We start from the raw sequence: 72089 nt of genomic DNA, 5'->3' as shown, positions 1-72089 counted from the left end.
GCATTTCTGTGCATGTTGCATTGCATACAAAAAAAAAATTACATTTTTCACTGCTGTGTGAAAAATTTCATTGCATTCTCAGCCACTGGGCATTTATTCTCTGTTGCGTTTTGCTTTCTTCTCATTTTCTTCTCACTGCTTTTCATTTTCATTCCCAATACAGAACATTTCATCTGCTGTGCATTACACTCACTCTGCTGTGAGTATATTCTCTCACATTACATAGAAGGAAACTACCTTCCATTGCTATGCATTTCAATGCATGTGCTCCATAACAAAAATTCAAAACTGTTGTTTTATGTTCTGTCTTCCCACTGCTGTGAGAGTCTCCATGCTTTGCACACTACTTATTGCGCTGCTGCACTTTACATTTGAGCGCTGTCCCTTTTTCTTCTCTGCTGTTATGGCAGATTTAACTTCATATTTTTCCTTTAAAAAAATCTTCATCTAGGAGTGACTGTTAATACAGTTCAGCAATAAAAAAATTACAAGCTCCCCTTTAATGTGTATGCTTTATCTTCTTTCAGCAGACTCTTCTCAAAACAAATTTAGATCCACTGGGGAGTTCAAGGGGTTTTCAGGTTGCCTTTCCTTCCTTCTCCATACTTGTGTAACTTTCTTCTTTTGTATGGGTCTAGCTTGTGTAAGAGCCCATGTTAAGTTACAGTCACGTGCCATATGCCCAATGTTATGACACTTGAAGCATTCAACTTCATTCATGAATAAGAATTCATGATTTCTTCTTGTGAAATTATTTCTTGGAGATTGTCGGGGACCACAACATCTATCTCCATGAAATGCTCTACAGTCTCTTGCCATATGACCAAAGTTTGAACAAGAGTAACAATAACCATAAAATGAACTTTGGTACCTGGGAGATGGAGGTTTCCTTGATGTACTTCTGAAGCCTTGCTGCCTTGAGATCCTTTGATGATCACCATTGCCTCTTGCCTCTTTGACATCAGCTACATTTCTTCTTGGAGCTGGTTTTCTTCTTGGAGCAAGATTTCTTCTATTGCAGCCTTCATTTTTCTCCTTGCCTTTGCTGGAACTAGGAGCATCACAATCTCTTTCTGCCTTCTTCACATCTCCTTTGCTTAAAGCATCCTCATCCTTGTTTGAGGGTTCACCTACATACCCAAGTCCTGATTTATCAAATGGAGATCTGTGATAGCTGAGCATGTCATCCAGAGCTTGAGAGCTCTTCATGATCTTGTGCATCCCTTCAACCTTCTTCCTGAGGAGGACAATCTCTTCTTCTAACTTTTCACATTCATTATTTTTCTTTGCTAGTTGTCCCTCAGTTTCTTCCTTGCTACGAGTAGCTTCAGCTGCTACTATTTTGAAGGAGATAATATATGTCTTCATTTTGGAGATTTCTTCATCTTTTGCTTGACTGCTCTTCATTTTCTTTTCAGCTCCTTGTGCCTGCTTCCTGGCTTCTTGTAGTTCGGACTTAAGGGAGGAGACCTCTACCTTGTACTGTCCAATCTCTTCTACAAGCTTGTTCAGTCTCTTGTGCCTTTGTTAGAGTTGACTTGACAAGGCGGCTTCCTGCTTCTTTGCTTCATTCAGCTGATTTGTCATGGATATGACTTCTTCATGATGTTTCCTTTTGCTTTCATCAAGTTCCTTCTTAAGCTTGGCAACCTCTTCATCCCTTTCTCTTATCTGAAGCTTGATGAGGTCAAGCTTTTCATTCTCAGCTTCTATGATGGGTTCTTCTTGACTCATTGTCATGGTCAGTGCTCCCTTTGCATGAAGGTCATGCAGTCTGTCCCATATATCTTTTGCTGATGTATATTTTCCTAGATTCCTCTTCACAGAATCAGGCAGTCCATCCAAGATAATCTTTGTTGCTTGTGCATCATACTCCATGGATTCTTTATCCATCTTGTTGTCATCAATCACTGACTCCCAGACTTCAATCCCCTCAAACATTAGGAAAGCCCTCATCTTTATTTCCCATACATTAAAGTTTCCATCAAACTTTGGGGTTTCAAATAGAATGTATTCTAATGGATTGCCTTCTAGTTTAGTAGAGGAGGGAGACACATTTTTAGCAGGCTTGGAGGCTTTCTTCTTTGACCTTGCCATTCTTAACTATACTCCAAAATACTTGACTGTGTTTTTAAAATGACTTATTGTTTCTTCAACAGTGACACAGAAAGTTAATCTGAGAAATACCTGAATACTTTTGGCTGAAACTTCACACTGCTTGAGAAGCTTTACTGCTACTGCAACAAGAGTCTTTCCTTCAGCATCTTTGAGTCTTCAAAGAGCCTGCACTAGCTCCGATACCACTGTTGGGTATTTTTAAATGGGAAATACCAAAACCAATCATGCAAATACCACAGAGCCAATGCTCTGTTTCATTTCTTCCAGGACCTTTGCACAGCGAAGCTATTAAAAAAAAAATGACTCAAAACAGTCCATTTCACAGCCATAAAATACTTCTATTGCTTAAAAACAAAAACTGTTACACACTTCATCCTCTGCGCAGAGAGGGATTCACTGGAGAAACTCTGTCTCCTCATTTCTGGTCTTCCACTGCTGTGGGCATTACAACAACTTCTGTTTTACAATGGAGTAAAAAAAAATTACATCCCCTGCTCCTGATATCTCGCACTGCTATGCGTTTAACATTTACCACAAAATTACATACGCCTCTTTTCAGTTTTTACCGCACTGTTGTGCGTTCATTACAACAAAAATTCACCACCGCCACCGTGCGCAGGCACAACATTGCTCTTTGTTCTCTGAGCAATTACTCCCGTGCAACACACCACACTTTTGCCTATTCTCACTTTACCGCACTGCTGTGCGTTCAATATATGGCACAAAACAAAAACATGCACATCCTCGGTGCGCAGTCACCATACCCAGAAGACTTATTTCATTTCGACGACCACACACGCGGGCTTACATAACATATAAAAAACATACATAAGAAAAAACGTGGCCCATACTAATATTAAAGGCCCACACCTAAACTATGTACATGCATATATAAAAATATATATATATGACTATACGCCCATACCCATATTAATGGGTCTCCACCAAAACTACGTATATAAAAAAATATATGATAATGTGCCCATAACCATTTAAAGGGCGTTCACCAAAAAACTACGTCAAGCATTAAAATCATTAACTCTTCCATTCTCGGCGGTCAACCAATAGTCTTTTACTCCACGCAAAATTAATTCGCTGCAGGCCCGTATGCACCTTCAGAGATCGACGGCTGAGGACGCGGGAGGAGATCGGACGGCGGAGATTGATATCGGACCAGGTAAGATGCGCCAACGATAACACGCGAATTTTGACGTTGGCTTATGTCATGCGGGTGACACGCGTCTGCACCAGGTTTTATCGGAGGCAAATATACGGAAACAGCTTTTCGCTGGAAGGCGGTGCGATATGCTCTAGGAGGTTTGCTGGTTTGGCTCCGGCGGTTTTGGGTGCTGCCGTATTGTCCACGTCCACCTGCACAGCGTTGCGACCTGCAGTTGGAATTACCATTCCAACACTCCCCTTTAATTTCAACTGCTGGGCATTCAATCTTACCCAAACACTTCCTCACATAGAGGGATTCACCAATACTGCTGTTACAAAGACATTTTCCTCACATAGAGGGATTCACCAACTGCTTCTGATGCAGTTCACAAACAAACAAAGTTGTCTTTCTCTTAATAGAGGGATTAACCTGAAACTGTGCTTAAGAGCACCTTCCTCATGACAGAGGGATTCACCATAACAATGTGCTGAAGAGCACCTTCCTCTTGATAGAGGGATTCACCTGTGAGTATGCTGAAAAGCATCATCCTCTTGATAGAGGGATTTACCATGTGTATGCTAAAAAGCATCTTCCTCTTGACAGAGGGATTTACCATGACACTACGCTGAAAAGCACCTTCCCCTTTAACAAAGGGATTCACTAAGAACTTCACTTCCTCTCACGGAGGGATTACTGCCAAACACTTCTTTAGATGTAGTTTCAAAACAAAACATTCATTGCACTGTTGTGCATACTCATTACATTGTTCTTTTATGCTGATGCATGTTCTCTGCTGCACTGTTGTGCCATCTTCTTTGCTGCGTCTACCCCACACTGCTGTGTCTACACTTGTTGTTGTGTTGCTGCACTTCACTTACATTTCTTTGCAAACTTTGCATTGCTGTGCGTTAATAAAAAAAATTCTTACATGTGCGTTGCTGTGCCTTTCCTTTCTCACATTCACACTATTGTGTGAGAATTCTTTACTTGTGCACTTATGCGTGCTTCCCTTCTTCACAGTGGGAAAACTTTTCTTCACGCTGCTGCGTGCTCCCCTTCATTAATTACAATCGTACTTATGTTGTGTCTTACTTGCATTTCAGATGCAAACAACACACTTACTGCACTTACATTTACCGCTATAAAGAAAAAATTTCTTTTACATCTGTGGTGCTGTCCATAACTTCTTGCTGCTGCATTTTTCATATTCACTACTGTCCATACCCATAACCATAGATTGTCATCCCTGGGCTTTTTATTTGCTGTTGCGTTGCCTCTGCAATTTGCACTGTGGCTGCCTTTTGTTTCATCATACTGTTGTGTGCCCATACACCAACTCTTTACTCTCCATTACTTGCACATAGAGAGAAATCACCCTCACGCTGTTTTGCGCTGCATTCTCCACAAACCAAAAAAAAATTAACACGGGCTGCTGCCTTTTCTTTTTACACCCTTGCTTCACACAATCTTAGTCTTCATTTTTTTATTTACACGATGCACTGTTGTGCAATTCCTTTCGTTTTTCTGCTGCCATACACATTCTCATTCATCCCATGTGCATTAAAAATATACACTGCCCCTGTTTTTCTTTAGGCATTTCTGTGCATGTTGCATTGCATACAAAAAAAAAATTACATTTTTCACTGCTGTGTGAAAAATTTCATTGCATTCTCAGCCACTGGGCATTTATGCTCTGTTGCGTTTTGCTTTCTTCTCATTTTCTTCTCACTGCTTTTCATTTTCATTCCCAATACAGAACATTTCATCTGCTGTGCATTACACTCACTCTGCTGTGAGTATATTCTCTCACATTACATAGAAGGAAACTACCTTCCATTGCTATGCATTTCAATGCATGTGCTCCATAACAAAAATTCAAAACTGTTGTTTTATGTTCTGTCTTCCCACTGCTGTGAGAGTCTCCATGCTTTGCACACTACTTATTGCGCTGCTGCACTTTACATTTGAGCGCTGTCCCTTTTTCTTCTCTGCTGTTATGGCAGATTTAACTTCATATTTTTCCTTTAAAAAAATCTTCATCTAGGAGTGACTGTTAATACAGTTCAGCAATAAAAAAATTACAAGCTCCCCTTTAATGTGTATGCTTTATCTTCTTTCAGCAGACTCTTCTCAAAACAAATTTAGATCCACTGGGGAGTTCAAGGGGTTTTCAGGTTGCCTTTCCTTCCTTCTCCATACTTGTGTAACTTTCTTCTTTTGTATGGGTCTAGCTTGTGTAAGAGCCCATGTTAAGTTACAGTCACGTGCCATATGCCCAATGTTATGACACTTGAAGCATTCAACTTCATTCATGAATAAGAATTCATGATTTCTTCTTGTGAAATTATTTCTTGGAGATTGTCGGGGACCACAACATCTATCTCCATGAAATGCTCTACAGTCTCTTGCCATATGACCAAAGTTTGAACAAGAGTAACAATAACCATAAAATGAACTTTGGTACCTGGGAGATGGAGGTTTCCTTGATGTACTTCTGAAGCCTTGCTGCCTTGAGATCCTTTGATGATCACCATTGCCTCTTGCCTCTTTGACATCAGCTACATTTCTTCTTGGAGCTGGTTTTCTTCTTGGAGCAAGATTTCTTCTATTGCAGCCTTCATTTTTCTCCTTGCCTTTGCTGGAACTAGGAGCATCACAATCTCTTTCTGCCTTCTTCACATCTCCTTTGCTTAAAGCATCCTCATCCTTGTTTGAGGGTTCACCTACATACCCAAGTCCTGATTTATCAAATGGAGATCTGTGATAGCTGAGCATGTCATCCAGAGCTTGAGAGCTCTTCATGATCTTGTGCATCCCTTCAACCTTCTTCCTGAGGAGGACAATCTCTTCTTCTAACTTTTCACATTCATTATTTTTCTTTGCTAGTTGTCCCTCAGTTTCTTCCTTGCTACGAGTAGCTTCAGCTGCTACTATTTTGAAGGAGATAATATCTGTCTTCATTTTGGAGATTTCTTCATCTTTTGCTTGACTGCTCTTCATTTTCTTTTCAGCTCCTTGTGCCTGCTTCCTGGCTTCTTGTAGTTCGGACTTAAGGGAGGAGACCTCTACCTTGTACTGTCCAATCTCTTCTACAAGCTTGTTCAGTCTCTTGTGCCTTTGTTCAAGTTGACTTGACAAGGCGTCTTCCTGCTTCTTTGCTTCATTCAGCTGATTTGTCATGGATATGACTTCTTCATGATGTTTCATTTTGCTTTCATCAAGTTCCTTCTTAAGCTTGGCAACCTCTTCATCCCTTTCTCTTATCTGAAGCTTGATGAGGTCAAGCTTTTCATTCTCAGCTTCTATGATGGGTTCTTCTTGACTCATTGTCATGGTCAGTGCTCCCTTTGCATGAAGGTCATACAGCCTGTCCCATATATCTTTTGCTGATGTATATTTTCCTAGATTCCTCTTCACAGAATCAGGCAGTCCATCCAAGATAATCTTTGTTGCTTGTGCATCATACTCCATGGATTCTTTATCCATCTTGCTGTCATCAATCACTGACTCCCAGACTTCAATCCCCTCAAACATTAGGAAAGCCCTCATCTTTATTTCCCATACATTAAAGTTTCCATCAAACTTTGGGGTTTCAAATAGAATGTATTCTAATGGATTGCCTTCTAGTTTAGTAGAGGAGGGAGACACATTTTTAGCAGGCTTGGAGGCTTTCTTCTTTGACCTTGCCATTCTTAACTATACTCCAAAATACTTGACTGTGTTTTTAAAATGACTTACTGTTTCTTCAACAGCGACACAGAAAGTTAATCTGAGAAATACCTGAATACTTTTGGCTGAAACTTCACACTGCTTGAGAAGCTTTACTGCTACTGCAACAAGAGTCTTTCCTTCAGCATCTTTGAGTCTTCAAAGAGCCTGGACTAGCTCCGATACCACTGTTGGGTATTTTTAAATGGGAAATACCAAAACCAATCATGCAAATACCACAGAGCCAATGCTCTGTTTCATTTCTTCCAGGACCTTTGCACAGCGAAGCTATTAAAAACAAAATGACTCAAAACAGTCCATTTCACAGCCATAAAATACTTCTATTGCTTAAAAACAAAAACTGTTACACACTTCATCCTCTGCGCAGAGAGGGATTCACTGGAGAAACTCTGTCTCCTCATTTCTGGTCTTCCACTGTTGTGGGCATTACAACAACTTCTGTTTTACAATGGAGTAAAAAAAAATTACATCCCCTGCTCCTGATATCTCGCACTGCTATGCGTTTAACATTTACCACAAAATTACATACGCCTCTTTTCAGTTTTTACCGCACTGTTGTGCGTTCATTACAACAAAAATTCACCACCGCCACCGTGCGCAGGCACAACATTGCTCTTTGTTCTCTGAGAAATTACTCCCGTGCAACACACCACACTTTTGCCTATTCTCACTTTACCGCACTGCTATGCGTTCAATATATGGCACAAAACAAAAACATGCACATCCTCGGTGCGCAGTCACCATACCCAGAAGACTTATTTCATTTCGACGACCACACACGCGGGCTTACATAACATATAAAAAACATACATAAAACAAAACGTGGCCCATACTAATATTAAAGGCCCACACCTAAACTATGTACATGCATATATAAAAATATATATATATGACTATACGCCCATACCCATATTAATGGGTCTCCACCAAAACTACGTATATAAAAAAATATATGATAATGTGCCCATAACCATTTAAAGGGCGTTCACCAAAAAACTACGTCAAGCATTAAAATCATTAACTCTTCCATTCTCGGCGGTCAACCAATAGTCTTTTACTCCACGCAAAATTAATTCGCTGCAGGCCCGTATGCACCTTCAGAGATCGACGGCTGAGGACGCGGGAGGAGATCGGACGGCGGAGATTGATATCGGACCAGGTAAGATGCGCCAACGATAACACGCGAATTTTGACGTTGGCTTATGTCATGCGGGTGACACGCGTCTGCACCAGGTTTTATCGGAGGCAAATATACGGAAACAGCTTTTCGCTAGAAGGCGGTGCGATATGCTCTGGGAGGTTTGCTGGTTTGGCTCTGGCGGTTTTGGGTGCTGCCGTATTGTCCACGTCCACCTGCACAGCGTTGCGACCTGCAGTTGGAATTACCATTCCAACACTCCCCTTTAATTTCAACTGCTAGGCATTCAATCTTACCCAAACACTTCCTCACATAGAGGGATTCACCAATACTGATGTTACAAAGACATTTTCCTCACATAGAGGGATTCACCAACTGCTTCTGATGCAGTTCACAAACAAACAAAGTTGTCTTTCTCTTAATAGAGGGATTAACCTGAAACTGTGCTTAAGAGCACCTTCCTCATGACAGAGGGATTCACCATAACAATGTGCTGAAGAGCACCTTCCTCTTGATAGAGGGATTCACCTGTGAGTATGCTGAAAAGCATCATCCTCTTGATAGAGGGATTTACCATGTGTATGCTAAAAATCATCTTCCTCTTGGCAGAGGGATTTACCATGACACTACGCTGAAAAGCACCTTCCCCTTTAACAAAGGGATTCACTAAGAACTTCACTTCCTCTCACGGAGGGATTACTGCCAAACACTGCTTTAGATGCAGTTTCAAAACAAAACATTCATTGCACTGTTGTGCATACTCATTACATTGTTCTTTTATGCTGATGCATGTTCTCTGCTGCACTGTTGTGCCATCTTCTTTGCTGCGTCTACCCCACACTGCTGTGTCTACACTTGTTGTTGTGTTGCTGCACTTCACTTACATTTCTTTGCAAACTTTGCATTGTTGTGCGTTAATAAAAAAAATTCTTACATGTGCGTTGCTGTGCCTTTCCTTTCTCACATTCACACTATTGTGTGAGAATTCTTTACTTGTGCACTTATGCGTGCTTCCCTTCTTCACAGTGGGAAAACTTTTCTTCACGCTGCTGCGTGCTCCCCTTCATTAATTACAATCGTACTTCTGTTGTGTCTTACTTGCATTTCAGATGCAAACAACACACTTACTGCACTTACATTTACCGCTATAAAGAAAAAATTTCTTTTACATCTGTGGTGTTGTCCATAACTTCTTGCTGCTGCATTTTTCATATTCACTACTGTCCATACCCATAACCATAGATTGTCATCCCTGGGCTTTTTATTTGCTGTTGCGTTGCCTCTGCAATTTGCACTGTGGCTGCCTTTTGTTTCATCATACTGTTGTGTGCCCATACACTAACTCTTTACTCTCCATTACTTGCACATAGAGAGAAATCACCCTCACGCTGTTTTGCGCTGCATTCTCCACACAACAAAAAAAAAATTAACACGGGCTGCTGCCTTTTCTTTTTACACCCTTGCTTCACACAATCTTAGTCTTCATTTTTTTATTTACACGATGCACTGTTGTGCAATTCCTTTCGTTTTTCTGCTGCCATACACATTCTCATTCATCCCATGTGCATTAAAAATATACACTGCCCCTGTTTTTCTTTAGGCATTTCTGTGCATGTTGCATTGCATACAAAAAAAAATTACATTTTTCACTGCTGTGTGAAAAATTTCATTGCATTCTCAGCCACTGGGCATTTATGCTCTGTTGCGTTTTGCTTTCTTCTCATTTTCTTCTCACTGCTTTTCATTTTCATTCCCAATACAGAACATTTCATCTGCTGTGCATTACACTCACTTTGCTGTGAGTATATTCTCTCACATTACATAGAAGGAAACTACCTTCCATTGCTATGCATTTCAATGCATGTGCTCCATAACAAAAATTCAAAACTGTTGTTTTATGTTCTGTCTTCCCACTGCTGTGAGAGTCTCCATGCTTTGCACACTACTTATTGCGCTGCTGCACTTTACATTTGAGCGCTGTCCCTTTTTCTTCTCTGCTGTTATGGCAGATTTAACTTCATATTTTTCCTTTAAAAAAATCTTCATCTAGGAGTGACTGTTAATACAGTTCAGCAATAAAAAAATTACAAGCTCCCCTTTAATGTGTATGCTTTATCTTCTTTCAGCAGACTCTTCTCAAAACAAATTTAGATCCATTGGGGAGTTCAAGGGGTTTTCAGGTTGCCTTTCCTTCCTTCTCAATACTTGTGTAACTTTCTTCTTTTGTATGGGTCTAGCTTGTGTAAGAGCCCATGTTAAGTTACAGTCACGTGCCATATACCCAATGTTATGACACTTGAAGCATTCAACTTCATTCATGAATAAGAATTCATGATTTCTTCTTGTGAAATTATTTCTTGGAGATTGTCGGGGACCACAACATCTATCTCCATGAAATGCTCTACAGTCTCTTGCCATATGACCAAAGTTTGAACAAGAGTAACAATAACCATAAAATGAACTTTGGTACCTGGGAGATGGAGGTTTCCTTGATGTACTTCTGAAGCCTTGCTGCCTTGAGATCCTTTGATGATCACCATTGCCTCTTGCCTCTTTGACATCAGCTACATTTCTTCTTGGAGCTGGTTTTCTTCTTGGAGCAAGATTTCTTCTATTGCAGCCTTCATTTTTCTCCTTACCTTTGCTGGAACTAGGAGCATCACAATCTCTTTCTGCCTTCTTCACATCTCCTTTGCTTAAAGCATCCTCATCCTTGTTTGAGGGTTCACCTACATATCCAAGTCCTGATTTATCAAATGGAGATCTGTGATAGCTGAGCATGTCATCCAGAGCTTGAGAGCTCTTCATGATCTTGTGCATCCCTTCAACCTTCTTCCTGAGGAGGACAATCTCTTCTTCTAACTTTTCACATTCATTATTTTTCTTTGCTAGTTGTCCCTCAGTTTCTTCCTTGCTACGAGTAGCTTCAGATGCTACTATTTTGAAGGAGATAATATCTGTCTTCATTTTGGAGATTTCTTCATCTTTTGCTTTACTGCTCTTCATTTTCTTTTCAGCTCCTTGTGCCTGCTTCCTGGCTTCTTGTAGTTCGGACTTAAGGGAGGAGACCTCTACCTTGTACTGTCCAATCTCTTCTACAAGCTTGTTCAGTCTCTTGTGCCTTTGTTCAAGTTGACTTGACAAGGTGTCTTCCTGCTTCTTTGCTTCATTCAGCTGATTTGTCATGGATATGACTTCTTCATGATGTTTCCTTTTGCTTTCATCAAGTTCCTTCTTAAGCTTGGCAACCTCTTCATCCCTTTCTCTTATTTGAAGCTTGATGAGGTCAAGCTTTTCATTCTCAGCTTCTATGATGGGTTCTTCTTGACTCATTGTCATGGTCAGTGCTCCCTTTGCATGAAGGTCATGCAGTCTGTCCCATATATCTTTTGCTGATGTATATTTTCCTAGATTCCTCTTCACAGAATCAGGCAGTCCATCCAAGATAATCTTTGTTGCTTGTGCATCATACTCCATGGATTCTTTATCCATCTTGCTGTCATCAATCACTGACTCCCAGACTTCAATCCCCTCAAACATTAGGAAAGCCCTCATCTTTATTTCCCATACATTAAAGTTTCCATCAAACTTTGGGGTTTCAAATAGAATGTATTCTAATGGATTGCCTTCTAGTTTAGTAGACGAGGGAGACACATTTTTAGCAGGCTTGGAGGCTTTCTTCTTTGACCTTGCCATTCTTAACTATACTCCAAAATACTTGACTGTGTTTTTAAAATGACTTACTGTTTCTTCAATAGCGACACAGAAAGTTAATCTGAGAAATACCTGAATACTTTTGGCTGAAACTTCACACTGCTGGAGAAGCTTTACTGCTACTGCAACAAGAGTCTTTCCTTCAGCATCTTTGAGTCTTCAAAGAGCCTGGACTAGCTCCGATACCACTGTTGGGTATTTTTAAATGGGAAATACCAAAACCAATCATGCAAATACCACAGAGCCAATGCTCTGTTTCATTTCTTCCAGGACCTTTGCACAGCGAAGCTATTAAAAACAAAATGACTCAAAACAGTCCATTTCACAGCCATAAAATACTTCTATTGCTTAAAAACAAAAACTGTTACACACTTCATCCTCTGCGCATAGAGGGATTCACTGGAGAAACTTTGTCTCCTCATTTCTGGTCTTCCACTGATGTGGGCATTACAACAACTTCTGTTTTACAATGGAGTAAAAAAAAATTACATCCCCTGCTCCTGATATCTCGCACTGCTATGCGTTTAACATTTACCACAAAATTACATACGCCTCTTTTCAGTTTTTACCGCACTGTTGTGCGTTCATTACAACAAAAATTCACCACCGCCACCGTGCGCAGACACAACATTGCTCTTTGTTCTCTGAGCAATTACTCCCGTGCAACACACCACACTTTTGCCTATTCTCACTTTACCGCACTGCTCTGCGTTCAATATATGGCACAAAACAAAAACATGCACATCCTCGGTGCGCAGTCACCATACCCAGAAGACTTATTTCATTTCGACGACCACACACGCGGGCTTACATAACATATAAAAAACATACATAAAAAAAAACGTGGCCCATACTAATATTAAAGGCCCACACCTAAACTATGTACATGCATATATAAAAATATATATATATGACTATACGCCCATACCCATATTAATGGGTCTCCACCAAAACTATGTATATAAAAAAATATATGATAATGTGCCCATAACCATTTAAAGGGCGTTCACCAAAAAACTACGTCAAGCATTAAAATCATTAACTCTTCCATTCTCGGCGGTCAACCAATAGTCTTTTACTCCATGCAAAATTAATTCGCTGCAGGCCCGTATGCACCTTCAGAGATCGACGGCTGAGGACGCGTGAGGAGATCGGACGGCGGAGATTGATATCGGACCAGGTAAGATGCGCCAACGATAACACGCGAATTTTGACGTTGGCTTATGTCATGCGGGTGACACGCGTCTGCACCAGGTTTTATCGGAGGCAAATATACGGAAACAGTTTTTCGCTGGAAGGCGGTGCGATATGCTCTGGGCGATTTGCTGGTTTGGCTCCGGCGGTTTTGGGTGCTGCCGTATTGTCCACGTCCACCTGCACAGTGTTGCGACCTGCAGTTGGAATTACCATTCCAACAAATTGATATCTAAAAATATTTATTAACTATTTAATTTTATGATTGTCTTAGTAATTATTGATAATTAATTTAAAATTGTGAAAGGTCCGGTCCAAATTAAACACCTCTATAATGTAAAAATAAACTTTTTGAAATGTATTATTTATAATATATTATATATTTAAATAAACACATTATAATAAAAATAATATAAAATGACAAATAAAATAAAATTATTTTAAAATATTCCAAAAACCATACAACAATTTCGCTCAAACTAATGAGGTTCACAATATGAATAACAATCATTCCTCCGGATCAACAAAGCCCTAAATTCATAACCAAATTCCCGTGGTTAGAAACCACGAAAATATTTTAGAAATCCAATAATAAACCGAGCAAATGCAAACAAATGAAATCTAATTCAAATTGAAACCCTGAGCAACATCTGACATGATATTGAAAAGGTTGCCATTAATAGCAGCAATGGAAACCTCGTCCGCTTTGACAACATCGAAGACAGAGTCCGCACTGAGCAACGCAGTGGCATTCTGGTGGAAGTTTATCGCCTACGGGGACACCCTCTGCCATTCCATTCTTTCAATCAAAATAAGCATAGATCCAAAATTTAGAGATCTATAAAAACCTAAAAAAAAAAGTCCCAACCGCATGCAGGCATACATAAATTAATCCAATTAAACGATTCAATCAATCTCTATCGTTACCAATACTTATTCTTACCAGCAGTATTAACAGCAAGTCTTTGAAGGAGAAAAGGTTGCCATTAATCGCAGCACTGGAAACCTCTCTCGCCTCGATAACAACGAAGACAGAGTCCGCACCGAGCAACGTATTGGCAAGCAGGTGGAAGTTTATCGCCTACAGGGACACCTGCCTCTGCCATTCCCATCATCAAAATAAACATAGATCCAGAATTTAGAGGTCTATAAAACGATCTAATCAATCCCTATCGTTACCGATGCTTATGCTTACCGTTAACAGCAGCCGTAGATACAACCGCATTCATTATGAACAGGAGCAGGAACATAATGAAGGCATATGCTCGCCTAGAATTTCGCAGTTGCGGAGGCCCGGCACGGTGCAAAATAAATCCTAAAAAATGGCCCCCATCAACAGGGAGCCTTTCATTAAAATGCCAGAGACTGATTTATTATCATCTGAACTTGCGTCTTTTGCATGATGTCACGAGCATGGCCCCACCAACGCAGACAATGGTTCCTACTAAATTTGCCTCGCCAACCAGACTTCTTATCCGATCTCTTTCGCGTCTGTAACAACATGTTCAAAAAAAAATTAAAAAGCAAAAGTTTTAACATTTAAACCATAGTTACTTAATAAGATACTATAAAAATTAGGATGAAAAAATTTTAATTCTAAAAAAAATTAATCGTATATACCAAGAGCAACCTTTGATGTCATCGTCGTTCTCGCAGATCCAAATTCAACATATTTCAGACTCAATGCATTCTCACGTTGCAATACTTACAAGTCCAAAACATATGCAAATGGCAGTAATATCGACATTCGTTCACCAAGAGCAACTTTTGATGTCATAGTCGTTCTCGCAGATCCAAATTCAACATATTTCAGAGTCAAAGCCAATAAACCCTTGCTGCAGCTATTCTATGCTTCTCATTTGACTGCAGCGGTTGTATGCTTCTGGTTTTATAGGTTTTCAATAAACCCTTTCATCTGATTATTCCTTGGTTTCTGTGTAATAGATGTCTTCTGCTTTTCCTTTTGTCCTCTTAGAGATTCGCAGGGTTGGCAACTGTTTTCCCTCCTACGGCCGCATGCAGAACCATTTCGTGGAAGCCATGTGGAGAACCATTATAATAATTATACTTCTGTGCGGATGGTACAGTGTAACTTCATCAACCGTATTAAAAATATTTTTATAATAAAAATAATATGGCAAATAATATTTTAAATAGTGAGACATTATATCATAATTTAATTATAGAGTAATAATAGGGACCATCAAATTAATAGTATTAACTAAGGATAACTAATTTTAGTTGTTAAATGTAGGTTGTCATTATTTAATTTAGGAAAGTTAATCCACTTGTAATTATGTGTTGGTGGTTCCTAAAAAAGCAAGTTTTATATGCTCGCCTAGAATTTCGCAGTTGTGGAGGCCCGGCACGCTGCAAAATAAGTACTAAAAAAATGGCCCCAACAACAGGAAGCCTTTCATTAAAATCCCAGAGACGGATTGATTATCATCTGAGGTTGCGTTGTCTTTGCATGACCACAGATTTATTGTTATTTCTTTGCATAATGTCACGAGCATGGCCCCACCAACGCAGATAATGGTTTCCACTAAATTTGCCTCGCCAACCAGACTTCTTAGGCTAACTCTTTCTCGTCTGTAACAAGTTTAAAAAAAATAAGAAATGACTCAATGTCACTCAGATGTTATTCTATGTTGAGATATTTTTTTGATATAAGTTACTATATGTTATGCTATGTTGAGATATTTTTTGATATAAAGTTACTAGTTTAATTTTTTATCTGATTTATTTTTTTTATGTAAAATTACTAATTTAATTTTTTTTATCTGATTCGTTATTTGCAAAACTTACCAAAAAAATAAAAATAAAACTACTATGAAAATTAAGTTTATTCATGTCAGGCTAGGCAGTAACTCTCCAAACGCAGAAAAATTGATTGGTGTATTATTCCATAGGTAACCCATTTTTATATACAATAGGGAGTGATTGTTCAATTCATCTCCCGATGACTGTTCACCTTCCCAATTTATTTAGTTACATAAAATTTCCAATCATGAAGATTAGGTGTCAACATTCCCCCCTTTATCTGAAGGGATGTTGTGAGTCCAAGCATCATTCTAAATCGTTCAAGCTTTTCCTTTCCAAGTGCTTTGGTGAAAATGTCTGCGATTTGCTCATTTGTGGAACAATGACGGAGATGGATCGTTTTGGCCTCAACATGATGTCGAATCAGATGATATTTAGTATTGATATGCTTTTTTCGATCATGGAACTTTGGGTTCTTGGCCAGTTTTATTGTAGAGGTGTTATCAATCATGAGTGGAGTTGATTATACTTGTTTTACCTGCAAATCTTCAAGAATTTTCCCGAGCCACACAATTTCTTTCATTGCTTCAGTTGCTGCCTCTTATTCTGCTTCTGTTGTGGAATCCGCTGGAACTGATTATTTGTGTGATCTCCAAGAGACAGCTCTTGATCCAAGACTCATAGCATATCCTGAGGTAGATACCCCAGTTTCTTTGTCTCCATCGAAGTCTGAATCAGAGTATCCAATCAAGCTGAAGTCGTCCACCTATGTATACTTGATTCCAAGGTCTTCAGTTCCCTTCAAGTACCTTAGAACTCTTTTTGCAGCAGACCAATGTCCCTCACAAGGGTTTTGCATGAACCTGGAGAGGATTCCAACATTAAATGAAATGTCTGGTCTGATAGTAGTGAGGTAGATGAGACTTCCTACAAGCTATCTAGACTTTGTTGCATCCTCAAATTCCTTTCCTTCAATAGATGTGAGCTTTAAGTTTTGTTCCATTGGAGTAGAAAGAGGTTTGCACTCTGTCATGCCAAATCTGTTTAACAAATCTCCAATGTATTTCTTTTGAGAAAGAAATATGGATTTTGGATGTTGGGTTACTTCAATGCCAAGATAGTAATGAACATAGCCCAAATCAGTCATTTCAAAACTTTTCCCCAATTCCTTCTTTATGGATGCAAGGTAGCTTTCATTGTTCCCTGTCATTAAAAGATCATCTACATATACCACAAGATACACAACTGTTTTGCCAACTTTCTTGACAAATAAAGTTGCATCATCAAGATCAAAATGATTGAAGTTGAATTTCAGAAGATGCTCAGTTAGTTTTTCATACCAGGCTCGTGGTGCTTGTTTGAGGCCATACAAGGATTTCAAAAGTTTCAATACTTTATGTTCATGTCCTTTCATAGCAAATACTTCGGGCTGGGACATAAAAACATTCTCTTTTAGATCTCCATTCAAGAAGGCAGTTTTTACATCCATTTGATGGACTTTCCAACCGTTTTGAGCTGCTAGTGCAAAGAGTGTCCGGATGGTGGCCCATTTTGCTGTGGGGGCAAAATTTTCCTCATAACCGACCCCTTCCTTTTGTGCAAAACCTTTTGCCACAAGCCTAGCTTTGTGCTTGTCAAGTGAGCCATCAGCTTTGTACTTGTTCTTGTAGACCCACTTGCAGCCAATTGGTTGGTTCCAAATGGAGGATCAACCAGCTTCCAAGTGCCATTCTTTATGAGAGCATCATACTCCTTTTGCATCGCTTCTTTCCATTCATCATGAGAAGCAGCTTCTTTGAAGGAAGTTGGTTCAAAATCTGTAGACAAGTTCAATTCACAATCATAAGTAACATCCATATCAACAGGTGAATTAGAGTCATCTACATCACCTCCATTTTGTCGGTTTGAATTTCTAGTTCCTGTTTTTCCAATTTCATCAGGATGAACACTTTCAAGTGTCCTTGTCAGCCATTTTGGGGGACCTTTCTGAGATGGTCCAGGCTGCTCTGTTGATTGAGTTGGGACTGAATCAAGATTGAGTCTCCCAATTCTATCAATTACATCACTTAAAGCATCATTCGTTGTTGGAGTTTCATGCAGGGGAGATTGTTCTTCAAAAGAAGATTCCACATGTTGATCTAGTATAAGAATCCCCCCTTCAAGATGTGGAATCTGATTATCAAATTCTTGAAATGATTTCGTTTTTGCGAATCTATCCAAACGATCAAGTTGCCGCTCAACAACATTGTCAGATTTGGATGATTCAAGAAAAATGACATCTCTAGATACAACAAACTTTTCATTTACTTTGTCATAGAGGCGGTATGCTTTAGAGGTGTTTGAATACCCCAAGAAGATACACTTACGACTTCTAGCACCGAGTTTATTTCTATGTACCTTTGGTATCAAAGCATAACAGGTGGAACCAAAGATACTGAGATGTTTTATCAAAGGAACATGTCCATACCACAATTCATAAGGAGTCTTGTTTCTTATAGCATTAGATGGACATCTATTCTTTATATATGCAACACATACAACAGCATCAGCCCAAAAGATTATCTTTACATTTTTGAAGAAAAGCATGGATCATACCATATTAAAGATTGTTCTATTCATTCTTTCAGCTACACCATTCTGTTGGGGATTACAAGGCACAGTTGTTTGATGTTTGATCCCATGTTGGTGAAGATAGTTTTCAAATTCATTTGATGTATATTCTTTTCTATTATCAATGCGAATAGACCCAATATGAGATTGTGCATCATTTTCAATCCATTTATGAAAATTCTTGAATGTTTGAAAAGCATCAGATTTGTTCTTCAATAAATAAACCCAACACATTCTGGTGTAATCATCAATAAATGTCATGATATATTTATTTCCATTTGCAGAAGGAACATGCATTGGACCACATAAATCTGAATGAATGAGTTCAAGCTTCCTATGTGCTCTTGAATGTGAATCATGAAAAGACTGTTTGCTATGCTTTCCTAGAATGCAAGCATCACATTGCTTATGTTTCCTAGGAATTGTAGGCAAACCAGCAACACCATTTTTCTTCAATAAGCGGAGACTGTCATAGTTTAAATGTCGAAATCTAGCATGCCATAATAAACTTAATGGAAGTGTACCTTCTTCATGATGAGAAATATATGAGAAATGTTGTGCATGAGCAGAGGTTCCTTGCAGTTTGAGAAGCCTTTCTTCTTCTATTCCCCTCATGACAAGTGAGTGGTCAGATGCTTTTCTTACCTCAAGCTTGCCATCAAACATATGAATGGAGTGACCTTGCTGGTGGATGTGGACCAAGGACAGCAAGTTTCTCTTGAGCTGTGGGAGATATAGAACATGATCCAGAAGAAAGTCTGGAAGACCAGGCAGTTTAAGCCTGATTGTGCCAAGCCCTGATGGCTTGATTTTTGACTGATATGCAAAGTATACTGCTCCATCAACATTGTCAGTGAAATCTTCAAAAAAATCTTTCCTATGAGTCATATGACAGGTTGCTCCTGAATCAAGCAACCAATCATTTTTTGAAGAAGCAAGTGAAGCATTAAACAAATCTTCATTTACTCCAATGTTACATTGTGCCTCAATATAGTGAGAAGATTCAGGTGCTTTACCTTTGTCTGTATCATCAGTTTTACCTTTCTGCTGGTTTCGTTTTTGCTAAATTTTGTCCCATGGTAGCTTGCATGTAGAAGCATCATGTGATCCATTTCGTTTGCAGCGAATGCAATGCAGATCTGCTTTTTCTCCTTGAGAATGTCTGCCCGACTGCCTCTGAAGTATCTTCCTCTTCCTCTTCGTCCACCTCTTCCTCTTGTAGAATCTTGAGCAGGATGCTTTTCTTTATGAGCAAGGCAAACAGTGTCTTCAGAAGATTCAAGGATTGTCTTCTTTCCAAAGGCTTTCTCTCTTTCAGCAAACTTTTTCACAAGAGAGTCAAAGGTTATATCTTTAAGATTTCCATTTGCTTGTAAAGACTCAAGATAATTGGAGTAAGTAGGATAGAGTGCCTTTAGAAAAGCAATAAGAGGGATATCCAACTCAACCTTAGTGGATTTGATATCATGCATTATGGATTTTACATCAGATGCAAGAGCAAGAGGATCATTATTTTTCAGTTCAAGAGTGAAGAGTTTAATCATGAGCTGAACAACTTCAAGTGCAGAATGTGAGTCATAGAGTTATTTGAGCTTTTGTAAAGCTTCAAAGGCAGTTGAATATGATGAAATATGGCGACTTACTTCTTCATTTACAGATGCTGCGATTAATGCATATGCTTTGTTGTTCTTGTTATCCCAAATGATGAGCTCTTTGTCTGATGTAGGCTGTAATGGGTCATTGTCTCCTTTTCCGACACACACTCCTTTCCACAACTCATTGAAGATGAGGGTGTGTTTTATCATTCGGGACCATTCAGGATAGTTCTCCTTGCCAGTGAGAACTATTCCTACCATAGAGATGATTAAATGCATTCTATAAAAAAATACTTATGCTGATAAAAAAAAACTTTTGCTGATAAAAAAAACTTCTGCTGATAAAAAACTTTCTACTGATATACAATGAAGTTGTACTCAAAAGGGAAACTCAAAAGATTTCAAATCCACAATGTGACCCCTATAAATCCATCATTGTATAAATTCACCTTACATAAATTTCATATAAGTTTCATATAAGTCCATCATATAACCCCCATAAAATTTCACCTTATAAATCTTATATAAATCTCATAAAACTTCACCTATAAATATCATGGTCATGCGCATTCTTTGAACTGTAATTTACAGCGGTCAACTTCAGCAAAGCATTAAACCACGTTATGGAGGCCAGTGCACAAAACTTATTTGAAATTCGAACTATTCAAAATGTCTTCAAACCATTCACCACACCTTTTGATCGTATACAATTCAGGCATGACAAGAATACCATTCGAACTTATTTGAAATAAGCAGCAAGCGTATTTATTTGAAAAATTCAAAATATATGTCAGCAGCATTCAAAACCACGTTCAAAACTTATGAGAGTTTCGCAGCAGTAATTTAAAAAACGCGCAGGCAGCACTTATTTGAAAACAGCAGCATCATTCCACCAACCTTAAACCAGTACAGTTCTACACCACTGAGCCACAGCAGCAACACTTATTTGAAAATAGCAGCATTTGTTTGAAAGCACCACGAAGAAGGGAAGAGAGAACAAGATTGCAGACAACATAGCATGGTTGACCAGATAAATATGTATATTTTAAAACAGTTTTTCTCACAAAAAAAACATTGATTTTATTTTGATGAGGTGTTCTCACTGCTTCGTCTGAGGCAAGACTGCTTCCAGCGCCTTCCGCTTCTCAAGAGTAAAGGAATCTAGAAAATCTACAAAGAAATGAATGTACAAATTACCTTTCATAGAAGGCCGATGGTAAACTGGCATTCCTTCATCTTCAATAACCTTGAACTGACCTGGCTTGACAACTTCAGTTGCACTTGATTTGATAAGCATTTGCCTACCATCCAGATGGGTTAATACAAATTGGAACCCACACAGTGCCTCCCTCAATAATAAGGTATGCTCAACAACAAGATCATCTCCCTTTTCCCGCGGCAACGCCAATTTCTTGTTGTGCAATTTCTCCGACAACAAAGCGCAGCGTGGGCATTCAATGCTCAATCATCCATCGCCACAGTGATAAAGAAAGCGCGACAACACCACTTTCTTCTCTTGCAGTTTCTCTGATGAGAATAAGTGTGCAACGTCAGGCCTATGCAGGTCAGAGACAAGTATTATGGACAAAGCACAGTGGCAAAGGCAGATTATTTTAGAACATAAGGGAATATAGCAGAGGCAGAGGCAGAGGTCAGGACAAAGGAGTTACGAGGAGCATAATAGCTAAAACAAGGAGCTGGCTCTTATACCATGTCAGACCAGGCAGTAACTCTCCAAAGGCAGAAAAACTAATTGGTGTATTATTCCATAGGTAACCCATTTTTATATACAATAGGGAGTGATTGTTCAGTTCACCTCCCGATGACTATTCACCTTCCCAATTTATTTAGTTACATAAAATTCCCAATCATGAAGATTAGGTGTCAACAATTCACACTTACCTAAACAAAGCGTTGAAAAAATTCTCACAGAAAGCATAAGTGAGAATTGACGCGTTCATCCTGCAATAGAAATATAAAGCCAATGTAGAATCTCAACAAAGTCATGATAGAATGTTAGTTGTCATGTTCAAGTTGCAATAATTACATGTCCAAAACATATGCAAATGGCAGTAATATCGACATTCGTTCACTAAGAGAAACAACTTTTGATGTCATAGTCGTTCGCTCGCAAACCCAAATTCAACAGATTTCATACTCAAATCAAATAAACCCTTGCTGCAGTTGTTCTATGCTTGTGATTTGACTATAGCCGTTATATGCTTCTGGATGCCTTCATCTCATCATTACTTGGGTGCTAATTATTACTCTCGCTGCATATTCGCTTGAGTTCCAAATTTTTTTTCCTCGTCGTTTGCGATTGTTTCCCCACGTACGGCCACGTGCAGAACCAGTGGAGAACCATTATAAGGAATTATACTTTCTTGTGAATGGTACAATGTCGTCAATATTATAGTTTTATAATGAAATTCAATTGGGAAATAATAGTTTGAATAGTGAGAGATTTTATTATAATTTAGTTGTGAGGGACAACTAATATTAGTTGTTAATTTAGTTATCAAATTAATTAGTATTAGCTGTTAACTTAGTTATCAAATTAACAATAACAATAGGGATAACTAATTTTAGCTGTTATTTACAAATGTAGGTTGGCATTATTCAATTTAGAAAAATTAAGCCATATGTATTTATGTGTTAGTGGTCTTTAAGAGAGCAAGGTTCACTCTTACTAATAGTCTCTAAGAGAGCATGTTTCATTCTTGTCATATGTCTCCCTAACTTATTTCCTTACATAAAAAAAAAACTAATTCTTAACCAATTTTAATACTCCGCATCCTATATAAAAAATGACTTACTTATAATTCATTAATATAAATGAAAACAACCTATTATTTTCTATTACTTGAAAATATGTCATTCTTTATCAAACAAATTAAAAGAAAATCATTCAAAAATAACCTATTTTTTTATAATATTACTAATTATATAAGAGAACCATCCATTCTCCATAACAACTCATTAATATTTTTTTATTACTTGAAATTAGTAATTATATAAGATTTGATCAAATCTATTTTATAATGTTTATTTTATTTTTAATGTTGTAAAGTTAATCATAATTGTGGATCATTATAATAAATGTAATATTAAATGTGGGTTGACTCATATCTATGTTTAAGGTAAATTATATTTTGAAGTTCTAATTTATTTGAGATAGACTTTTAATGAAAATATAGGTTCATCCAAGGAAAATCATGTTTTGAGTTGTTAATTTATTTATAACCAATTTTAAGTGTTACTTTAACACATGGTAGTGATTTTAGCTTAGATAGTATAAATAAGAAAGTCAAGAGATCTAGTATCTCTTGTGGTCATTGTTAAAGCTATTTTTAGTAGAATAATAATTTTTTTAATAACATCTAGCCTTAATTTGATTTAGGAGACTATATAGTACTCTTAGTCGAAACTTAATTTTTTACTCATAAGCAATTTCTTTTTATCTTATTTAAAAGAAAATTGTAGAATATGAAATTATTCAGTATATAAATTTGATTTTCATTAACTATTTAAATACTCATGTACGAAGAACAATAAAATAATTAAATCCTACAATACCAAAAGGATTGTTACAACTTATTTATCAATGTATATATTAATAATTATAGGATCATGTTATATATGTATGTAGGTATGTATGTGAGATGACAAGTATGTGGAAGTGTTCTTTATAAGTGTGAGAGATCATAAGTATGTGAAGAATTGTCATTTGTATATGGATAAAATAATAAATATAAGGAAAAAAATATTGATTAGAATAGTAGAGAAATATGTGTAGAATTCAATCCAAAAATATAAACATTAAATGGGAAAATCTATGTGTACAATTTAGATTCAAGACTTGTATGAACATTTAAAAAACAAACTTAAAACCAAATGGGCATATTTGTTGTACACAATCCCTTTTTCCATCTAAACTAAAATTTCTTCTAAAGCTGGGTGGGAGAGGATAACATTTCAAAGATTTTAAGATGCATTAAAGTATAAAGGATAAAAAATTAATTGATGAAGGATAAGAAATAATTTAAAAAATATAGAAGAGTCAAAATATTATACAAAAAAACTTTTACTTGTTTTTTCACTTCAATATATGTTTTCTTGTACATTGATACCCATCCACATACATGGGTTCCCTAGGAGAATGTTTTTTTACTATGATGCAACTTGCTAGCAATAATCCCCTACTATGATCTGTAGATAGCCAACCTTAGATTCCTCTCACCCATTCTTCAATTAGTTCATTCATTTATCTATCATATTCAGTTGATGAAGGTGCACTTATCCATTGTGAGGTACATGAACTATTCTTGCATGAAAGTTCTTTCATTAATGTTTAAAGGCATTCTAGTATGGATTATGAATTGAAATTGGATTATACACCACTTTGGTTATATAACTTTTCTCTTATTTCACATTTGTGATCATCATGTGCTCCTATTTTAGTGTCTCCTTTAAGGTCTTTCTTCCACCATCTAGGAGAGGCAAAAATAGTAGGCTCATGGTGTTTGCATTTCATGATTGTCATACTTAACATTTGTCATCAAATCCCTTATTATGTTATCCCATCTTTTTATTGGTTGTTATCAATTGCTTATATAGGTTCCCTGATGGCCTTGTCTCCTGAGAAGAAGGTGTTGGAAATACCTTGGGTTGATGCAACTATAAGAAAATAAAAATCATAAGACAAATATCCAAATGAAAAAGAATGGTGAGGGATGTAAAGAAATAAAAAGCTCACTATAGCTTAATCTATACCCCCTCTTATATAACCAATTGTACTAAATATTATCCTTGCATAGCATGCCTATTAAAGTAAAATGAACACTCAAAGAACATCCCAACCCCATTGAAGTGATAAATCATCTATCCTTAATGGGGGAATTTATCATTACTACATGATACTCAATGAATCTCGTTGAATAATCCAAACCAATAAAGAAAAAGGAAAATAAGGGGCCTTGGAAAAATAGAGGAGAGGGAAGGTAACTCAAGAAGTTGAGCATTCCCTATATAGAAGTGCTCATGGATGATATTTTACACAACCTAGTATAAGACTATGACATGTTTGTGAAGTAAAACCTCGGCCATATCACCTATCACTTTCGTCTATCATTTGAAAGGGCTAGCCTAGGAGATGTTCCTCCCTTAGGGTTCAAAGCACCTAATAGGGTCATGTGATAATAATTTGGCCTCCATACCTAAGTATGAGTAACATTTATACATTGATAAGCTAGTAAGGCATTTCAAGGTGATACCTTCATGCTCTTATGGTTCTTGTACCATAATTTTGATCTCAGTTAATTTCTTTAGTATGTGCTAGATGATTCTTCCAGGTTCAGCGAAGATTCCCTAAATGACCCTTCCGTAGCCTTATCATCTTGGACAATATTTCTAGGCTTAGATGTTGCTTTTAGAATAAGTGTACCATGAGATGATAAGGCATCTATAGAATAGCATTTCACCTTATTGATGAAAGTTCTTCCTCTCTATAGGATGATTGATGATGATGATTTTTTAGGACACCTTTAGAGGGGGTGTTGCACCTTCTACTATTATGATGTCATACCCTAGCTCAATGAAATCACCCATGTGATACATATCATGATGATGTATTCCTTTTCGAAGGTGAAATTGGGGCTTTAGAGGTCTATTTTAGTAATGAGACACCTTTTGGGAGATGGAGATACATGACTTCTAATATGAGACATGAATTTTGAGTCATATTTTGCACCTTGTTTTGAAGAGGCATGGCTTTGGAGATGATGTCACCATTTGGAGGGTATATTTCTCACACATGTGGGATATTTGAGACTTATCTTGTTATTTCATTATTCTGGCTATCTTTAGGGGTTATGTCGATGACCTATCCACTATGTATCATGGATTTCACTTAGTTATGGGCTTTATCCTAAATTAGGGATAAATTGCTTGGTTACCCTGATATAAATAGGGGAGTTATTTGTCTGTTATATTCATTGCCACACTTGGATGTTACATTCTCTTTATTAGTAATTCATCTCTCTTCTGTAGTATGGAGGCCTAGTTTAGTGAATTATTTTGGGTGGAATTGTAAGTGATGTGATCTCTTTTCATGGATTCTCATGGCGGACCTTCGATGTGGCATGTTGAAGTTATTTTATTTATCTTGGTGTTATGTACCATGGATGAATGTTTTTGTGCTATGTTAATTTATTTGGTATTTGCTTCATTGTCGCTTATTGAGATAAACCCTTATTTCAAGTATTTGAAGAAAAATAGTAGTTTTTTTCTTTCCCTTAATAATAACAAAAATTAAGAACCTAAATCCCCAACGCTAGGGTAAACTATTTTATATTTGCCAACTCATTTGGATTTAGTATCACTCCAAGGAAACCCTAGAATTGTTTGTATCCTAGACTCATATGCCTTAGATTCAGAAGGCATTAGTCCATCTCTCTTGTGTATATATATATTTCTATTTGATGGTAAAATAAAGTTGAATTACAACAAAGTATTTTATGTTCAATTTCTAACGGTTCATTGATGTTTTTCCAAAATGTTAGATATTGTGTAAAATTACATTAGAGAAGGAAAAGTGAAGCTTTTCCTACATTTTTTAGTTATTTTATATGGTTGACGTCAAGGTTTTATTTGATTTCATTTACGATATTAACCATTAAAAAAAAAAGAACAATAGTTGTATTTCTAGGTTCCTATGTGAGTTAGCCTTTATATCACATAGCTTATTCATATTTTTCACAATTAAATTTGTTGCTATTACAGATTTTTGTTTTGATATATTTTGTTTCTGTAAAACCTTGGTTTATGGAAACCTTAAGTATTTTCATGATTTGGTGTTTTTGAGAAACCTATTTTGAGACTCGTTACACCAACTATAGCCTTTATATTGACCCATAGCTTCCTTGAACCCTAATCTAAAATTTTCTCCTTCATCTACCTCAAACCCTAAGTGTTATACTTTTATCTAGTTGATTTACATTGTAGGATCCTTAGGGGACACTTAGCTTAAGTTCCTTGTGTGACTTGATACCTAAACCATACCATGGAGGTATCCCTTTTGTTGGATAATATCCTTCACTAAGTATATGGGATTAATTATTAAGATGATAGTGGTGGCACTCCTCAATGTTGCACATTGCCCAGATCACCTAGTGAGGATTTACAATAGGTTGTTATATTTTGTTATAATATTTTTGTCACAATTTAATTAGAGGAGTTGAGTCCTTATCCTCAAAATCTAAAGTCTATTCTTCAAATTTCATTTGATGGGAACAACTCAAATCATTTAGGTGTACTTAAGTGGTGACTCGACAATTTTCTAATGTAAAGATTATATGGATAAAGAATGGCCCCATAGGATTTTTAGAATATATTCAAGGCTTTTGATATCCAATGAGTCCCTATGTATCCAACTAAAATTTATAAATAATTTCTTGATAATTGTCTAAAATTTGATGGTAAGATATCTTCAGCAATCCCTAGTGGTATGACATTCTTAAAGCTCCCAAGGAAGAATATGGTGGTCCATGCATATGTGAGGCTTATATTAATTAACATATCTATATTTACAAATTAAAGGATCGGGTAAAATATCATGATTTGAGGAGCGTAGCTTCCATACAAAAAATCATTGATTATTTTATCAAAAGTTACTGCTTGAATTTTTTAGAGGATAAAGATGCCTTTCACACTTTACTTACTAGAATAGAAAAGGAAGAAACAACCATTGAAGAAAATGAAGTAGTTGATGGGGAATATTTCTAAGAAGAGTTTCCTTTTGAATATGGTGAAGACACATTTGAAAATTATGAAGAAGAAACATGTCAAGAAATAGGAGAAGAATCCCTTATTTAGGGCTGGTGCAAGATAATGCGACTCAATTATAACATGTTAGTTACAATGGAAATCTAGAAAAACAAGAATATGATCACTAAAAATAATTGTTGGAGGTATGTTGAAGGTAGAGCCTTCATAACATTCAAGAATAGACTACATGATGAATAGAAATAACATACACAATACACAAAAGAAGAATACAATTTTAGGAAGGAACTGCAATCAAGTTTGGATTAGTCTTGATATCTATTTGTACATAAGAGATGTGGCTAGAGTGGTTGTATTTGCTTTAACCAATCATTCAATTTACATGTATAATTTTTAACTCATATCTACTTAGTCTATTTTGTATGATGACTTACATTGGCCTAAGAAGCCCTTACAACATCTCCCCCACCTTAAATTCCTTGCTCATCTTGAGCAAGGGTGCACCAATGTATTGGACCTCTATTTTTTATAGAAGTATCCTTACTGTACATCAACCATGCATACCAATATGCATAGGAAACTTAGCCACAATAGCCACCAGTTGGATAGGAAGATGCACGTATACAAGCTGCACTATGGCTTCTACATGCTAGATGATTACTTATTGTAGATCTCATCTCTTCACATTCTCTACAATCTCTCTATTATGTAGGCTACTAATCCAACTAGGAACCACCAGGTAGCTCCTCCCTAATATGGGGCCCTCTCTTCCATCTCCATAGATGACTCCAACACATGACTATCACTCCTAGGAGTTCTTCATTCTTGCATAAAAAGTAGTGAAGCCTCCAACATTAACCCACCTACTCTTTATCACTGTCACAGCCCAAGAACTATTATACAAATTTCATACCAAGGGGCCTCAATCAATTCAATTTTATGTTGTCATCATCTTGTATATTTGGTGATTTATGTATATGTTAAGTTTTTTTAGTCTAGTTCTTGTCTACATTATTTTACTCCTCACGAGTTGTAATTATTTTTGTCAAACAATTGTTTCTGCTCATTTTAAATTCTTTGTTGTTGGCATATGTTTTCTATTGTTATTAATTTGGTTGTGATATTTGTAACTTCTTCTATTGTTGATATTTTTTTAAGATGTACGAAATTTTCATTTGATATATTACGTAAAAGAACTTCTTTTATTTGTTTTAAAGGATTAAAAATAAATATAATTCCTTAATGACAATAATAAAACTTCGATGTTCCACTTAATCTCTTTTGTAACAAATGTAATGGATCATAACAAGATTGCAGTGCAATGCATACCAAAGATATGCTAGTTTATAGTCAGCCCAAAGCACTCATTTCTACTAGACAAGTTTGGGCCAACAACTATAAACACACTATAAATTCCTACCGTTATTTTCAATCTACAGTGTGCAAGTGATATTGCTTATACTCAATTGTCATCCTTTTCATCTCCTTCTTTTGAGGGTGCCTTCATGTTCTTCCTCTTCACTCATCTAGGTTGGACCCCTCCAAGAGGACTTGTTAGAGAAAAGACAATATGCTTTTCTGAGTCAACTCCAACTATCAAAGATGAAATATTCAACACATGGCAACCAACCCTAATGTGAAATTTGCTGACAAGAACAAGAACATTAGGGTAATTTTGAGGTATAAAATGGGCCTCCTAAGGAAACTATAAAATAATAGTGGAAATAATAAAATAAGATTGGATTACATCATCAAATTTTAGAGGACAAAAAGAAAAAACTAATTTTTCAACTCATATTTTCAACTTATCTTCATATGGGTTTACTCAAAACTCGAGAGAAAACACTTGTTGGGTGCAAAATTTGATTCCTCATCCAAGGAGAACCCATATTGCATACTTTTGATTGACCCTGCTACATGAAAAATGAGAAATACATGAAAAAATGTGATTGCAATAATTTTTTTCATGTATTTCTCATTTTTCATGTAACGGGGTCCATCAAAAGTATGCAACATGGGTACTCCTTGGATGAGGAAATAGTTTTTGCATCCAACGAGTACTCGTGCTCAAAATTTTAGTGGAACCTTAGAGAGATAAGTTGAAAAAGTAGTTTTATTATTTTATTATTTTTTAATATTTTTAGTTTTTTACTCCAAAGATGGTGAATCATCCCCCAGGGCTAACATCATCATCTTGAATCCTATTTATTCTTATAAATATTATTTTGGTTGTAAATTTTTCTTAGGAGGCCCATTTTAGACCTAAAAATTCCCCTAATGATGGTGAATTGACTTAACCATCCTAGACATAAACACCAGGTTTTGAAATCATCACTCAATGAAATTCTTAATTGTCTAGGCCAAGACATAGTCAATATTTCCCTTAGTCTCATCAAGAATCCCATACCTATTTATCCGAAGTAACAAGCCCTCACACTCAAAACTCCATCTTAGATTCATCTAGAGTAAGAAGCATTCCTGTAGCATCCAGAGTAAGTGAAGAGGTTGGTCGTTACATTAAAACCAACAAGTGCTGGTAAACTTTATAAACTTCTTATTTTCGATAGATGTAGAGATACATGTTACCTAGTTACTTTGGTGTAGATAACTAGCAACCTAGGTTTTCATAATAAAATTTGAAATCAACATGGATAAGTCCACCAATATGCAATTCAACATATCCATTCCTAATATCAACTCAGAAAGTACAACAATCCTCAACCTTAAAAAATTCAAACATTTGAGAAAACTAATGACAACAATTCCAGTCTCGTCTCATATTGAACATTAAGGATATTGTTAATCACATCATTCTAACATATATGTTAATTAAATTTTTTAATCTCCTGAAATATATAATGCACGAGCCAACCAGAATATGGTAAAATCACGTGGAAGAATATACGGCAACAATTCTTTCTTTGGGAGAAGAAATTGCAATGGTTCTAATTTGGTCAAGAGTAGAGGGCTAACCAAATGGAGTAGATACCAATTGATATTCAACCACAACTCATAGATACTACAGTCTCAAGGACCCGTAATGTATATCCATAAATTATCAATTCTCCGTAATCTTCACACAACATTGAATTTATTGAGTAGTAGAATCTTGTGGTGTGAACCACATAGTAATTATTCCTTTTTTATTTTTCCAGTGGATTTTCCTGGTAGTAGATACAAATTAATTTGGAAATGTAGGTGTTCCTCTTCAAACTTAAGCTTCGATAGTTGTGGTCATGCTCAACAGGAATAAAGACTTATATGCAAAAATAAAGAGAGAGTTTTCTTATAATTTTTCTTAGGTGATATGCATACTTTTCTTCAATCAATAACATCCATCAATAATCAAGCTCTTTCATGCACATCATCTTTGGGAAAAAAATCATGAGAGATGGTTTACTTATTTTAATAGCATACATAATCAAATTTCCATGCAACAACTTTCTCTAACATCTTCTTGAATAGATTTTCACTTCCAAATTTTCTCTCGCAGATTATCCTCTTCATTTCTTTCTTCATGTAGGTACACACTATGTTTATTTAATATGCTACAGTCTTGGATTCAGTACCAATAGCAATAGAACTAGGGTTTAAGGCTCAGAGCTTTTACAACACATAAAAATGGAATACATGATGAACAACAAGAACATACACAATACACATGAGAAGAATGTAGTTTTGGGAAGGGATTCTAACTAATTTTGTATTAGCCTTTATATGTATTTATACATAAGAGATGTGATGGGAGAGGTTGTTCCTGCTTTGACCAATCAATCAATTTACATTTACCCTTTGTAACTCATATGTACTCAGTCTATTATGTATGACTTGTATAGGCCTACGAGGCCCTACAACAAAGGTACAGTTTTTTTAATCCATCTTGTAAAAGACAGAAACAATCAAATTGTCTTCCTAAATATTAACTTTTATTTATGAGAAATTGGTATAAATAAAAGAGTTGTGTTTTTCCAATATTGGTATTTCATTTTTTGTCTAAAACATAATGGGTATGTTCATGTTGGGTTTTAGGTTTGGTATGTAGGTGATGGAATTTCTTGAAACAAATTTGAATAGTTGTAAATAACAAAGGGTCCTTGCAAAGAATTACTTTTCCATAATTTTTAAAGTTGACTGAATATTTTTTAAATTTAATAAACATAGTGAATCTTTGAAATGATGAGGTTGACCATTAGAGCCCACAATGGGGGAATTAATATATTCATATTTTTTTTACTAGTAAGGTTTTTTTCCAATTTTAAAATAGGTCAACCAATCAAATGTTATAGTGGAAATAAAAAACCTATTTTTTTTTTATAAATTCTATATAAGTCCAAAAAAAAATATCTCAAAAGAAAAGTATACTTAGAATCCACACACATATTTGTATAAATATGTGTAGTTTCACTAGTAATGAACAGGTATAGCATGTACAAAACCATGGTTGAAGTTAGGATGTTGTAAAAATGAATGCATTTTGGTTTATGTAGACCAAACCAAGAGGTTTGTCAATAAGAATCTAAAGCCAAAGATACCACCTCACCCACCACATAATTCAAAAATGTGTTCTCAAAATTTATTTTTCGAAATGAATAACGAATATGTGTTATTAACGTTGGCACATGCATTTTCTTCTCCATATTTCACCATATTTCTCTATCTCTCTCTCTCTCTCTCTCTCAACACACACACACGAACAAACAAATATATATATATATATGTGTGTGTGTGTGTGTGTGTGTGTGTGTGTGTGTGTGTGTGTGTGTGTGTGTGTGTATATGTATATATATATATATATATATATATGTATATATATATATATATATATATATATATATATATATATATATATATATATATATATATATATATATATATAGATATATATATTTGCCCCTCCTACATTCTTGGCTCTCTCTCTTGCACCCTCTCTCTTGCTTTCTCCCTCTCCCCCTATTTCCCTTTATCTCTAATGCAAACACTATCTAACCCACATTTTTTCCCCTTTATCTCCCTTTCTCTCTCTCTATCTTTTCATCTCCGCAATACAATCTCTTTCTCTCACTCTAAACCCCCTTATATTCCCGTCTCTCTCTCCCTTTTTTTCTCCATCTCTCACCATATGTCAGAACTCTCTTTGTCCCCCCTCTCTCCCTCTTCCCCTACCCCCTCTGTCTCTCTCCCTAATCTCCCATCCCTCTTACACTTTTTATCTCTCCCCATTTTCCTATCCATATTTCTATCTCTCTCTCCCTTTCCCTACACCCTCTCTCTCTCTCTCTCTCTTTCCCATCTCTCTCCCCCCCCATCCCTCTCCCTTATCTCTCCCCTGATGTCTCCCTCTTTTTGTATCTCTTCCCATTCCCCAATTTGCTCACCTACCTTTCTTCCGCCTCCCTCATATGTCTCCCTCCTATATCCCTCTCTTTTTCTATCTCTCCCTCTCTCTTCCCCCATTGTATGTCTCCTTCTTGCATCCCTCTCTCTCCCTCCTCTCTTGTTTTCCCTCTCTCTCCCTCTAACCCCTGTCTATTTTTCCCTCTATCTTCCTTTCTCTCTCCCTACCTCTCCCTCCCTCCCTCCTTTGTCTACCCTATCTCTCTCTCCCTGCCTTCACCCCTCACCCTCCTTTTTTTCCTCTCCATATCTCTTTGTCTCTCTTTCTTCCCCTATGTCTCCTAATTATATCCCTATCTCTCACTCCACTTATAAAAGAACCCCCATCTCTATGTCTTCCTCCTATATCCCTCTTTTTTTTATCTCTCTCACTCTCCCCTTGTATTCATCCCTCCTACATCTCTCTCTCTCTCTCTCTCTCTCTCTGTTATGAAACTAGCTCAAGAAAAAGATAGAAAAGATAGATCAACACCTTAGAATTCAGCGTCTTCGAGGGGGAAACCTCCTTTACATTAAATTAATGAACAATTCTTGTATGATACAAATGAAAATACCTCCTTTCTATATATAGGAGTCTAAGGGGTCATAACATAATCAGAGCCGACATAACAATAATAATGTAAGGGCATAATAATAACAATAGTGGGCTTCTATGGGGCACAATAGTAACAATATGGGCACTACATGGGTACACCAATATAATAAGTGGGTTTTACTAATAACAATAAGGGGTTACACTAATAGTATAGGTGCCTAACATGCCCCTCTCCTTCAAAAAGCGTTGTCCTCAACGCTTGAGTAGTTCTTGATGCTCCTGTATAAAATTCTTGTCCTCCCATGTGGAATCTTCAGCGGGTAAGTTGTTCCACTTGATGAGATACTCTAAAATTGATCGATTTCGTAGCTGTCAGGTTCTTGTTTCTGTGACTGCTCCAGGTTCCAATATGATTTTTCCTTCCTCTTCAATTTCTGGCAATATTGGGATATTCTGCAACTTTTGAATAAGTGGCCATACTTCTTTGTCCTTCTTCCATTCATACCTTGCTTCATTTATCCAATATGGTTGGATAATAGAAATAGCACAAAACAATGCTTCCACATCCTCATCCTTGAAGAGCCTTCCCATTCGGTAAGGTCGTCATTTTTTAAGTGCATGTAGTATTGCCAACATTTCCTTCCCATAAATAGCTTGCTTGAGATGTAGCAGTAAAAATACCCAATCAGCTACATCAAAACATTTTTCAATACGATGTTGAACTACCTGTTGTTTCATTTGATTTTGCACCGAAGTGGCGTTATCCTTTAAAAGTTGGAAAACTTGTTGTTGATGCTCGATGTGATCTTTCACTGCTTGAACCTTTTTCTTCTTGATATGTCCTTCTATCTCTAGAGTTTGAGGAGTGGTAATTTCTTCCAATCCTTTACAAGATATGGTTAGATTCATTTCTTGATGCTCGATGTGATCTTTCACTTCTTGAACATTTTTCTTCTTGATATGTCCTTCTATCTTGATAGTTTGAGGAGTGGTAATTTCAACCAATGAATTACAAGATATGGTTGGATTCATTTCTTCTTTCTCGATGTGATCTTTCACTTCTTGCACCTTTTTCTTCTTGATATGTCCTTCTATCTTGAGAGTTTGAGGAGTGGTAATTCTTGCCAATGCTTTACAAGATATGGTTTGATTCATTTCTTCTTTCTCTAGGGTGGGGTCCTGGCGTATATCTTCTTCTTTTGATGTTTCTTGATCCTTTTCTTCCTCATCTTCATATTCTGTGTAAAATAATTTCTTCTCAGCACACTTATGACCTTTAGTGCATTTGCTATCACAATTGTAACAAAGCCCTTTTTCTCTTCTTTCTTCTAATTGTTGTGGTGTAACCCTTGTAGGTTGTGGAAGGCTAGGAGAAACAACACTTCCATCTTTATAGTTGTGAGGGGTATGCTTCCTGGTTTCCATAATTTTGCTTTCCACTATGTCACAAAGCCCTTTTACTCTTTCCAATTGCTGTGGTGTTGCTCTAAAGAAGGTGTTGCTCTTTGTATCCTCATAATGTGCTATCATTTCCTCCATGAAAAATGACCACGTAACAAGTTGTTTATGACAACAAAGCCCTTCATACCATAAAAATTGATCCCGTTCTAAATATGAAGATGCAATACATACCTTTTGTAATAGTGATACACCATGTAGATCAAAATATTGCTCCATCTGAAGTATCAAATTTACCGGATCCTTGCCATCAAACTTCCTTATCTTGCTTTTTTTTTTATTTTAGGAGCTCGATCTTGACACAACTGTAACTGTGTACTTTCGGTTCTTTAAGTTCTGAAATTGCAATCTGTAGTAGCCCTTTGTGTCCTCTTTCTAATGCCACCAGTCTGATCCAAATTGGATTCTCCAAGAAAGAGTTATGCACAATCTACCAAGATGACTTGATTATAGACCTTTCCAGAAGAGAAAACTTGTATGAAGTGCCACGTGTCACTGTTTTGACCTTTGGCACTGAAAAATATATACAAGAAACTGAAGTCTGTCCTCTTTCTTTACCTTCTTACAAAATTTCAATCTGATGCTCAGAGAGAAAGTTATGACGATTTCCCCAAGTCACCTATTTGGAATTTAATTTAGGAGTCTTCAAAAATACCAACTTTCTTAGATCATATCTCCGTAAATATATCACGAAAAGCTCTGAAATTTGGACCCGAGATTGAGCCTGATTTATTCTCAAATGGGTTTTTTTTTTTAACTTCTGAAACATCACAGAAAAAACGTTCTAGCGAAAATTCTACGATGACCTGTTTGGAGCAGCGAAACCCTAGAATCGAAAGCTCTGATACCAAATGTTATGGAACCAACTCAAGAAAAAGATAGAAAAGATAGATCAACACCATAGAATTCAGCCTCTTCGAGGGGGCAACCTCCTTTACATTATATAAATGAAAAATTCTTGTATGATAGAAATGAAAAGACTTCCTTTCTATATATAGGAGTCTAAGGGGTCATAACATAATCAGAGCTGACATAACAATAATAATGTAAGGGCACAATAATAACAATAGTGGGCTTCTATGGGGCACAATAGTAACAATATGGGCACTACATGGGTACATCAATATAATAAGTGGGTTGTAATAATAACAATAAGGGGTTACACTAGTAGTATAGGGGCCTAACACTCTCTCCATATTGTTTATACTCTTGTATGCATTTAATACTATATTCTAAACCTAAGTATGAATGAATTTTTACACCTGTTATGCACATGGTTACAATCGAAATATTCCTAGACTTGAGAGGAGATTTTATTTTTCCACAAGTAGGGTATCATAGTGAATAAATTTCAGTAAATGTTGTATATTCTAGAAACATTATTTTAGTAAGAATTTTAGTAAGAAGAAGGGACCACCTATAGACATAATCAACATATTTTTGGTGGCACTATATCCACTACGTTCTTTCAAAAAGTAGGGATATGTTTCAGCAAAATGAGATGGAGATGGTAAGAAGGATAGTAATCTCCCTATCTTTGAGCCTTCTTTTTTCTTTTAATTTTAGTTTGAAAATAAATATAATAAAAAGTTGAGCTTACTTTATCCCTTCTTATTCTCATTAAACTATGAGAAGGGCATCTACAAAGCATATTTTTATCCCTTTATTTTGTGTTTGAAGATTATTTACGAAAAAGGAACCCTCCTAGAGTCTTCTTTAAGTTGTTTAGACTTGTTAAAATTGAAAATATGGGTGTGCATCAACCATCTTGGGCTCGATAAATATCCATAGGATAGTGTTTGAGTCTTATTTAGGTTTTTTAGACTCATTATAATTGAAAACACCAGTAGAATAGTAGTTTAGTTAAGAATGTGGAAACGTTTTCCACACCAATTGCAATATTTGCATAGCATAAATCTTAGCAAAACTCCTTACTTCTTTTCATAAATTTGGTGAATATGGTCGAAAGACAAATTTGGTGAAGGAATATTTCTTAACCTTCTATAATTCCAAAGTTCTCTTATGGCTTCAAATGCACCAAAAATCATTATGTCTTCAATGCTTCGCCTTGTTTGCACAAGAACATGAAAATCCTTATGCATGGGGGAGTGGTTGATGAGACAAATCTATCTCATTTTCAATTCATTTTTATTCTATTCAATTTTGTTTAAATTTGTTTAACACATCAACTCTAGTATTTTATAAGTGCTTCTTTTACAAACTTTTAAAGGAACATGGAATTTCAGCATCAACTTTTTCTCAAGAATTACAAACTCAGGACAAATGCAAATTCTTCCATTATTAGAACTTACAATATCTACATCAGTACTCATTCTACTGTTAGTTCTAATTCCTACATATTCACTACGACAAATAGATATCAATAGGTGACTCACTATAAGTAAGTATGAGGTATGGACATTCTAAAAATATTTTTGGCTATTAAGGCCACAAGAATAAGTAACAATGTGTAATTGTCTGTTCTATTATCTTCTTTTTCATGTCACCCCATGCTTCATTTACCTCATCAATCTAATATTATGCTTATTGGTACCATAATACCTATGATTCAGATTAACCCTATCCACTATACATTCAGATTTAGGTGTCATGTTTCCATCATTATCTTGCAGGAAATATTTGCAATTATGACTTGAGGTGTCTTGTATTATTTATTCTAATGACATTATTCTCACTATTAAAAGAAAATTATGCGATGTCATTTTAGTGTGGCTTATTGTAATAATTCATAACATTATCATTTCTTTCAATTATGTTTTTGGTTCAAACAAATGCATCATTCATAGTAATGATTTGAAATTGCTCAGGATACTAGCCCTTCTATACATCACTCCTTTTTTTAGCATTATCCTTATTCATTTTTTCTTCCTTTGCACTCCCATTTTCTTGTTCCTTCAAATTTTCACAATGGGGGTAGATAGGAACAAAACCTATAGAGGCATTCATGGATAATCGATTTACACAAGCTAGTATAAGGTTGACACTTTTGTAAAGTAATACATTGGCGATATCACCTATCACTTGCAACTATTATTTGAAAGGGTTGGTTTAGGATGATGATTAACAAATATGATGACTTGGGACCCCTTTCGAGGGGGTATTGCACCTTCTACTATGATGATGTCATACAATAGCTTGATGGCATCACTCGTGTACTTTACATAAGCCTTTGGGAAGGTGACATTGTGGCTTGACATGCTTATTTTGATGATGATGCACCCTTTTGGAGACAGAGATATCTGACTTCCGAAATGAGACACACATTTTGATTCATATTTTTCACATTCTCATGAAGAGACATGATGTTGGATATGATGTTACCATTTGGAGGATACCTTTCTCACACATGTGAGCTATCTAAAGAATATTGTCATGTTATTTCATTATTTTGGCTATCCTTGGGGGTCATATTAATGATCTATCCATTTTGTATCATGGAATTTACATTTTTAAGGGCTTTTAGCCTAAATGAGGGATAAATTGATTGGTTACCATAGTATAAATAGGGGATATATTTGTCTCTTAGATTCATTATCACACTTGGATGATGCATTCTATTTATTATAAATTTCTCTCTCTTGTGCAATATGGAGGCCTAGTTGAGTAACTTCTCCTGGGTGGAATTGTATGTGATGCGACACTTTTCATGGATGCTTATAGCCGATCTTGGATGTTGCATGGTGAAGTAAGTTATATTTTTTTTATATTGGTATTATGTATCACAGGATGAATGTTCTTGTGCTAAGTTACTTTATTTCATGTTTGTTTCACTATCCCTTATTGAGCTAAACCCTTCCTTCAATGAATTGACAGATAGATAAATGATTTTCTTTCCCTTAATCATCTGGAAAATTGAGAACCTAAATATCAAATCCTAGGGTAAGTAATTTTATTTTTTCAAGTTTTTTGATTTAGTATCACTCCAAGGAAACTGTATAATTTATTGTATCCTAGACTTCATACACAGTAGAATGAGAGGGCACTAGTCCATCTCTCTCATGGCAGTCACTTTAAATATAAACAAATTTTTCATTTCATTTGATGGTAAATTTAGATTAAATTACTATAAGATATTATATTTTCAACATTTCATAGCTCATTGATGTATCTCCTAGGGTTATATATTATGTAAAAGTGCCTTAGATAAGAAAAAAATGAATTTTTTCATGAATTTTTTAGTTGGTTTTAGGTTTCATTTCAAGGTCTCATTTGATGTCATATACCTTTTTTAACCATCAAATATTTTTACAACTTTATCTATAGTGTCCTCTCTAATTTAAACTTCCTTTATTTCACATAGCTTATTCACAATTTTCATAGCTAAATTTGTTTATATTATAAATTATTATTTTGATATATTTTGCTACTTTAAAACCTTAGTTTATAGAAACCTTTAGTATTTTCATGATTTGGTGTGTTCAAGAGAACTATTTTGAGACTGTTTAGGCCAACCATAGCCTTTTTATTAACCCATATCTCCCTTGAATCCTAATCTAAAATTTTTTCCTTCATCCATTTCAAACCCTAATAGTTATAAATTAGTCTCGTGGATTTACATTGTAAGATGCTTAAGGGGAACTTAGCTTATGTTACTAGTGTTACTTGATGATTCGAATTGGATCATTATATTGTTTTTCATCCATCTCGATGCATTTGAAGTGGAAAAAGTGGAGGAATAAACTCACAGGACCGTTTTTACCGATAAGACCTAGTTTGGAAAAACGAGGTCTGAAACCTTCCGGGAGCGTTTTGAGGCATCAAATGATTCTTTTTGAGGGTAAAACTTTGTTTCTTTTCCACACCATCATTTCATGATATTATACACACATATATATTTTCAACGGTGTAATAATCGCGTCGATTGGAGTCGGTATACAAAAGTTATGCTACTCAGAATTTGACCTTCCTGTTTTCACACCAATAGTTCAGGAGGATGTCACATCAGCCCCCATTATTCATGGAAAAGGGGCTAGCCACATGATTATGATGTAAAATATTGTATAAGAGTGTATATTGTAACTCTAGTTAAGAGTTTACGTAGTCAATATTAACCACTAGTAGGTTATTCCACTCTTTAACCAAGCCACTAGGAGGAAGAGTTATTCCATTCTTTAAAGGTCAGTTTGTTCCATAGATGAGGAAATATAGCTAGGAGAGATAGGAGGTAGAGCATACAAAGAGGATATGTGCAGTATAGTAGCCCATGGGCCACAAACATTACTTCTTTGTACATGCAACCATATTTCCAGATAGAGAAAGAGAGAAAAGCAGCTTCACCTTCTGCTTGGGTTTTCTCCCGAAAGGGTTTCCCAGAGAGCATATGTTTTGTCTTATGTGATTGTGATCTCATTTTCATGATCTCTATTTTTATGCATAATTTCCATTCCCCTATATGCACTAATTACAGTTAAATTTACAAGTCCTAAAGTTTAATAAAACTATAATAATGTATAATCTCATATTTTTAATATAACATTATCAAATTTGTTGTGACAAACTGTCTAGTGGAATATCCATGGTAATTTACAAATCACTTGATCCATAAGCCCTGCCATTGAGGGATCCCTTGTGTTGGATATTATCCTTCACCAAATAGAGGGGAGTAACTACTAATATGAAAATGGTGACACTCTCAAGAGTTGCACATTGTCTAGGTCACATAGTGAGGATTTGTACTAGGTTTTTATAGTTTTTTATAATATTTCTGGAACATTTGTTATGGAGAAGTTGAGTCCTTATCCTCAAAATCCAAATCCTATGCTTCAAATTTAATTTTGCAAGTATACCTCAAAGCCTTTAGGTGTACTTATGTGGTGACTCCACAATTTTGTGTTTCAAAGATTATATGGACAAATAATAGCCCATAGGAGAGAGAAAATATATTCAATGCATTTGATATGCAATGGTTCCGTAGGTATCTAACCAAAATACCTAAAAAAATATCTAGACAATTGTCTAACATTTGATGGTTACCTATATTCGGCAACCTCATGTTATTAAATTCCTAAAACTCCTAAGGAAGAATATGGCGGTGCACAAATTCCCCCAGGAGATTGGTCTGTTGGCCAGTGAATGCTCTACTAAGGTGTTCATGTCGCTATGCAGGTCTTAGGTTCAATCCTTGATTTATCTCTGCTCCATTCTTGGGGATGGGCGGTTGCACATAGTGGTAATAGTAGCGATCGATGGGTATCCATCACATGTCATGTGAGTAGGAGAATTGTCGCAGTTACCATTCCTCCAAATACAAAAAAAAAATATGTTCGTGCACAAATATTTGAGGATAGTATTATTTAACATATCTATATTTGATTAACGAAAGGATTGGGTAAAATATCCTAATTCAAGTAGCATAGCTTCTATAGGAAAATTCATTAATGTTTCTATCATATGTTATTGCTTGATGTTTTAGAGTACAAAGATACTTGTCAAAATTTTCTTACAAGAATGGAAAAAGAAGAAACTACCATCAAATACCATGATGAAGTTGATGAGGAATATTTACAAGAAGAGTTTCCTTTTGAAGATGGTGACGACACCATTGAAGAGGATGACGAAGAAAACTACTAAGAAATATAAGAATAAGCCCTTCTTGATTTAGGGTTAGTACAAGATAATGCTACTGAATTATAACACATTTGTTTCAATGAAAATATACAAAAATAGAAATATGATCACTAAAAATAATTATTAGTGGTACATACACAAGTTTTTAGGACAACCTGTAAAAGGATGAAATATAGACAATCAACTGTCTATCAAATTATCTTCTTCAATATATAACATTTATTTATGGAAAATTTGTATAAATAAATAAACTTTCTCTTCTAAGACTCTTTATGTAACATTAGGTCCTAGGTTTGCTATGTAAATGATGGAATTGTTTGAAACAAATTAGTATAGTTGTAGATAATAGATGATCCTTCTAGAGAATTATTTTTCCATTTTTTTAATGTTTATTTTATGTCTATATCTTTTAAATTAGGAAACATAGTGAATCCTTGAAATGAGGCTTCCCGTTAGGGCCCACTATGAGGGTATTGACATACTCATAATTTTTTTTTTTTTACTTTGTGGGCCTTTTTTTGTACTAGTGCGACTCTTTACCAAATTAAGAATAGATTAACCAATCAAATGTTATAGTGGAAATAAAAGAACTATGTTTTCTATAAATTTGATATATTTCCAAAATAAATAAATAAATAATTCATTAATTTCTAAAAAAAAAAATAGTTAGAATCTACACACAAATTTGTATAATTGTGTATAGTTTATTTAGAAATGAACACATAGAGCATATAATAAAACATGGCTGAAAATTAGGAAGCTGTAAAAAGGGATGTGGTTTTTTTTTTTTTTATGTAGACCAAAACAAGAGGTTTGTAAATGTGAACCTAGAACCAAAGAGGCCACCTCGTAGACAATGCAATTCAAAGGAGTGCTCTCAAAAAATATTCTTTCAAGTTAATAATGTGTACATGTTATTAATGTTCATATTTTTTATAACATACATGCAATTTTTTCTCCATATTTCACCATCTTTCCCACCTCTCTTTGGACCCACTATTTCCCTTCCTATATTCCCTAATCATCCCCCTCTCTTTCTCCACGCCCTACCCTCTCTCTTCCTATTTTTCCATTTCTCTCTCTCACTCTCCATGTGATTCTCTCCACTCTCTCCCCTCCTACCTCTCTTTCCCTCTTTCCATATCCCTTCCTTTCTCTATCTCTACATGTTGAAGAATCTAGGGAAATCAAGGTTAATGAGATTCTTCTACTCATAATAACTATTTGTGAGGTATTTTTAACTTTTTCTTCTTAACACAATCTTCACTTGTTATTATTAGAGTGTGTCTTCTTATATCTGTCAAATAGTTACCAAAAACAAAGAGGCAAGAACACAAGATGTTGGCTTTCTTCCAGGGCGAAAACCTCTCACTCTTTGAGAGGAAAACCGGAACAAAATTCTTCTTATAGAGATTCCAATTTACAAATACCAAGACCATGACCCTTAACCTATTAGGCCACTCCAAGACCAAGACACCAATCCTCTTCTTGTCATGTTGAGATCATCATCATTGTTGCAACGCTGAGGCTACCACTACTACACCATCGAGATCTTCATTACTATTGCATTATCAAGGTCATCAGTGAGATCACTATTGTTGCCCACTGAGATTCCTATTTTTACCCAAAAAAATAAATTAGAAACATGATTATGAGGATTTCTTATTTTTATTAAGAATTGTGAATAAAAAATCTTATTTTGAGGATATTTAAATGCATAATATGGGCTTATAGGGCATCTCACAATGAAAGGACATGTTTATAGCTATAGAATATTGTTATTGGAAATATTGACATTTAGTGAGTGTTGTTGTTCCAAATGAAGTTGAAGAAGTAGTCGATAAGATTCTATTAAGGAGCAATAGTAATAAGACAATCAGTGAAGAAAAGAAAGAGATATATTGTGTTAATTAGTTGCTAAGTTTGGGTTTGTCTTTCACAAGAGAATCTCATCAAAAAAAGACCTAATATGATAGGCATTGTGAACACACTACAAAGAATTAAAGGTGTTTTTCTGGACATTATTGGCAATACATACATCCAAACAAATGCATCAAGCCAATGGAAACAATATTGACAACAATATTATTCAACAATCTATAAGAAATAAATACTTCAAAATAAAGATATTTAACTTCATTTCCATTAAATATATCTAAACTCCATCTTTTAAGAATTTTACTTTTATCAATTGCAGTGTTCATTATCAATATATAATATATAATTACCTGAAATGCATTAATTGATTTGTATTTTAAATAAAATTATATATATATATATGACTATTAATTTTTGCAACTATTCAAAAAATCATATATATGTATATAAGAGTTAATTAATGCACCTAAAATATTTTAAAATATATATAAACAAAAGTAAGTAACTTCGCAATGGTGTTTTTTCTTAATGAGAAACTAAATGACTTACAGAAAATTGTCTTCTTTATGATAATTCTCCAATGTTGATTATATGTGTAGTTAAAATTAGATGGAATATTGAATCACTAATAGGGCCAGCATCTAGAGAGATAGTTACTCAATTTCACACATAAAAGTAAAGAGATACTCGCCATAATCATTTTTTCATAAGCCATGACTTGCGTACTAGATCTTGGTTGGGATGCATGTTAGAAATTGTAATTATTCCTGCATGAGGAGTTAGCTAAACATAGAGAGTAAGTTAACTGAGTGATTGAGTGTTGAGCGTTAAGTCAAGTCGAGTCATGGATAAAGAGTTCAGTGCAGTCCATATTTAGAGTATGAGTTGTAAGGACTCTGGACACCACATATCTCCACAATGGTATGATATTGTCCACTTTGGGTCTAAGCCCTCATGGATTTTCTTTTGGACTTACCCCAAAAGGCCTCATACCAATGGAGATATTTTTCCATCCTTATATACCCATGATCCTCCCCACTTCTAGTCAATGTGGGACTATGGTCGTATACCCAACAATCCTCCCCTCGAACAAAGGACCATCGAGCCTCCCCTCAAACGATTATCCATCCGTCCACTCTCTACCAACCAGGGTTCTCCGCTCCAATGCGTTGGATGCACACGCCTTACATGGAGCACCACCTGCCTCGAGAGCTTGCTTTATCCCAGGTCAACTCCTCTTCACCGTGTTGGGACCAGGACACGTCCATGAAGAATCCGGAGCACACCGCCTGTTTAACCGAGCTCATCCACGGATCCCATCGTGATATTACTGGGGCTCACCACCTTCGTTCGACATTCCGAGGATTCATCCACTTGGCTAACTTCGGGGCATGGCTCTGATACCACTTGTAAGGACTCTGGATACCACATATCTCCACAATGGTATGATATTGTCCACTTTGGGCCTAAGCCCTCATGGATTTGCTTTTGGACTTACCCCAAAAGGCCTCATACCAATGGAGATATTTTTCCATCCTTATATACCCATGATCCTCCCCACTTCTAGTCAATGTGGGACTATGGTCGTATACCCAACATGAGTTAACTAAGTTAAGTTGTGTGGTTGGATGTCAAGATATTTTAGGTGAGTCATTAGTCGAAAAGGTTTAAATAGCCTTCATCAAGTTCATTGTCCCCATCATATTTTGCGTGATCAATAGAAGAGTAACAGTTTATTTTTTATGTGTGAATTCATGCTTCGTATGAGAGCAAGGTTTGAGACAGAGAGAATCTGCAGCTGCAACTTTCAGATTCGCATTGTGTGAGTTATAAGAGAGTCGAAAGTTTCTCAGTGGCTAAGCTCGTTTGGTCTACATACAACGTGGAAAACTTGTGTTTTGAAAAAGTAGCCGCAGCAGCCATAAACACCGATCGCCTTTTGCTCTCAAATAAGTGAACGTCAGCTTGCAGAGACGCCACTATATTTAAAAGCTACAGTAGCCACGGATTTCCTGTGATATTGAGGTGTCGTAGCCTTGATCCAGCGGCCCCCTGTGCGTACAGGTTTTTGGCTCCTCCAAGAGCGTTGGAACACTAATGCGTGAGTTCGTCATCGTGAACAGCATTTGCACCCAGCCCTCTCATCACAAGACCCGCGTTAATAGAGCGAAGAGGATTTTTCGAAGTCAAGTTGTCTGACCGTCAAGCGACAGTCATAACCAACGGAACAAAACGATAGCCTCATTTATAAATTGGTGACTCAATGGTAGCAGTGCGTCGTAAAAGCCATTTTTGTGGCCAATTTTTTAAAGTGCTTGAGAAAATATTCACTGAAACTTGTTTTGAAAGTCAAGTGGGCGAGTTAACAGGTTTGAAAAACAACCATTATTATAAAAGGGTGTTTTAAAGTCCTTTTAAAAAGGGCCAACGAAAGTTATTCAAAAGGTATTTTAAAAGGGTTTTTATATTAAAAAGTGCATGGTATGAAAAAGAATTAAAAAGGAAAGGTTTATAAAAGGTTTTTAAAGTGGAAATTTTTTGTGGAAGATATTTAAAGTAATTTTTATTAAAAAAAAATCAAATAAATAAAAATATTTTATTGGAAAAAAAGTTTAGGGCTTTGCAAAGTCCATCCGTCTATAAAATATTTTGTTTGTTTTGTTAAGCATCAGAGTTTTTGGGTGAAGATTGTGCCTTATGGGGGTGTATATTGAAAATTATTTTTTTTGGGGCCGATATGGAAGACAACCTCATGCAACCAACAAAACAACTATAAGAAAAAGAATGACAATTGTCATGGGTCACAAAGTGTGACTGAAGAAGACTAAAAAAATGAATCAAAAGAAGAAGCAAAGATCATTGCCATGGTTAGAGAGGCTCAGACCGTAACCGGTGAACTGAGAATTCTAACAAAAGACAAAGAAGAAATCGAGGGTGATTGGTGTAGCTTTGATCTGCTACCACTTTCTATGTTTATAGGTAAATATTTTGATCATTGGGTTATCAAAATGCTAACTTTTCTTAGAGCTAAAGAGTTAATTGAGTACGGGTCTAATAACCCATATGATGAAGTATGTGATGCTTTAGCATTGAATTTTATAAAACAGGCATTGGATGAGAAGTGTTTGTGCAAGGTAGCAAAAGATGAAACTTTCAAGAAAGCATGGAAGTTCCTGGAAGTAGTGTTTGGTGCAAGGGGGAGTGACATGCAACAATAGGTTATGTCACAAGAAAAGAAGTCAGCCAGAAATCTGAGCATAGATGAGCAAGAATCTGAGACGAAAACAGAGCTTGGACAATGCCACTAAAAAGTGGATGATGGTTGTCAAGACCATAAAATTGAAACCCATTATGCAAGCATGCATATGGATGAAGAAGATGCAACAAATATTGCAAAGAGATAAGCAGGAGTCTCTGTGTGTGAAACAGAGCAAGAGCAAATAAATGCTCAAGGACTCCACTATAACATGGATGATGCAGATGATTGTGAATCCCACTGTGATGAGACACATTTGGATTATGACTACAAATTTATATGTGAATTGGTGAATCTAGATGCAACTATTAGATTTGGTGAATTTGAAATTGTCAATGAAATTGACAATGAGCACATGTATGCTTGGATATCCCACCACAGTGTGGATGAACATTATATTGATGATATGTGTGGTTTATTTTTTGAAACAGAGATTGATTGTGACAATATGGTAAGTGCAATGTTTGATGAAAAATTGAAGGTTGAAGCTGCCACTATAGTAGCAAAATATGAAGTAGTTGGAACTGCTCATGAAGCAATATGTCATCTAGCAACTATTGATGATCAAGAACAAGATAAAGTGATTGAAGTGTTTTTGATGAGAATATCCACTAACATCATAACAATGGAAAACAACCTCCATGCAGTTGAAAAGAAGGTAGATGTAGAGCAAGAAGCTCTCACTGAAGAGAGGCATATTAAAGATGTTTTTAAAATTATTTTTTAATATGCAAGTGTTCAAAATAGCACAAGAGCATAAGTTGAAAACAAAGTTTTTATTATGTTTGATGCAGGTTTGAAGCTCATTGAAGAATGGATTCAGAAACCAATAAAACAAATTGAACGAGTCTTAAAGCAGCAAATGGAATAACAGAGTTTAATGAAATGGTGAATGATGATATTGAGTGTGCAGATTACAGGAAAAAAATAGCAGTACCTGATGATGAAAGTGAAAAGAATGATATGGATGTTTCTGAAGACAAAGATGAATGCATTGAAACCATTTTCAGCAATGGAGTCAAGAAGAAATAAGATTCTGCTATCAAGAAATATGGAAAAAAAAAAATCAGAAATTTGAAAAACAAGAAGCAAAACAAAGAAGAAAGTTTGAAGATGCAATGCTTTGGTAGCGGTCCATGGTTGGACAAATATTTGAAGAGGAATATGTAGTAGACAAGATCAAATTGTGTTTCAGCACAAATTCAATAAAAGTCAAAGAAAAACTGCAACAACAACAAGTAAATAAAACCTACAGCAAGAAAGTTCAATAGAGAATGAAGCAATTTCGAGGATATAAAATTTGGAAGAAGAGAAAAATAAAATGCAAAATTGTGAAAGTCTTGAGTCATTGTAAGCCTAACTGAGACATAAATCAGTAGACATGTTTGAGTGATAATCAAGTCAGGTTAAGTTATGTTGACTCATACAGTCGTAATTAAGGGGGAGTGTTAGAAATTGCAATTACTCCCGCATGAAGAGTTGGATAAACATAGAGAGTCAATTAACTAAGTGATTGAGTTGTTGAGTGTTGAGCATTGAGTCAAGTCGAGTCATGGATAAAGAGTTAAGTGCGGTCCATATTTAGAGTGTGAGTTAACTGAGTTAAGTTCTGTGGTTGCATGTCAAGATATTTTAGGCGAGTCACTAGTCAAAAAGGTTTAAATTCCCTTCATCAGGTTCATTGTAAGCATCATCTTTTTTGTGATCAATAGAAGAGCAGTAGCTTGTGTTTTATGTGTGAATTCATGCTTTGTCTCCTCTGCCTTTCCAACAATGCACTGTACAAACTCTATACTATATTCTCATTAAGGATGCATTGTACAATCTCTGTACTATATTCTCGTTAGAATGCACCTTATAATACTATATTCTAATGAAAAGAGTGTGAGTGTAAAAGCACTCATATGTTCAAATAATTTGTGAATTGATACAATGCATTGTAATGAATGTAGTGCATAATGAATGCCATATTCAGTGTATTTGGGTATGACTAATAACATAAAAGTACAAAAGATAATATAAGTATTTATATAATTAAATCGAAATGTTTTTTTTGTTTAAAATGTATTTTTGATTATATATAAATTTAAAATCTTAAACATTTATAAATTTATGATTCAAATTTGTAATTTCAACGAATCAAATATCAATAAAATTTTGAATAAATTCAACTAAATAATATGCCAAAAAATATTCCAAAACTTATAACTTGTAATGTAAATGTAAATGTAGCGTACACCATTCGAGTTCTTCAATGCATTAGGGAATGACTATACAACATGAAAGAGAAAGAACTGCAATAACCAACGTATGTTAGGACTTTGAAATGATTTTATGCAAGAACGGGATTTTCGTTATTGAACATTGCTTTTCTACCACGACAAGGAAAATTCCATGTATTACAGACATTGAGGCAAAATATGTATATTTTGAATGCAATTATGTTCATAGATGAAGAGTTTTATTAATCAAATGTGGTTTAATAAGGTAAATAAGAACTTTTTTATAAGTGGAAACCAGTGGTGAGAACAACCATATCTAGTTGTTAACTGTTAAGGCGGGTTGTCTCATTACTGTTATTTAAGGAAAACCATGTCATTTGAATAATGTTCTGGTGATCCGTAATGGGGTAAGCTTTTGCTCATTTGAGTCTTGGGTAGTTAACTTGTTTTCTTACTTTGAAAAAATGAGCTCTTAGTGAAACAAAAGCAATTTTAGAGCATACTCCAGACCTTAGATAAATAAAAAATTATTTAAAAAATAAAATAATAAATTATCAATTTATTATATAATTTATTATTTTTCTAAATTAATGTAGTTTGTTGATTAAAAATATGTGTTTTCTCTTCAAAATTCATAAATTAAAATTCAAAGGGGAATACAATTTGTTATACATTATACATAAAAGAAAACTAACCTAAACTATTTGAATATCAAAAAATTATAACATTTAATTGGTAGTAAAAGTTTATAAACATTATTAATTTTTCTTTTCAAAAATTACAAGTAGAAAATGTAAATGATAAAAATGTCACTAAGTGTTGAATTTGCATTATTTATATCACCGTATTTTAATATATTGATTATTGTGAATTTAATAATTAAATAAAACTTAGTTCATGTTATACAAATTTGCAAAAGATGTTAATGTGTAAAAAAATATTACTTAAGTATTAGCCTAACTCAAATGATTACAAAAGCATTTAATTCAATGTTGGGTCCCTATAATACTAGTGATTACCCCATTACTATTGTAGTTATACCCCTTATTTATATTGTTGTTCCCCCACTACCCCCATATTGTTATTAATGTGCCCATAGAATCCCTCTATTGTTATTTTTGTGGTTTTATATTATTATTGTTAGGTCGGTTGGATTATATTGTGACTCCATAGACTCCTATTTATAGAAAGGAGGTTTTGTCATTTGAATCATCCAAGAATTTTTCATTTATGTAATGTAAAGGAGGTTGCCCCTTGAAGAGGCTGAATTCTAAGGCGTTGATCTATCTTTTCTTGAGCTGGTTTCATAACATTTGGTATCAGAGCTTTGGATTCTAGGGTTTCGCTGTTCCAAACAGGTCATCGTGGCATTTTCGCTATAACGTTTTTTCTGTGATGTTTCGGAAGTCTAAAAAAAAAACCATTTGAGAAGAAATCGCACTGAACCTTGGGTCCAAGTTTCAGAGCTTTTCGTGCGATATTTTCAGAGATATGATCTCAGGAAGTTGGTCTTTTTGCAGACTCCTGAATTACACTCAAAACAGGTGACCTGGGGAAAATCGTCATAACTTTCTTTCTAAGAATCAGATTGAAATTTCATAAGAAGGTACAGAAAGAGGATGGACTGTAGCTTTCTTTTATATATTTTTCAGAGTCAAAGGTTGAAACAGTGACATGTTGCACTTCATACAAGTTCGCTCTACTGAACTAGTCTATAATCAGGTCACTGCGGGAGATTGTGCATAACGCTTTCTTGGAGAATACATTTTGGTTCATACTAGTGGCATTGGAAAGAGGACATAGAAGGCTACTATAGGTCACAATTTTAGAACTGGATGATTCGAAATTACAGAGATACGTCAGATTCAATATCAGGCTTCTACAAAGTAAAAAAAGGTGTGTAGTTTTTATTTTTTACTTTTGCATAAGCTTGGTTTGAAGGAATTCAAAGGGCATAGTAAAGCATTATTATCAATAACTGATGCCCCAAGGAAAGAAAATGCAAACACCTAGTAAGGAACCTGAAAGCTCTAGCATGACTCATGAAGAAGAGGAAGAAATGTTACATGATATATCAAAATTACAAGAACAAGTGCAACAAATGTCACGCTCACAAAAGCTAACAAATTCTAAGATAAATGGCGTGGAATCTAAGATAAAGGGCATGGAAGATAAGATGAATGATCTGAAGACAGATTTGGGGACAGATTTGAAGACAGACATGGCAGATTTGACAAAGTTTCTACAAGAAATACTTACTAATGCTGAAAAGGTTGTAAAGGAAACTCATGATGTGAACAAAAGAAATGTTAATCATGATTCCATAGACTCTAATGTTGGATCGAAGACCCACCATATTCCAAAAATCGATATGAGGAAGTTTGATGGCAAGGATCCTGCCACATGGATATTACAGATGGAGCAGTTCTTCGATCTCAATAATGTGCAAAACACACAAAAGGTACGTATGGCAACTTTATATTTGGAACCAAATCAATTTGTATGGTATCAATGGCTTTGCTCTCGTAAACAATTTATCACTTGGGAAATTTTTACGGAAGAATTGATAGCACATTATGAGGATACAAAAAGCAACACTTTTTTTAGCCAATTGATAAGTCTCAAACAAAAGGGTTCAATAATGGAGCACATTGAGGAGTTCCAAAAATTGAACATAAGGGTAAAAGATATTCCAGAGCAGCATAGGATTGATGTGTTCATAGGGTCTTTAAAGGATAATATCCAACATGATGTTCGACTTTGGGAACCTGATTCATTAGAGAAGGCATTCAGGTTAGCAAGAAAAATGGAAAGCAAAATTATGGCAACCAGGAAGCATACCACTCACAACTATAAAGACGGAAGTGCAGTTGCCCCTAGTCTTCCACAACCTATAAGGTTGACACCACAACAATTGGAAGAAAAAAGAGCAAAAGGGCTTTGTTATAGTTGTGATAGAAAATACACTAAAGGTCATAAGTGTGCTGAGAAGAAATTATTCTACATAGATTGTGAAGAGGAAGAAGAAAAGGAGCAAGAAGGTCAAAAGAACAGGATATGCTCCAGGAACAAAGCCTAGATGAAGAACAAATAAATCCGACCATATCTTGTAATGCATTGGTGGGAATTACCACTCCTCAAACCATCAAGATAGAAGGACAAATCAAGAAGAAAAAGGTAATAGTGTTGATTGATTCAGGAAGCACCCACAATTTTATTCATTGTAGGGTAGCAAAAAAATTGAATTGCTTCCTATATCCAGCACCAGAGTGTCAAGTGATGATTGCAAATGGAGGAACAATAAATTGCTCTGGAAAGTGCCATAATATCAAGCTATCCATGGGAGAATATGTATTGACTAGCCCAATGCTTTCCATTCCAATGGGAGGTGTTGATGTTGTACTAGGAGTCCAATGGCTATAATCCTTGGGTACAATAGCTTTTAATTTTCAAGAACTTTTCATCAAATTTTCTGTGCAAGGAAAGGAATTTGAATTAAGGGGTATTGAAGGGAAACCAGGAAAGATAATCAGCTCTAATGGTATGACAAAGCTTCTAAAAAAGGAGCAAAGGGTGTAATTGCACAATTATGTTCGCTAGATGTTTCCACATTAGAATCATCTATTTCTCTAGATCTCCAAAAAGTCCTGGACAATCATTCCAAGGTATTTGAGACTCCCAAAGGTCTCCCACCTATGCGTGATCATGATCATGCTATTCATTTGATTCCAGGAAGTGTTCCTCCAAACATCAAGCCGTACAGATATCCCTATGTCTAAAAAAGTGAAATTGAATGTATGGTTGCAGAAATGCTAGAGGATGGTATAATTCAACCGAGTCAAAGTTCTTTCTCTTCTCTAGTAGTATTGGTGCACAAGAAGGATGGATCATGGCGCATGTGTCCAGATTATAGGGAGCTCAACAAGCTCACTATTAAAGATAAGTTCCCCATTCCTGTCATTGATGAATTACTGGATGAATTGCATGGATCAATTTACTTCACCAAGTTGGATCTTCGTTCAGGATATCATCAAATCAGAATGAAGATTGAAGACATTCCGAAAACGACATTTAGAACTCATGAGGGTCATTATGAATTTTTGGTCATGCCTTTTGGCCTTACCAATGCACCTTCAACATTTCAAGGTTTGATGAATTCAATTTTCAAACCATTCCTTAGAAAATTTGTGTTAGTATTTTTTGATGATATACTAATCTACAGCAAGTCTTGGAAGGATCATGTTGAACATGTTGACAGGGTGCTACAACTATTGGAAGAGAAACAATTATATGCCAAAAGATCCAAATGTTTCTTTGGAGTCCAGGAGGTGGAATATTTGGGTCATATTGTATCTCATGAAGGAGTTAAGGTAGACCCTACCAAAATTAAAGCCATTAAGGAATGGAAAATCCCCACATCCATAAAGCATTTGCGCGGATTTCTTGGGTTGACAGGGTATTATCGCAAGTTTGTTAAGAATTATGGGAGAATAGCAGCACCTCTAACAACATTATTGAAGAAATATGCATTTTCATGGACTCCGGAATAAACAAAGGCCTTTGAACATCTTAAAGAGGCAATGTGCCAAGCACCGGTCTTAGCTACACCAGACTTCACAAAAACCTTTATTGTGGAACGTGATGCTTCAGGAAATGAATTGGTGTTGTTCTAATGCAAGATGAAAGACCCATTGCTTTTGAAAGTCGTCCAATCAAGGGAAAGTTTTTAAGCAAAGCTATTTATGAGAAGGAAATGTTGGCAATACTCCATGCACTTAAGAAATGGTGACCCTACCTAATGGGAAGACACTTCAAGGTAAAACCATATCATGATAGCCTTAAATACTTTTTAGAACAAAGATTATCCTCTGAAGAGCAACAAAAGTGGGTCACAAAGATGTTGGGTTATGACTTTGAAATCATCTACAAAAAAGGGAAGCAAAATGTGGTGGCAGATGCACTCTCAAGGAAGGATGAGGATGTGGAAGCATTGTTGTGCGCTATTTCTATCATCCAACCAGATTGGATAAATGAAGCAAGGGAGGAATGGAAGAATGACGAAGAAGTGTGGGCACTTATTCGAAAGTTACAACAAGATTCCAGTACGTCTGATACATTTAGCTGGAAAAATGATTCGTTATGGTACAAAGATCGCTTATACCTCTGTAAGAATTCCCAGCTAAAACAAAAGATTCTTATGGAATTGCACACTTCTCCCTTAGGAGGGCACTTAGGATTTTTAAAAACTTACCACAGGGTTAAGAAGGAATTTTTTTGGGATGGCCTTAAATCAGATATTCAAAAGTTTGTGGCAGAATTTTTGGTTTGCCAACAAAATAAAGTTGAAACAATTAAGACGCCGGGTCTGTTACAACCTTTATCCATTCCAAGCCAACGTTGCGAGGAGGTATCAATGGATTTTATCACAGGTTTACCCAAGTCTGAGGGAAAGAGTGTCATCATGGTGGTAGTTGACAGACTTACCAAGTATGCACACTTTTGTGCATTATCACATCCATTTAAAGCCAGTACAGTTTCTACTGCATTTATGGAAACAATTCAAAAGCTACATGGAAACCCAAAGATTATTGTAAGTGACAGAGATCCCATTTTCACTGGAAATTTTTGGACACAATTATTTTCTTGTCTTGGTACTCAGTTAGCTCATAGCTCATCTTATCATCCTCAATCTGATGGGAAAACTGAGATAGTAAACAAATGTTTGGAAGGATATCTTCGTTGCTTTGTATCTGATAAACAAACACAATGGGTCAAATGGTTGCCTCTGGCTAAATGGTGGTATAACACTTCCTTTCATACAACAACAAAAATGACCCCATTTATGGCACTTTATGGGTATCAACCACCATCCATCACATCATATTTAAGAGAAAATTCTAAGGTTCAGGCAGAGGAACATCACATCGAACATCAACAATAAGTCCTACAACTCTTAAAGGATAACCTCATGTTGGCACAAAATAGAATGAAACAACAGGTAGATCAACATCGCAGTGAAAGAAGTTTTGATGTAGGTGATTGGGTATTCCTACGCTACAACCATATAAGCAAATGTCCCTCAAGCAAGCTAAGAAGGATAATAAATTATCACCAAAGTATTATGGTCCATACAAGGTGTTGCAAAAGATTGGTACTATGGCATACAAATTGGAGCTTCCTGCAGCTTCTCGATTGCACCCAGTTTTCCATGTTTCATGCTTAAAGAAGGTTATAGGCGACAAGCTCCCAGTTCAAACAATATTGCCAGAACTTGACGAGGAAGGAAAAATTATATTTGAACCGGAAGCAGTTATAGAAACAAGAACTCGACAGCTACGAAATCGATCAATTTCAGAGTACCTTATCAAGTGGAAGAACTTATCCACTGAAGATTCCACATGGGAGGATGAGAATTTTATGCAGAAGTATCCTGAACTACTCAAGCGTTGAGGACAACACTTTTTTGAAGGAGAGGGGCATGTTGGGTCCCTATAATACTAGTGATTACCCCATTACTATTGTAGTTATACCCCTTATTTATATTATTGTGCCCCCATTACCCACATATTGTTATTAATGTGCCCATAGAATCCCTCTATTGTTATTTTTGTGGCTTTATATTATTATTGTTAGGTCGGCTGGATTATATTGTGACTCCATAGACTCCTATATATAGAAAGGAGGTTTTTTCATTTGAATCATCCAAGAATTGTTCATTTATGTAATGTAAAGGAGGTTTCCCCCTCGAAGAGGCTGAATTCTAAGGCGTTGATCTATCTTTTCTATCTTTTCTTGAGCTGGTTTCATAACATTCAATTTATATATGAAGTTACATAAATTGAATATTTTTGGCTTTATTGTAATGAATTTGTGTAATTGATTTACACACAAGGAAAAATATATTAATTAAGTGATTACAAAAAAAAAAAAAAAAATCAATTTATGTACAAAGTAACATGAATTGAATTGTTATGGCATTTTAAACTTTGTTTTAGTTGATTTAGATGAAACTAAATGAACTTGAACCATGAGTAATATGCTCATAAAATTTGTAGCATCTCAAAACATATTTACGCATTGTGGTAAGATTATTGATAAATACACACTCCCAATCAAAATAGAGTCATATTTTTATACGGAAATAGAAATATTATTTGTTTGTAAGTATTACATAATTAGTTAGGTTACGAAACTATTGAGTAAGCGTATTGTTCATGGAAACAAGTTCCTTAGCATGGGAGGAGTGTGGTTAATAGGACCACATACAATATATTTTCATATATTTTTCTATTGAAAGGAACGCTAGAAAAAACGATAGATTGCAAAAGAAGTTTAGGGAATGCACTATATATGGCAATTGGTTGTTGAACAAAATATATATAGACACGACCCCTTCGCCTTTTGAATCTCACTGAATGGAGATATATCATAAAGCGAAAGACTTTGACACAATACATAATGGTGGTAGATGACGAGAAGAGAAATGGTGGCGATCCCGAGGACGGACACGTAGTTGTGACCATTTATTTCTTTCGCATTCGAATTAAAGTTAGTGGCAGGGTTTTGGTATATGGCTTTAATATGGTTTATTGTATACTGCCCACCCTCTGTATTGGCCTTGGGCTTGAACCCATGGGTTATCACTTTCGCTGAGGGTATCTGGAATTCATTTCTTCTTTGCTATGGTTTGGCACTGTGGGTGATCAGTGCTTTCGCCTAGTTCTTGTGATGGTTGGTAAGTATTGTGCCTTGCTTGTCCCGTATGGTGGTTTGTTGTGCTTTGGTGGTTCTCTATGGTTTGTTGGTGTTATGCCTTTGCTTTCTCTCTGTGGTGATTCTCTGCTCTGGTTTTTGGAGGGTTTTAGGTCATTTTCCACCCGCAAGTCTATTTGTCTCTATCATTTTTCTCAAGCTTAATTTCTACTCTATTTGTGGTGATTTGTATGTTTGATGTTGGGTCTAGTGATGGTTTAGCTCTGCAAACACAGGTTCTTGCTTGGCTATTGCATGGGACGGCTCAGTGAACTTGCTTGCAGGTAATCTTCTCGTTCCAATTGCAATTTACCCCTTCGTTTTTGAGGTTCTAACACTCTGGCTCCTTGGTGAGCAAGTAAAACATGTTCATGGCACTTGTGTTGGTAGAAACCCTCTATTGCGGGTCTCGAATCTCATCCTCTATTGCGAAATCAATCTTCGTCCAGGTAAAACCCTCCCTCCTCTTTTGGTTTTCTGTTCATTGTTGTTTTGGTATCATGGCCCTAACTAATCGTTGCCCTATTCTGTGGTGGTGTGCAGGCCCTTATAGGGGGACGCTGCTCCATGGCTTCGTCCTTGGGACTATTCGCAGGCTTAGGGAAAACTCGGATAGGGTCTTTCTGTGGTTGTAGTGGTTTCTTGCTTTCTTTGTTGCTTGTTCTTCCTGTAATTGCCCTGTTGCTTGCTCTGTCTATAATCGCTTATACCCTTGGGGTTTCGGTTCCTTTGTGTATATATGTGGTCTCTGAGGTGTTCATGCCTTGCTGTTTGATTAGGGTCTAGCTTGTGGACTGTAATGTTTTTGGTTTGCATGGGTTTGGAACCCTCCATGATTTCCAGGTTATAGATTTTGCACAGTGAGCTTTGTTCAATGGAAAACGAAAATGAAATGTACAGGAAATGTTTAAAGTGCTAAATATAATAGTACCTGGTATTTTTGTTCAGGAAAAAGAAAAAATATGTGCTGGTGTACGTCTTTTTGGTTCTCAATTTTGAAATGCTTCCTGTTACAAAATTCTTGTCGATGCTTATTCGGATCTTTTGATAAATTGTTTCACTATCTTGCTTTCATTTTGATGCTTGAAACATCTATGCGCAAGGAATATAATAAAAACTACTCTACTCTCTTAATGATAGATATTTTGAATTGTTTGCTTCTATAGAGATTCAAAATAATTGTAAATTACAACTTCTGGGCTCTCTCTCCTCTCTGGATGGCAGCCCCTCCATCCTCTGTGGTTTTTCCTTTTCAATGCAATATTTGCAATTTCTTTAGAGTTTAGGAATTGTTCCTCAATTACTTTTCAATTATTTAGCAGTTTCTTCAAACAAGTCTGTAACTAATCTTATCTTGATCTTCTTGCCTAATTTTAAAAACTAACAATGGATGAGTCAACCTTAATTTTAAATGAAACAAAATGAAATAGAAACTCAAAGTGTTTTCCTCTCTATCCAGCAAAATAAAATAAAATAAAAACATTTCCCAGTTGTCGCATTTTCACTTGCATGCTCCTGCATCAGGCTCTCGGGGTAAATTAAACTCATGGCTCTTGTCCATGAGCTCTTCAATAGAGTACCTGATGCTTTGAATCTGGACCGCATCTAACCAAGAACTACCTTCAATAGGATGACCCTTCCACTTGACTAGGTATTGCAAATATTCTTTCCTTCGAGTCTCTCTGGCCACCTGGGTGTCTAGGATCTGTTCGATCTCTAGAGGCTTTGCTAGGGGCATTTGTTTAATCCATGAATCATTCTCATTCTGGGTGTCCCGTGTTCATCTTTCTGAACTGTCTACTTCATCTGCCGCAATGTAGGGGTACATATCTGCCGCATTGAAAATGGGTTAAATTCCAATACATGGGTGTAAATGCAATTCATAAGCATTCGCAGAAATTTTTTGAAGAATCCTACAAGGCCCAATTTTTTTCCATTTCAACTTGTTGTATTTGCCATTAGGAAACCTCTCCTTGCCTAGGTGTGCTAAGACCAGGTCTCCTATGTTGAATTGTACCTCATGCCTTTTCAAATCTGGTTTCTGCTTGTATCTTTGGTTGCTGTATTGTAATTTTAATTTCACTTGTTCATGAAGATAGTTGATTGGCTTTGCGAAATCTTCACCATCGACACTCCTGCGCTCCAACTAACCCAAATCCATAACTCATGTACTCCACGTGGGTGCATTCCGTATAGGATCTGTAAAGGGCTATTTCCCATGCTTCGGTTGGGCGAATCATTATAAGCGAATTCCACTTGTGCAAGCACATGATCCCATTGTCGAGAATTTTCTCCAACCAAACTCCTCAATAAATTTCTCAGACTTCAGTTCACCACTTCAGTTTTACCATTGGTCTGCGGATGATAAGTTAAGCTAAAGTCTCTTTTGGTGCCTAATTTTTTCCATAAGGTTTGCCAAAAATGTCTTGTAAACTTGGTCCGAAACAATAGACTTCGGCAAGCCATGTAATCTGACTATCTTTGTGAAGAACAAATGTGCTACATGTGTGGCATCACTGGTTTTCCTGCATGGAATGAAATGTGCCATTTTGGTGAAACGATCCATCACCACCATGATGGAATCAAATCCCCATTGTGTCTTCGACAGACCTAAGACAAAGTCTAAACTGACTGAGTCCCATGGTCTGCTTGGAATAGGTAAGGGTGTATACAACCCTGTGTTCTGGTTGTGTCCCTTTGCAAGATGACACACTTTGCATCTAGTCACAAACCTCTGTACATCTCTGCGCATCTTCAACCAGTAATAAAAGTGGCTCAATTGATCCAAAGTCTTGTCTATGCCAAAATACCCAACTAAACCTCCATTATGTTTTTCCTTAATTAAGTTCTCTCTCATAAAAAATTCCGGAATACACAACTACCCTCCTTTGAATAGCAACCCTTCCTGCATATTATAGTCCAGCCATGAGCTGTTATCTCTCAACAATGGATTTTGGCAAGCTTCATAAGCTTCCTTAAAATATGCATCTGCCTCATACAAGTCCTTAAGATGTTCAAATCATAATACTTGTATTGTACTTTCCCATAGGATCAAATTCCTCCTGCTTAATGTATCTGCCACTTTGTTGGCTTGACCATTGATGTGTTTCAACACAAACGTAAAACTTTGCAGGTACTCCACCCACTTCGCATGTTTATGGTTTAGCTTATGTTGCTACATAATATATTGCAACATAGAATTGTCTGAAAATAAGACAAATTCATCTGCCAACAGATAATGTCTCCAATGCTTTAGCGCTTGAACCACTGCATAAAATTTCTTGTCATAAGACGTGTACTTCTTCCTACTTTCATTTAGTTTCTCACTGAAATAGGCTACTGGCTTGTCCTCTTGGCTGAGTACTGCACCAATGGCAATCCCACTAGCATCACAACGAAATTGAAAAAGTTTGTTAAAATGTGGTAATCTCAAAATCGAATTTTCAGTAATTTTTCTTTTGAAATGCTAAAAACTCTTCTCTGCCATTTCTGTCCAATGGAAAGGCTAATTTGCCTTCTTAATGGTGTCCACCATGGGTGCACAAATCCCACAGCAATTATTAATAAATTTCCGATAAAAACTCGTCAATCCATGTAAACTTTGTACCTCAAACAAACTTTTGGGAGATGGACAGCTAACTATGGCTGCAACCTTTTCTAGATCCATTTTTAGTTCATTCTCAGAAATCACAAACACCAAGTAAATTAACTCTTTCTTGAAAAAATAACATTTCTTCAAATTTATCAGTAATTTATTTTGCTGCAATTTTTCCAATACATACCTCACGTGTTGAAAATTCTCTTCCTCCATCTTGTTGAATATAAGTATATCATCCAGATATTCAATCACAAATTTACCAATGAATTCCTTCAGCATCTCGTTCATCAAACGCATGAACATTCTGGGGGCATTGCTCAATCTGAATGGCATAACCAGCCATTCGTACAAGCCTTCATTAGTCTTAAAAGCTGTCTTCCACTCGTCACCTTCTCGAATTCTAATTTGGTGGTAGACGCTTTTCAGGTCTATCTCTGAAAACTACACTTCTCCACTCAAAAAGTCCATCATATCATCCATCCGAGGTAAAGGGAACCTGTACCTGATAGTGATATTGTTAATGGCCCGGGAATCCATGCACATTCACCACTCACTTCCTTTCTTGGGAGCTAAAACAGTCGAAACTTCACAAGGGCTTAAACTCTCCTAAATCAGACCTTTATCCAACAACTCCTGCACCTACTTCCAGATTTCTTCATTATCCTTTGGATTCATCAGGTAGGCAACCTTGTTTGGAAAACTGGCTCCTGGAATAAAATCAAGATGGTTACTGATGCTCCACTTCGATGGTAATTTGTCTGGTAGATCGTCTACCACAATATCACTAAACTCCTGCAGCATGTCTTGTATCTCCTTAGGTAAGTCAGTAACTTCAGTATTGATCAATACTAGTTTTGGCCTTCGCACAATTGCATACTTCACCTCATCATCCTCCATCTGTTGCATAAATTCTTTTCCACCTAACAATAATGCTTTTGTCCCATTGGTTTCTGCAACATACTCTTCCTTCATGGGCACTAGCGTATGCTTTATCCCATCTTTAACAAACTTGTAACAATTTGTTGCCCTATCATGGATGACCTTCCTATCATACTTCCATGGCTTGCCCAACAAAACATGTCACACGTCCATAGGCATGATATCACAAGTCACCTTGTCCTTGTACTTACCAATATGAAACTCTACTTCACACTGCTCATCGACTAGCAGTTGGTGACCTTTCTGCAACCAAGACACCCTATGTGGAGTTGGGTGCTTCAACTTCTTCAAACCCAATTTCCCCACCATTTCAGTAGCTACCATATTATCAGTACTTCCACTGTCTATGATTAATTTGCAGCATTTCCCATGTGACTTGCACACAGTCTGGAACAATGCTTTCCTCTTTGTCTGATCAGTTATTTCCTTAGCTGGTTTTAATAATACCTTCTTCAACACCAAGGCTTCCCCGGTTTCTGGAATATTTTCCACCTCCTGTGGTGGTGCCTCCACTTCGTTGGGTTGAGCAACATATGCTCCTCTCTACACAGTTTCTTCATTTTCAAGACATTGAAAGGACCTGTGTCCCCACTTGTGACACTTGTAACACTAATAGGCATTTCCTCTACCTCTACCATTACCTTCTCCTCGTTGGTATGACCTTCTCTGGTGTTACCTTCCCTTTCACTCTATCCTGAAGTCTTCAAACTACTGCCCTCTTCATTGTTGTTGGTAGTCCTACATCTACCAAAGGTCTACCCCTGACCTCTACCGAAACCACATCCTCTTCTGGCATTTTGTTTCCTAGCAATCTTTTCCTCTGCCTTCAAAGCACTCTGATAAGATTCCTCTATGGTCTTAGGGGAAAAAATACTAATTTTGTCTAGGATCTCCATCCGTAGACCATTTATAAACCTCGATATTTTCTCAGGGGTATCTTCACCATAACCAGCTCTCAAGTTAACTTTATAAAATTCTTCGATATATTCCTTTACGGTCATCATTCTTTGCCTCGGGTTATGTACTTGTCTATAAAGAGCAATTTGATAATCTTTAGGTAGAAACTTGCTCTTGATTCTAGCAACCATCCTGACCCATTTTTTAATCAATGGTTTGTTTAATCTCCTCCTTTCTGCCTATACACTGTCCCACCATAATGCTGCATGTCCCTTCAACTTGGTGACAGCAAACCTGATCCTCTTGTCTTCGCTGATTTCTTCATACTCAAAATATTTATCTAGTTCACTTATCTAGTCTAATAATGCCTCTGTGGACAAACTATCATCATAATTAGAGAGCTCCGGTCTTGGCTTGCTGCTAGCCAACAAAAATGACCTCAATAGTTTAATTTATGGTCCTTCGTCATCTGACCCATCCACCGTGGCTATGTTTTCCTCCTCAATATCATCCCCACCATCTGCATCTCTATGCATTCCGGCTTCCACTGCTACCAAACGTGTAGTTAAATTCCTAATTTCTTCTCGTAACCCTTCATCTGCAACTCTTCTCATGGCTCTTCCTTGACCCCTTCTCGCTACCTCCATCTTTGCCGAGAGAAAGGAACAACCTTCTCTGATACCAAAAATTAGTGTCGATCCCAAGGAGGGACACATAGTTATGACTATTTAATTCTTTCGCTTTCGAGTTAAAGTTAGTGGCAGGTGTCTAGTTCATTTAACGTCTTAAATTTCTCTACATAAATTATCAATCTGGGTATCGTAAACTGATGAAGTGTGGTGCACTATATGTGCTTAGTTAACCTTTTTCTTACTTCGTTGTTTTATAGTTTTTATCTTGTTTTGGGGTTTTGTTCTTGTTGATCTCCTAAAGTGTCTAATGCAAATGGAAATCCTATTCTAAGGTCTTAAGAATACTTTGAAAGGTCAAGTATGGATGTAGATTTCAAGACAAGGTTTATGTCCCTTATAGTAACTTCCAAAACTTAGCACTTCAAAAGATCTCAAAACATGCTATTGATAAAATCAGTACTTGAACAAAAGTGTAAATATGCAACTATTTAAATGAATCAATAGATGAAATACTAATCATGAAATCACTGTCTCTGCGATTTATCTAAATACAGAAATAAAAGTTAAGCTATTGCACTCAAACAAATCAAAAACTCCAAACTAATAAAAGTAAAATCAATTTACTTCTTTCATAGTCTGATAGCTCGCCAAGTAGTCTAAGCTATGGATTTAGGAGATAACGTCAACGATATGAAGAATTTGATATCTAATTACAGAAAAATAAAGCTAAAATCAAATCACATCATTCATAGTCCGATAGCTCGCCAAGTAGTCTAAGCTATGGTAGGAGATAACGTCAATGATATGAGGAATTTGATATCTAATTGCAGAAGAAATAAAGCTAAAATCAAATCGCATCATTCATAGTCCGATAGCTCACCAAGTAGTCTAAGCTATGGCTTTAGGAGATAACGTCAATGACATGAGCAGTTTCATATCTAATTGCAAAAAAGTAAAACTAAAATCAAATCACATCATTCATAGCCCAATAGCTCGCCAAGTAGTATAAGCTATGGCTTTAGGAGATAACGTCAATGATATGAGGAATTTGATATCTAAACTAACTAACAAAGCAAATGAATAATAATGACATCAAAGCATAACTGAAATTGAAAAGCTAAAAAACAAAGTCAGAAGAGAGGAAAATCTCATGTCACTATTTGATGCAAAAACATGTAAAGAAAAACTAATCTACAATCAACCGGCTGAACACACTTGCATGAATTAAAATTGCATGAATGGAAAATCTAATCTATCAAGCTTGAAAGCAAGAAAATGGCATAATCAAATCAAAGAAAAATTACAAAATAAAATCTACTCTACCTTACATTCTAATGTGCTCCATGACATCTACTTCACATCTCCTTCCATGTTGAGAACATCAAAGCTTTATTCAAATTCTTCAAAATTACAAAGTACAACAAAGCTCTCTAAACCTTTCAAAAGCTATCAAGGAAAAACTATAAACTCCAAGCTAAGCTAAGACTAAGACTAACAAATGAAGGAGAGAGATCTACTATTTATACAAAAAGATGAGAAGCCATCTCATTAATGAGAGTCCATGAATCTCTCATTCTACCTCTAGAGTCCTAATCAAAATAGGAACTGATAAGACACATGTCTTCTTAGAATTTCAATACAATTAGGAGATGTGACACATATCCTCATGATTCCATGATTCTTTCCACTCAAATTCGAATTTGGCCTTAGAGTGCCACATAAAAGTCTTCTAGAAGTTTCCTTTTGACCTACACGTGTCAACAATCTCAACCCACTTGTTAGGTATAAGCATATGCACATTATTTTATAATTTTTAACCACAAATTCACTTAAAAGGCTTAGAATTAATAAAGATTGGAAAAACATAAATGTGGCCCAATGATAATGAAAGTTGGATGAATGTAGTGACATAGTAGTGAAATGGAGGTGATATAATGGACATAATAGTGAAAGTGTAATGGAAATGAATGACATTTTCAAGACCCAATATACCCCCCAACTGAAGCTATTGCATGTCCTCATGTAATATATATTACATTAGCTCTTTTGATCCTTGATCTTTGGCTTAACTTTGCATGATATCATTTGATAACTTCATATTTTTGCAAAGTGTTTTACTTGAATTGCAACATGGTTGGTTCTTGTGTTACAACCAATTTTTTTGTTGTTGCATTCTCTTTTGATCTTTGAACTTTGCATAATGATATTTTGATTATTGTTGCAAAGTATATCTTTATTGGATTGCATGACGGTTGGTTCTTGTGTGACAACCATGATTTTGTTGTATCCAATTTATCCTTTAAGCACTTTTTGAAAAGCCATTATATGCTCATAATAACAATGTAATAGTTAATATATGTTGGAATGGGCTCCTAAATATGATATACACATGGAAAAATATGAAGATGAATGCATCCCCCCCCCACCAACTGATGGTATTGGAAATTTTATGAAATGAGGAAGAGAAATGTTTTTCCAACAATTATCATTCTAGCTTTTTATGGAATTCTATGGTCAAAAGTTAGAAAATGGCGTACCTTAACTTACCCTTTTGAATGGATGAGTTGTATATGTGGTGGTTGTAAAATTATGATCATATTCTTCTTCAAGTGGCTGAACAAGAGGAGTCATGATAAAGAGATAAGATGACTTTTTATTGCTTCTACTAAAACTTGTTGAATCTGCTCCAAAATGCCGAAAATAATAGTCTTCATGGCTTCAAAACTCATTGGCACAATTCCTACTATGTGGAAAAAATGCTCTAATGTTGAACATAGCAGGAAATTGTTGACTTAGTGACCATTAATGGATGTCACTGGTCAACACGAGAACTCTCACCATTGATGACAATGAGAGTTAAGATGCCCAAACACATCTTACTAGGTATGAATGAATTTGTTGATGTCAAGTAACCTAAAATATCTGATGAACAAGGGACATTAATGTATTCCCATTGTTTGTCAGCATGAGAACTTGTCATTAAGGCATGCAAGCCTCAAGGTGTCTTTACAAGGAACTTAAACTCAAAGGACTATGGACTCAATAATTTGCAGGGCTTATTTGCGAAATGAAAATGACAAGAAATGGAAGATGAAAATGGAAGATGGCAATGGAGAGTAGAAATGGCAATGGGCAATAAGCATGTGAATGAGCCTCTTGCTTTTATTTGTGGGTTATGAATGGACAAAAAGAGATGGAAAGTGGATGTGAAAGTAAATGGAAAATATGAAATGAAATGGGGTGAATGGTTTATTATGAGGTATGGATGTGATGGAGACAATAGTATCTGAAAGTTTTTCAAGTGTTTGGATCTGATTTTGCATCAACATATTTCTTCTTTGTTGCTGATCATTCTCTTATGAAACAAATTGGTCTCTTAGAGAGACACCATTTTCTTGCAGTCATTTGTCCTTCCTCTTGGAACCCGCAAAAGAAAAATAATACTTCTTCTGCAATGGAATGTAGGATTACCAAAGCAGAGAGATGGCCAATTTCTCTAGTTATGATATTTACACATAAAACTAAGAATTTTTATTAATGAAACAAGTTCTCAAAAAAAAATCAACAGAATTTATACATGTTTTGGAATTAGCGCCTCAAGTTGATGTTGCTTCTTTTCAGCAACTTATTTCATTATTGACCATTTCAAATTCTAATGATGGCTTTCTCATTGTGTAGATCTTGTTGATATCTTTCCAACGATACTTGAATCATCAAAATCTGATTTTGTATGAGAAAGTTAGGCTAATTTGAACAATGAGGTTTCTCAGCTGCGGAATTGGAGAACAACTACGGAATTGGACTTTAGCTGCGGAATTGGAGAATAGCTGCGGAATTGGACATTAGCTGCAGAATGTGCACGGTTTCTGTAGCTAAAAATCTTGAATAAAAAGTCAGCCATTCATCTTTCATCATCAATCCAAAATTAATCAATACCTTCAGAATAGTGAGCAAATAACTTATTCATTTCATTGATTCAAAATTGTTCTTTTTTTCTTGACATGCGGCGACTTAAAGTGACGACTTAGTGTGGCGACTTAGTGATAACACACAACTTGACTTCTCTTTGACTGGGGTCTTTTTCATCGACATGGATCAAATGAATAGGACACCATCCATGTACTGATATTTTCCGAGCTACCCATGTGGTTCGTTTCATCTCTTGACACCTGTAACCTATAGAAGTAATAAAATGACTGCAGAATTGCCAGTTAGCTGCGGAATCAGGCTGCATTCCGCAGCTAAAACACAGTCGACCATTAGTTTTACACATATTTGGATACTTGTGCCGTGCATAGGTTTTTATCTCTTCTGCACTTTCCTGTGGAGTTTCAGAAACCTTAAAAGTAAGTGATTCATCTTTAAAACGGAGATTTTTAGTTGAAACAAATCCAACCAAAATGATATTGATCCCTTCTCTAACTGAAAATGCCAGTGTTACTACACAATAAGCCTAGTCTTTCCATACAAACAGCAGATAAAGTCTGATAAATAATTAAGGATACTAAGGTCATGCTTGATAATAACATAGGTGTTTGGCCTGAGCAAGGATTGGACTATTTGTGCAACTTCATGTTGCAACAATATGTTGTTTTGAATCCAGGCATGCATTTGCAACATTCTATAATTCTCCACCAGAAAAGATTTACTACATTAATTTTTCAATTTGAAGTGGTTTCATGACATCAGATGTGAATTGAGTGTGCACATATGAATCACAGATTTTTTTTTGGTGCAATAAATGCCTAACAGTTGATTGGAACATCGGTTGATCTTCTGTGGTTTGTATGACACATTGGATTCATGATTCTCCACATTTGTATTGTTTACAAGATCTGGTTTCAATAAACTCGTCAGTATGCATATAAACATTATCTTCTCTATTCCATTTTGTCCCAACATTTAACTAGAAGTAACAGAACAGGTATAGACGGGTGGCAACGACTTCATGGGTTTTAATGACAGAGAGTCGTGTTCAAATTGGGATACGTCTCTAAACAGGTGTGAGAGTCAAGTGCGAGTTTATTAAAGATGGGAGAAATGTAATCAAGTTTTAGATGCAGCACATAGTTGATTCCTAATTAGAATTCCCTTCCTCAGGCACGCCGAATTAAATCACAGCATGTTCATTAATTAAAATTCATTTTTTTTCCTCGCGGCCTAAAAAAATGGGCTTCAAAGAATTGAGAAATTCTCCCAAACAGCCACGAATTTCTTAAAACTGTTTTTGGGTTATCTAATTGACCCTATTGGCAAAAAACCCCATGTTTTATTTTTTCCAAATTCGCCTCCGTTTGGCTATATCATGCATTCAAAGTTTGACGTTTTTCTTTGTTTTTCGTTTTTGTGGATCACTGTGTTTGAATTTGTAGGTTCATGAGCGTCTTGGAAAATTCTTGCAGCAGTATTATAAATAGTCATAGTTGCGATATCCTAACACATGAAGATTTTCTTTGATTGTATACGTTTGGAGATAGTATATGTCCGTCAGATTTACCTAAATCAACACACATTTTTATGTAATTTTGTTCTGCATTTTGAAATTCCACTATTGAGCTCAGCGCTAATGGAATAAACTTTATATTGCAGGTTTGTTGAAATCGATACTGAGGATGAAGCATCAATTCACCGTAGCTTCATTTCACATTTTCGATCCTTCACTTATCGTTGATACTCCAAATGCAATCACCTGTTACACTTTATTTCATTTGCTAAAAAAAAACTTTTATTTTCTTAGCCCTACGTGGTTTTCATGGAGTTGGATTTTTTTTATTTGTTTTGTTGGTTTTTTTCTTTATTTTGTTAGTAAAATTACATATGTTATATCTCCAAAAATTAAAAATATACATATATATATTACTAAACAAAATAATAAAATTTATTATATTCTTTTTAATTTTTTTTTTAATTATTTTGTTAATAAAATTATATGTTATACTTTCAAAAATTAAAAATATACATATTCATTTCACTAAACAAAAGAATGATTTTTTTTTATTGAATCAATTGAAATGATGAAGTTTATTTTGTCTCCTCTTTTTTTTCTCCTTTTTTACATAACAATCCTTTTTCTGATCTTCCAGATCACACAAAGTGCAAGAGGAGAGCATACTCAAGAATTATTAATTTTTTTAGATGTAAGAAATAAGGTCTCCTAATTACACTTCCCCAGCAACGGCGCCAAAATGTCTAGTCAATTTAACATCTTAAATTGCTCTACATAAATTATCAATTCGAGTATCGTAAACTGATGAAGTTTGGTGCACCATATGTGCTTAGTTAACCTTTTTCTTAATTCGTTGTTTTATAGTTGGAGTAGCATGATCCGGATTATCCACAGTATCATTTTTAATTTGTCGACGTTTCAAACCCCAAAGGGGGTCCATCCTCAGGACTAATTTTTAGAATATGATTGATAGTTCTTTCGAGAGAAGAATCATGTGACCAGAGTATAAATAAACCTAAATCTTGATAAATTTTATATAAAGAAGACGACCCTCATATATATGAATATTATAATAAATTTAGTTTAATTAATTATTTTTTATTTTTTATTTTAATTGTTTTACTTAATTGATTTTAATATGTAGATTATTAATGCTTTTTCTTCCCTTGATTATAGATTAGTTTTATTGTCCTTTCTTATTTTTATTCTCATTTTTATTTTATTTAACGTAAGAATCTAGAAATATTTTTTAATTAATATAATTAATTCATAGATTGTTTTAATTAATCAGTTCATTAATTATACTTCTATCTAGTGTTTTTATTATTATTTTTATTTTATTTTAGTTAATTAATCCTAAGTAATAAATAAAGAAACATTCTTGTTTAATTAATTTAATTAATTAGTTAATTAATTATATTTTCTTTGATTAATTAATTTAATTCATAATTTTGTTAACCCTAATTGTTAATTGATAAATAAGTAAATTTTAATTTTGATCAATTCATCAATTAATTAATTAATTTTTAATCCTTAATTTATCTTATTTTATCAAATGTTAATTTTTATTTAACTTTCAGTTTTAATTTTATTTTTAAAATTTTTTATTTCATTTAAATTAATTTAGTTAATTAAATTAATTAAATTTAACTATTTTAATTGATTATTGTAATTTAATTATTTTAATTCGCCCACGGGGCTTTGGATTGATGGTGAATGGGTGCATTGTTAAGGCACTCCTTGCAATAGGTCACTGGTTCAAATCCCCAGTGGGTACTTAGGTTAGTCGATATATATATATATATATATATATATATATATATATATATATATATATATATATATATATATATATATATATATATATATAATAATTTTAATTTAATCAAATTAAATTTATTAAATTTATTAATCTTATTAATTTTGAAAACTTAAAATACTATGCTTCTAAAGGTTTCGAGGGATTTATTTGTCTAATCAGGGGAAGCCAATTTCCACTAATCTCACTCCCATTGTCCCTATTGAGGTTCTAAGGAAATTTCATAATTTCGATGGCCTCTCTGATTTTTCTCTTTTGATAATGGTCCTCTCTAGCAATTATTTTAGAGTCTTCTAGACACACATGATGTTTGGTTTTGGATGAGTGCTCCGCAAGGGCTGATGTACGGGATCTCCCATTCTTTATATCAGCTCCACGCTCTTTAAGTCTTATTCTTAGAGACCAACATGTTTCCCCAATATAACTCTTGCCACAAGAGCAATCAATCTTGTACACACCCTTGAGCTCTCGATGATCAATGTTATCCTTGACCGACCTCATCATTTGCCTTATTGTTCCACATGTTGTAAATTGAGTGCTTATGTTATTCTTTCTTAAAATTTTCTCAATTTTATCCGTAATCCCTTGGATGAATGGGAGGTATACTCTCCCACAATATTCTTTATCTCTAAGAATCCTCCTAAAAACAAGAAAGATAAAGAAAATTGTGGGAGAGTATACCTCCCATTCATCCAAGGGATTACGAATAAAATTGCAAAAAATTTAAGAAAGAATAACATAAGCACTCAATTTACAACATGTGGAACAATAAGGCAAATGATGAGGTCGGTCAAGGATAACATTGATCATCGAGAGCTCAACGGTGTGTACAAGATTGATTTCTCTTGTGGCAAGAGTTATATTGGGGAAACATGTCAGTCTCTAAGAATAAGACTTAAAGAGCACAGAGCTGATATAAAGAATGTGAGATCCCGTACATCAGCCCTTGCGGAGCACTCATCCAAAACCAAAAATCATGTGTGTCTAGAAGATGCTAAAATAATTTCTAGACAGGATAATTATCAAAAGAGAAAAATCAGAGAGGCCATCGAAATTATGAAATTTCCTCAGAACCTCAATAGCGACAATGGGAGTGAGATTAGTGGAAATTGGCTTCCCCTGATTAGAGAAATAAATCTCTTGAACCCTTTAGAAGCATAGTATCTTAAGTTTTCAAAATTAATAAGATTAATAAGATTAATAAATTAATAAATCTAATTTGATTAAATTAAAATAATTAAATTACATCAATCAATTAAAATAGTTAAATTTAATTAAATAAATTAATAGATTAATAAAAAATAAAATAAAATGAAATAAAATAATAATAATAATAATAATAATTTTGTTTTAATTAATTAAATTAAATTTAATTCATTTAATTAATCAAATTAATTTTTATTTAATTAATTTAATTAAGTTAAATGAAATAAAAAAATTTAAAATCAAATTAAAACTGAAAGTTAAATAAAAATTAACATTTGATAAAATAAGATAAATTAAGGATCAAAAATTAATTAATTAATTGATGAATTGATCAAAATTAAAATTTAATTATTTATCAATTAACAATTAGGGTTAACAAAATTATGAATTAAATTAATTAATCAAATAAAATATAATTAATTAACTAACTAATTAAATTAATTAAACAAGAATGTTTCTTTATTTATTACTTAGGATTAATTAACTAAAATAAAATAAAAATAATAATAAAAACACTAGATAGAAGTATAATTAATTCACTGATTAATCAAAACAATCTATGAATTAATTATATTAATTAAAAAATATTTCTAGATTCTTAGGTTAAATAAAATAAAAATGAGAATAAAAATAAGAAAGGACATTAAAACTAATCTATAATCAA

The 72089-nt window shown here is 35.4% G+C and overlaps 1 pseudogene; it reads right to left on the bottom strand.

Annotated features, from left to right (window-relative positions):
* Positions 1–21122: 21122 nt before the first annotated feature.
* LOC149176967 (dnaJ protein homolog ANJ1 pseudogene) lies at positions 21123–60829 on the bottom strand (annotated as a pseudogene).
* Between the last annotated feature and the right edge of the window lie 11260 nt (positions 60830–72089).

The sequence above is a fragment of the Pinus tabuliformis genome, chromosome 4_1 (assembly GCF_031772625.1).
Source record: "Pinus tabuliformis cultivar Carrire ecotype Pingquan chromosome 4_1, CPIR1, whole genome shotgun sequence".
Taxonomy (NCBI): domain Eukaryota; kingdom Viridiplantae; phylum Streptophyta; class Pinopsida; order Pinales; family Pinaceae; genus Pinus; species Pinus tabuliformis.
This window is presented reverse-complemented; position numbering and strand designations above follow the sequence as displayed.